The 69,871-nt window shown below is 55.7% G+C and overlaps 1 protein-coding gene across 1 annotated transcript; it reads right to left on the reverse strand.

Moving 5' to 3' along the window:
* Positions 1–895: 895 nt before the first annotated feature.
* TNFAIP8L2 (TNF alpha induced protein 8 like 2) lies at positions 896–15,832 on the reverse strand. Its single transcript, XM_074980999.1, has 2 exons — positions 15,757–15,832; positions 896–2,666 (listed from the first exon to the last, which is right to left on the reverse strand). The coding sequence occupies exon 2, from the start codon at positions 2,659–2,661 to the stop codon at positions 2,101–2,103; it is 561 nt and encodes a 186-aa protein (XP_074837100.1). The 5' UTR covers positions 2,662–2,666; positions 15,757–15,832; the 3' UTR covers positions 896–2,100.
* Positions 15,833–69,871: the final 54,039 nt, after the last annotated feature.

The raw sequence follows: 69,871 nt of genomic DNA on the forward strand, positions 1-69,871 counted from the left end.
CACCCAGCAACATGGCCCTGCTTCTGAGAGCCCCACAGACACCCAACCCCTGTCCTCAGCCCAGTGACGTGACTTCTGTCTCAGCCCTGCTACTGGCTGCTGAGCTGTGGGCCGTTAGATGACTGGAGGTGGAGAGGAGTGGTAAAGTCCTTCACAGAATAGATGTGTGCTTAAGGTGCAGAGTCCCTTCCTGCTGTTAATTGTCGCTGGGCAGCTCCTAAAGCTAATTCCATTCCTCTGCTTAATTACCAGTCAGGGGGATGCAAAGGGCCTAGTGCAGGGAAGACTTTGCTTCTGGAGACTAATATCCCCCAAGAAAGCAAACGTGGGGATGCCCAACAGCTCCCCCAGTTCTGTAGTTACCATGATTTGGCAGTTGGATATTGGTGGGATTTGAACCTGTGACCTTTCCAGCTGCAAATGCGCCAGCCAAGTTGAAATGGACAGCTAGGGACAGCAGCAGGGCAGGGTTGGTGTGCTTTCCATTCCAGGGGCCTGATTTTGAGACAGTGCTGGGCAGGGGTGTCCCCTGCCCCAAATCCTTAAGGGGTTACTTTTGCAATGTTAAACGGGATGGGCATGGGGCAGCTGACTGGGATATTTCTTGGCAGGGATGGGAGGGGAATTAAAGTCTTTACCTAGCAGGGACTTACCTATGCAGTGTGTGAGCTGGTGTCGCCAAAGGTCTGGGTTCGGCAGCCTCCTTGTGCTCTGCTATAGAGGGACAATCGCCCCACCCCTCAGGTCACAGCTCCCTTTGGTCCAGCCTGGCCCCTCTCTGCGATGGTAACAGCTGCACCTAGTCAGCTCAGCACTGCTGCTTAAAAGAGGTCAGGCCCTGGGTGCCCTCCTGTCCCTGCTCAGGGGCCTGTGGAGTTTGAGCAAGTGCGACAACTCTGGGGGAAGAAGAGATCCTGGCACCAGCAGGTCATCAGTGGTCCCTGTCAGCTGAGCCCTTGGGCAGCCACCCAGGAGAGATTCAGATACCGCCCAGCTGATCAGCAGAGTGCCCCCAGCCAGCAGCCTGTGTTTCTAATGGTGCTGCACATCCCACAGGCCTTGGTGCACAGAACAACGTTTATTCGAACCATTTAAAAATTAGCTGCTGTGTGATGCGGATGAGGGGTTGGGGCAGGAGGAGAGTGAGAGAAGCAGGTCCACGGGCAGGACTCTTCTGTTTGCCTGGCAGGCCCTAGCCTGACACAGATGTTCTGGCCCATGCAGGCCCCCCTCATTCTCACCATGCCTGGGGCCTTGCCTGTATCATTGGCCAGGTGGAGGAGAGAAAGTCCTAAATGCTGCCTGGCAGAAGCTGAGCTCTGAAACCTGAGCATGCTGCCAGCCCAGCGGGGCAGAGCGCCACAGCTGAGGGTAGCCCTCAAGGGAGCCGTGTGGCAAGTCTGGGGGCTCATGCTGGCAGCTGGTCCTTTCCCGCTTCGTCCCAGGTGTTGGGGTTATGTGCTCTTGGTGCCTACGTCAATGTCTGCCACCCCCTCTGTGTCTTGGTGGAGCCTCAGCTGGTCCCTGTGGCCTGGGGTGACCTGCAAGGGGAGCGCTGGGGAGAAAGGTAATTTATCCGTTCCATTGGCCCAGCCCTCCAATGCAGCGGGAAATGACCCAGCCCCACCCCTGCACTCCAGCCAGTCTCTCAAAGTGAAACTTTGGGGGAACTGCTATGCAGCTGGTTGAACTTTCAAAGGGGTGCAGCACCTGCCAGCATCCAGATGGGGCACCCCAGGCTGGCCTCAGCTCCCCCCCCCGCCAGATTCTGCCCCCAGCATGAGGAGGTGGATGCGGCTTCTCCCCTGTGAACGTGTTAGTAATGAGAACAAGACGAATGTGTACAAGACCAACAGCTCTGCTAGAGTCACTGGAGATGGCTGTGGCCGGTGTGGTCAGTCCTGAGCGCAACTGGTCCACCCCAGATTGGCTCATCCAGTTCTCCCCCCCCCGTCACCCTGAAGGTCTTTTGGGGCTCGGAGTCCCATAGGTGCCTAAGGGAGTGACGTACTCCAAGTCGCCGCCAGGATACAAGCCCCGACTCCCATAATCCATGGTTGGCTGAGGAGGAGGAGAAAGGCCAGGCCCCTCCCAGCCCGCTCACAGCTTCCCCTCTTCTATCAGCTTGTTCAAGCCCTGGCAGATCTTCTGCAGGTGGGGCCGGTAGGGCTCCCCGGGGCTGTAGAGCTGGCTGAGCAGGTTGCCGTCAGCGAAGTGGTCGAAGACGTGGCGTATGCGCCCATGGGACTTGGCCGTCAGGTGCTTCTCCACCAGCCGGAGCATCAAGTCCCGGCAGTCCTGCAGCAGCTGGGCCAGCACGCCTGCCTCGAAGGTGAACTCCACCTCGTAGAAGCTGACGGCCGTCATGGCGCCCTGGTGCAGCTTCTGCTTGAACTCCTCGGCCAGGCTCAGCTCGCTGGGGCTGAAGCGGTTGTTGCGGTACAGCACGCTGATCTTGACAGCCACCTTGATGAGGTTCTTAATGACCTTCTGGGCCTCGGCCCGGTTCTGGGTGTGCAGCTTGGAGACCCGGTAGAGCTCGTCCAGGATCTCGCTGCTGGTGTCATCCAGAAACGCATTCACCACCGACTTGCTGGCCATGCGGCTCAGGATTTTCTTCTCGGCCTGCATGGCCAGGTTCCTGGAGCTGAACGTCTCCATCACGACTGCAGTGGGGAGAGAGATGCTGCCATTAGGGGAGCCGGCAGGGGCACAGGGCTTTGTGGGGAAGGTCATGGGCTGCGACCTTGGAGGATTGGGCCCAAAGAAATCTGATGCGGTTCAACAAGAACAAGTGTAGAGTCCTGCATTTGGGATGGGAGAAACCCAAGCACTGTTACAGCCTGGGAACCAACTGACTAAGCAGCAGTGCAGCAGACAAGTGTGCCCTTGTAGCCAAGAAGGCTAATAGCATATTGGGGTGCATTAGGAGAAGCATTTCCAGCAGATCTAGAGAAGTTATTATTCCCCTCTATTCAGTGCTGGTGAGGCCACATCTGGAATATTGTGTCCAGTTCTGGACCCCACCCCCAGTAGAGAAAGGATGTGGGTGCATTGGAAAGTGTCCAGCAGCTTGGCCAAGCCTGCAGTGAGGCAGCCAGTGCTCAGCTTGTGTGAGGGTCTTTGCTTCCCCTTCCTGCCTCCCATGCCACTGCTGGCCTGGAACCCCAGTGGGGTGAGTTTGCCCCGCTCTGGGGCAGCAATTCTGGGAGCCAGAGGCTTCTGCAATAAGGGTTTGTCGGGAACTGGGCTGAGAACTAAGCTCATGACACCGGCTCCTTTCGCAGTTACATCTCTGGAGGCCAACTGGCTATTTGGTTTTTTGCAACTGTGCCAGTTTAGTCGCAAGAGCTGCTCTAAATGTACTGGCCTTTGGGGGTGTCAGGCCTGGTGTTAAATCCAGACCCCCCCCTCTCTGTGTGATGCAAACCAGTAACCCTGCACTGTGCCCCAGAAGCTCCTGGGTGCTCTGGTATTGTGCTTGGTCCTCAAGGTGCTCGACAAAGGAGGGGCAGTGTGGCTATCCCTGCTTAAGAGAGGGGGAAACTGAGGCAGGGCAACTCACTCCCAGTCATCCAGCTGGTAGAGAACCAGCCCAGTTCCCTGTCCACGCAGCTGCACCCTGGTAAAGAGTTACAGTGCGAAGGACTCAAACAATACCCCGGACTACTTAGTGGAACTCTGCCTGCGTTTACAATGCAATTCAAGTTTGGCATTAGGCCCATAACGTACATTTAACAGCTGGAACCACAGCCACTGGGGCCACACCCCAGAGTCAGCTGGCACAAAGCCATTCCCTGCTGGCCCCCAGCCTCCTTTTGCGAAGAAGGATGGCCTAGTGGTTAGGGCAACCACTTAGCCAAACCAGCCTTAAGTCCATCCTCTGCCACAACTTCTGGCATGACCTTGGGCAAGTCGGCTCACTGCTCATTGGCTCAGTTTCCCCACCCCCCCAATGGGGATAACTGCCCTACCTCTCAGAGGTGTGGTGGGGAAAAAATACATTGTAGACGGTGAGGTCCTCAGCTTACATGGCAAGGGGGATAGCCTCATCCAGACAAGCAGGCAGAAAGGATGCCTTGCCTTAGAAACAGAGAGCATCATCTGCAAGGGCAGCAGCCAAAAGTAAACTAACACACAGGGTTTTCTGTAGTGTGATTTGGAGTTCATTAATTTCTGCAGGCCTGATCCTGAGAAAGTTCTGAACACGTGTTTCCCCCCCGGCCCCGACACCCCTGGAAAAAAAAATCCAGGTTCCTTAAGAGGAGATTCTAGCACAATGTCACATTATTTAATATCTTTCTTCAAGCCCTGGCTCCAAGAGTCCTGTGATGACCTGACAGTCTCAGCTTTCATAGTGAAAAACAGTCATCTTCTAGCCGTTGTGGCTGCTGGCAAAAGCTACCTCCCACCTCTGATGGCTCGAAGCCTGGCTGGCCCCAAAAAAAGCTCCTTCCCCCAAATGTACTGATTACTTTTTAAAGTGTTGTGCATTTTAAACCAACTGTGCCATGGAGCAGCAGGGGCTCTTCCTTGACTTTTCAGCTGCTCTTCTGGGTGTCCCCAAATCACCCTTTGCAGTCTTGGCTTCTGATATTTGCTTTCTGGCACTTTTCATCCACAAAGATTATGTTTACACAGCAAAGTTCTTCCAGAACAGCTTAGCAGGTCTTTGCCCACGAAAGCTGATGCTCCAAAATATCTGTTAGTCTACAAGGTGCCACAGGACTTCTTGTTGTTTATTCCAGTGTTATTATTCCAGAATAAATTACTCCAGAATAATGTGTCTGTACTACAGGGAAGCCCTGGAATGAGTAAAACTTATTCCAAAATAGTGTGTTCACACACAGTCGAGCCTATTTTGCATTAGAACCCCTGTTAGCACAGCTAACGGGGCTCTAGTCTGAAATATGACGTCTACACAGCAGAATTATTTCAACATAAACTATACTGGAACATCTTATTTCGAAACAGCTCCAATTCCCTGTCTACACAGCCCTCACTCCAACACATCTATTTCGGAATAGGCAATATTCCACATACAATGAGGTTTACCAAATTCGAAATAAGCCACCCGCAATTTTGAAATAGTGGTTGCGTTGCGTAGACGCTCACAAAGTTATTTCAAAATAATTTTGCTGTGTATACTGGTCCCAAGAGTCCAGGCTGAAATGCAGCCACCTCTGGGTCAGCGCAAGGGGGCACAACTAACTGGGAGGGGACAGCACTGCCTACAGATACAGCCCCCTGCTCCCTGCAGCACAGGCCCCCTCTGGGGGTCACCACCACACTGGGGTCAGGTGCTGACAGCTCAGCCCCCCCAGAATCATAGACTCCTAGGGCTGGAAGGGACCTCAGGACGTCATCGAGTCCAGCCCTCTGCACAAAGCAGGATCAACCCCAACTAAGTCATCCCAGCCAGGAGCTTGTCAAGCTGGGACTTGAAAACCTCTAGGGATGGAGAATCCACCACCTCTCGAGGTAAAGCATTCCAGTGCTTCACCACCCCCCGGTGAAGTAGTTTTTACTAATATCCAGCCTACTTCTCTCCCTCTGTAACTTCTGACCATTGCTCCTTGTTCTGCCATCTGACACCACTGAGAACATTTTCTCACCTTCCTCTTTAGAGCTCCCCTTCAGGAAGTTGAAGGCTGCTATTAAATCACCCCTCAGTCTTCTCTTCTGTAAACTAAACAAACCCAAATCCCTCAGCCTCTCCTCACAGGTCTTGTGCTCCAGCCCCTTAATCATTTTGTTGCCCTCCGCTGAACCTGCTCCAGCAAATCCACATCCTTTTTATACTGGGGGCCCCAAAACTGGACACAATATTCCAGATGTGGCCTCACCAGCGCCAAATAGAGGGGAACAACAACCTTGCTAGATCTGTTCAAAATGCTCCTCCTAAGGCACCCTAATATGCCATTGGCCTGCTTGGCTACAAGGGCACATTGCTTTCTCGTATCCAACCTTTCTTCCACTATAATCCTGAGGTCCCAGTGGCCACAGTGCTGCTCTGCCTGGATTGTGACATGTCTGAATGAGCTGGACTGGGGAAGGGGGAAAGGGGTGGGGAAGAGGAGCATGGATCTGTGGGGAAGAGGAAGGCTCCTGGTTATTCTGACTGGAGGCCCTGCTAGGGAAGGGCCTGTGCCAGTTTAACTGGCTCCAGTGGAAGGTCTTGTTTGGCTCATTGCAGATTCTTCCTTGAGGGAATTTCTGGGCGTGAGGTTCCCTGACTGTCTGGCTGGGACTTCCCCCCGGAAGGAGGCCTGGGCAGCCAGGGTTCCCAGCAGGGCTCCTGGCTTTGTGTGAGTTAGGAAGTGGAGGGAAGTGCAGCTGTTGGCAAGCCAGGGGCAGGGCTGAAGCCGGAAAGGCCTGAAGAGCAAAGCCCCAGCTGGCAGAGGAAGGGTGAGCTCGTTCTCTGCAGACCTGGGTTCTCTTTCTGGGTTGGCGCAGCAGAGCAGCTGTCCGTGCCTCAGTTCCCCTCCTGGGAAACAGGGCTTGGCTCCAGGGCTTGTTCTGAAAGACTGCAGCCCCCCTGCCCCCAGGTGCCACACTGAGGTCTGCACTAACTAGGAAGGGGGAGCATCCCTGAATGAGCCCCCAAAGCAGCTCCCTGCAGCACAGTGCCCCCCAACCACACGGGGGTCAGAACTGCCTGCAAACGGCATGCCCTGTTAAGCACCTCCCTCCTACTCCCTGCAGCACAGCGCCCCCTAGTGCCGCACTGGGGTCAGCAGAGACCCAGGAGAGAGCACCCCCTGCTGTTTCTCCCACCCTGCTGCTTGCAGCACGGCGCCCCCTAGAGCCCACTGGCATCACCTCTTGACCCCGGCAGCCCAACATCCCTGGCACTGCACTGGGGCCAACAGCGACTCGGGAGGGAGAGCGCCCCCTACTGAGCCCCCCTGCAGCGGAGCACCCCTGAGCAACGACAGCAGTGTTCATCTCCGGCAGGCGGAGGGGCAGGCCAGGCACCTCTTTGCTTTGGGAGCTGCAGGGAGGAGCGGGGGAAGGGAACCCCAGGAAAGCAAATGCCCGCTCTGCAGACTCCTTCCCACCATGGTCGCCCCCTCATGTAGGGGCAGCAGTCCCCTTCCCTCCTATCGCTCCCAGCAGCCAGCCCCTTGCTGGGTGGGCCCTTGGCGCTCAGAGCTTTATCAGTCTTTGGGCATCTCACTCCTGGGGAGTGTGGTGCTAAATACCTTGGTGGAGCTGGGCCTCACTGCCTGCACTGGGGGGAGGGGGCAGGGAGGCCTTAAAGCCCCTTTTTGTTCAGCCAGGGGCAGGGCTGCCTGAGGCCCTGGTAAGGAAAGAACAACCTGGGGCAGCCCTGGCCTGAGGTGGGGGGAGGGGGAGCAGTTGCTGGGGTGATGCTGAGCTGGGACGTAGTGTGGTGGGCGGGGCTAATGCAGGGAGTTGGGGGCACTGGTGCTGTGGGGATGGTGCAGCATCAGCTTGGATGGCACTGCGGGGGGGGCAGTATTGGGGGCTGGCATGGCAGTGTCAGAGAGGATATTGCAGGGTGCGGTGCAGTGTCACAGGAGGAGGAAGTGGTACAGGATGTGGGTGGCTGGCGTTGCAGGGGATGGGGCAGTGTTGCAGTGGTGCAGTATCAGGGGCTGGCACTGCAGGGCACGGTGCAGTGGTTTAGTATCGGGGCTGGTGTTGCAGGGGATGGGGCAGTGATTCAGGGGAGGCAGTGGTGCAGTATCTAGGGCTAGCATTGCAGGGAGTGGTGCAGTATCAGAGAGGATGTTGCAGGGCGTGCTGCAGTGTCACAGGAAGAGGCAGTGAAGCAGGATCGGGAGCTGGCATTGCAGGGGATGAGGCAGTGTTGCAGTGCTGCGGTATCAGGGGTTGGCACTGCAGGACTTGGTGCAGTGGGGCTGTACCAGGGTCTGGCCCTGCAGGGCATGGTGCAGTGGTGCAGTATTGGGGGCTGGTGGTGCAGGGGATGGGGCAGTGGTGCAGTAGCAGGGGCTGGCACTGCAGGGCATGGTGCAGTGGTGTGGTATCAGGGGCTGGTGGTGCAGGGGATGGGGCAGTGGTGCAGTGGTGCGGTATCGGGCTGGCACTGCAGTGCATGGTGCAGTGGTGCAGTATCGGGGGCTGGTGGTGCGGGGGATGGGGCAGCGGTGCAGTGTTGCAGTGTTGCAGTAGCAGGGGCTGGCACTGCAGGGCATGGTGCAGTGGTGCGGTATCGGGGGCTGGTGGTGCAGGGGATGGTGCACTGGTGTGGTATTGGGGACTGGTGGTACAGGGAGTGATTCAGTATCGGAGAGGACATTACAGGAGGACAGCGCAGCATTGCAGGGGCTGGGGTGACGCTGGATGGAGGAGCGGGACAGCACAGCAGAGCAGGTGTGGGAGGAGGCTGGGCTGGTTCTGCCTGCATCTCAACAGGCCGTGCTGGCAGCGCTGCCCACACAATCCATATCTTTAGCCCTGCAGCTCTGCCGCCTTTGGCAAAGAGGGAAATTCCCGGTGCGTGGCAGAGCTGCTGCTGCCACCCCCAAGGGGTCTGCATTTGTGTCGTTGGCTCCACGTGCTCGGGCTGGCCGGACAGAGGCTGCCCACCCTGCCCAGAACCCCGGCTCCCCACCCTTACTGCAAAGCTGCCAGGAAGTGCCTCTCACCACAGGCGAGAGTTGCAAAAGAGCTAGAAACAAAGCCCTCGCTCCTCCCCTCTGCCCCAGCCAGGCCGCAGAATCAAATTCTCAATTACTAAGCCAGCAGCATGGGAAGGTCCCAGCCCCCTCCAGGCCCCAGCTCTACAGACCCAGGGAGGGAGATGCTCCCTGCCCTGAACAGCTCACGACTGAAATAGAGAAGGCAACCAAAGGCTTTCTGCTTATCCATTGGGGAAACTGAGGCACGGAGGCCTCCTGTGATAGGTCCTTGGGCAGAGCAGCCCTTGAATGCCCACTGCCAACACCAAGGCTGGCCGTCCAGGTGGGCTGGGATGCTTCATGAGCGTTTGCAAAGCTCTCTGAGAGCCTCCCTTAGAGAAGGAGAAAGTTGTGCTCTCTTTGTCTCACACACACTTGGCTTTGCTTCCTGTTTTTCTCTTGGTCTCTTGGTATAACAGCCCTGGGTCTTCCTGAGCCCAAGTCCAGTGCTTCCCGGGGAGGCCGGATTTGTCTGGTCCCTGTTCTACCGACCCCATTGTCCGCTGGGTTAAGACAAGGTCATGGGAACAGATGGGGGACAGGCACCTTTGGAAGAGATGAGAGCAGGAAATGGGAATGCTGGTAACGGGGGCTTGGCCTGGCACATGGACAGGGTGGGATGTGGGACCCTCTTGAGTCAAATGACTCTTTATTAATTCAGGGTCTGCTTTTATGTTATATGATTAGACTCAGTTCAAATATTGAAAAGATTTCAGAACAGGCGCTGGACTGCGAGTGAAGGGAAGATGGTGCTGAGATGTAACTCAGGCTCCGCCCATCCACCACGAAGCTCCTCCCACAAGTCCTCTGCAGTGTTAATCTTATACACCACCACCCTCAGGGTGCAGTTTGCAGGCCACTGAAATAATGGAAGTGACTCAGACTCCTTAGATCATCTCCAAGCTCCTACTGCATTGGAAGGCAGCGGGATAATTTGGCTAAAAAAGTGACCACTAGTGAAATAACTAATCACGCTGATATTTAATCTCACCATCATTAGGGTCCAGAGTTAACAGACATATTGCCATACACAGCTCAGAATCCACTCACGAGTCCCAGGGCAACTGGAGGCATCCATTAAAAATGTTCAGCAGTGAAAGAGACACTGCTGGTTACACTGACCCACTTGTCATCATTGGCCGTGTCTACACTAGCCAAAAACTTTGAAATGGCCATGCAAATGGCCATTTTGAAGTTTACTAATGAAGCGCTGAAATACATATTTAGTGCCTCATTAGCATGCGGGTGGCTGCAGCACTTCGAAATTGACACAGCTCGTCCATATGGGGCTCCTTTTCAAAAGGACCCTGGCTACTTTGAAGTCCTCTTATTCCTATGAGCAGATGGGAATAAGGGGACTTCGAAGTAGCCAGGGTCCTTTTGAAAAGGAGCCCCGTCTGGATGAGCCACATGGCAGCGAGCCGCGTCAATTTCGAAGTGCAGCGTCAGCCCGCGTGCTAATGAGGCGCCGAATATGTATTTCAGCGCTTCATTAGTAAACTTCGCAATGGTCATTTGCATGGCCATTTCAAAGTTTTTGGCTAGTGTAGACGTAGCCATTATGAATGAGAGTTAACAAGGTAATTTACATGAACGAGGGTAGCTCAGGCCTCCAGCCTCTTCTCTGCACCTACCAGCCCCAAGCTTAACCCAGTGAAGGCAACTGGATTTTTGCTAAAAGAGCACATGACCTTAGTATTTGCATCATTAGGGTTCAGAGTCACCTCATATGCCCTCCCTAAGAGCTATTGTTTCAGGCTGCCCCGGCGGCAGACTCAGGAAGGCCCCCTGCCTAGGGGCACCCTGGGGATGTGCTGAAATTCTCTGCCAATGGCTGCAGGCAGAGCTCTCTGCAGCTGCTCGGCTGTGCTTTGGCAGCTGCAGGCTCCTTGAACTACTGCCACGTGCTGAGTCAACCTGCTGCCTCTGGACTTGGCTACCAGGAGGCTGGCTCAGGCTGAGTGACTGTGCCTCACCTGGGAGCCTGGCAGCCCTGCTGAGTTGATGAGGTGGAACTCTGCAGCCAGCTGCCGTGGCGGATCTCAGGGGAGGGACGAATGCCTGCCATGTGATCCAGTGAACACAGTAATCAGATACAAAAAACTAGCCGCATGTGTTGTGCTGCTATCTGATTCCTCCTGTTACCAGAGTCCTGCGTCCCATCATCCCCCACAGTGGCTCAGGCAAGGCATGGGGCTCCCTGTGCTCAGCCAGCCTAGAGAAGGACATGCAATGCTGTGGGAGTGCCGTGGGGTCTAGCGGTTGGAGCCTACTTCCAGTCCCAGCTCTGGGATGGGAGTGGGGTCTAATGGCTACAGCAGGGGAAGCTGGGAGTCAGGCTGCCAGGGTGCTGTTCCTGGCTCTGGGGAGGCAGAGGCATCTAGTGGTTAGAGGAGGTGGGGGGGCTTAAGGGTCAGGACTCTCAGATTCCATCCCTGGTTTGAGGAGGGGAGGGGCATCTACTAGTTATGGCAAGGAACCCGGGGAAAAAGGATGCCTGGGTTCTGTTCCAAGCTCTGCCATGGAGCGGCTGTGTGATTGCAGACAGGTCACTGCCTAGCAGCTTGCCCTGGTTAAATTCCAGCACAGCAGCTGCCCTCTGTGTGGCAGTGGAGAGGGCTCAGCTCATTCCTGCTCTCCTGGGCTGCCTGGTGATGCCTTCAGCAGGTGTGACCTCTGTCCCCAGAGCCCCCTTCCACTCCTGGAAGGATTCAGCTCTTTGCATGGAAGCTGGGATGGCCAGGCCGGGAGATGTCCTTTGTTCCACTCACCCTGTGAGCTGGCTTGGGCCAAGATGGGGCGGAGCTCCCGCCTTGGAGATGAACTGAGGGCTCTGCAAGATTGTCCCATCTTGGGGCTTTTACCAGGGACTCTGGCAGTGGTGGCTAGTGGTTACAGCTAGTGGTGGGTCAGGACTCCTGGGTTTTCCCTCCATATCTGCCACTGAGTTGCAGTGTGAGCTCTTCCCTTTCTACCTGCTGTGTTCTGGGGCAAGGAAATGGGGGGAGGAAGCTTGCCCTGCAGCTGCCTGGGCAGTGCCCGTCTGTGGCTACAGAGCTGCAATCTGGCTGCATACTGCCCTGGTGCTGCCCTCTCTGTCCATTTGCATCCTTTCCCTTTGGGGCCCTCATCTCACTGCTGCAGGTGGATCCACCCCTCAGCTGTCCTCTAACCTAACCGTGTGCCAGGTCACAGCTTTCGGGGCACATCTCCTGTCTGTACCACTGTCGTGCCCCTGGGCCCTGCCCCTCTGGCACAGAATCCTAGACTCCTACAATCCTAGGGCTGGCAGAGACCTCAGGAGGTCATTGAGTCCAGCCCCCTGCCCCAAGCAGGATCAACCCCAAATGAATCAGCCCAGCCAGGGCTTTGTCAAGCTGGGACTTAAAAACCTCCAGGGATGGAGATTCCACCACCTCTCTCGGGCACGTGGCAGTGCAGGCAATGTGTCCCCATTCCTGATGCCTGGTTGGGCTTCCCAGCGACCCTGGACAGGTCAATTTCTCACGCTCTAGTCAATTTCACTCCGGGCCTATTCCCCAGGCTGCGGGGGAAGGTAACATCCAGCCGTGAGGTCCCAAAGCCAGAATCAGAGCCATCGAGTTCCAAAGCTCTCTGGCAATTCAGTGACAAGCAGGGGCGGAGCTGTGCACCAGGGCGCAGCCGCTGACGTTTGCCTCTGGTGACAGGTCTAGAGACAGAACTCAGGAGTCCAGGCAGTCTGCAGCTAGCGCTGGCAGCTGGGCTGTGAGGGACCTGACTTCTGGCAAGTCAGACTGGATAGTGGGAATCTACGCCCTCCCCAGCAGCTGTGGGCATCCTGTCTTCCTCCTGCCCCAGGCCCTCCTGCTCCCTCCTCAGACTTGCCCTTTGCACCAGGCAGTGCCTCACACTGGGCCCCATGGAGGACAACAGCCAACTACGGCTGCCAGCTAGCAGCACTGCCTTTCTAGTACAAGGTGATTGACTGTTCAGAGCTGGCGGCACATGGCCAGCTCGTTAGCTCCTGTTCAAAGCTGCTGGGGGCTCTCCTGCTGCAGCGCTGGGTCCCTGGAGGACGGTTAATCAGCCGAGTCAATTGTCTGGACAGATTAGCATGAAACCCAATTAATCAGCCATGCAGCAGCGCGTGGGTCCTGTCAGGCTTGACAGGCCCTGCTAATGGGATAATGGGCCCTTGCCCGACACCACGCGGTATTGGATTTGAGCTGGAATCCCTGGGGGCCGCAGTGCTAACCTTGCCTAGCAGTTAGAGTAAGTAGGAGCCAGGACGCCTGGGTTCTGCAGGTGGATGTTGCTAGTAGAGGAGGGGCGATTGCACATCAGGACTCCTGGGTGTCAGTCCTAGCACTGATGGGCCCCATGACATTTGACACCACACTGTGCCTCAGTTTCCCCATCTCTCCAGTGGCGACAACCCTGACCCATTCTGATGGCAGGGCCTTTACAAACCTCCTAGGAGCTGAGGCAAACCTGGGAGCCACGAAATCCCTCTGGAGTCCTTTGCAAACACAAACTACCCTGCTGCCGACCTCGGGGAGAAAGCCCAGTTAGCTGTACATTACACATGCAGAGTCTGAGCTGTCAGATAAAGTGACTTGCTCTAGGCCCTACAGTGAGTTAGTGCTGGAGCTGGAAGGCAAATCTCAGCCTCTTGCTGCTCCTCTCGCAACCTTAGCTGCAGGGACCGAAACTTCTTCCTGGGGCAGAAACTGCAGGATCTCAGCCATGGGCAGCTGCAGAGCAGGGGCTGGACATGGTAGGTGGTGGGATGGGTTAGATGCCCTCCTGGGGTCGGCCAGCTGATGGACAGGACTAGCCCCCAGCAGGTGTCACCCTGTCCCTGTGTAGCTGTGGCCCTCAGTGTGCCGCCACCAATGCCGGACTCGTCTGCAAGGAAGTGATTCTCCCTAAGTCTATGGAGGGGGTGGCTGCAGGCCTCCACCAGCCTGATGTGCTGCCACATGGCTTGAACCTGGGCACAGAATAACAGCCTCAGCTGCCCGGGAGGCAAACACTCAGTGGAAGCAGCGTTCAGGCAAGGTCCAGAGAACAGCTGGTAAATGTCCCTGTCGTGTTGGCCACGTGACAATCCCACTGCCAGCAAATAGGCAGACAAGCGTGTCCCAGCTGTAGTGTTGTTAAGCAAGCAGAGCAGGACAGTGCCCACTCGGCCTCCTGGGTTCCCTTCCCAGAGAGAGGGGAGAGTGTTGTCTAGTGGTTAGAGCCGGGCAGATGGCGAGTCAGGGATTAGTGGTGAGAGTAGAGGCCTGGGTGCCAGGACGCCGGGGTTCTGTTCCTGGCTCCTGATGGGAACGTGGTTAGTGTGGAGGGCTTGGGCCTCTGCAGTCAGGTCCCCTGTGGCTGGTTCTAGGGGGCAGTACTGCCTAGTGATGAGAGCTGGAGCTCGGGCACGAATGTTCCAGGGGGTCTAATCTTGTTTCTACTAATGACTTGCTCTGTAGCATTTTGTTCATACTCGGCCTGCTTTGTGCCTCAGTTTCCCTGGTGTAAAACGGAGACAATGATTGTTCCAAGGCTTGTGCGGCTTCTAGGTTTTCAGCTCCCCAGAGGAAAGAGACAAGGAAGTGGAGCTGCTGTGACTCAGCCGGTTTGCTCAGATCAAACATGCTTCTCCCAGCTGCTGTTAGCACATTCAGCCCCAGGAGGCCAAATCACCTTCACCGGGCACTTTAACTTAGCTGCCAGCCTATGCAAATCCCAGAGAAGAATCCGGCAGAGCAGTGGGATGTCCAAAAGCAACAGGACTTCCCCACAGGGATACCCCAGAGAGATGGAGAGCGCGAACTCAGTAATAACCAGACCTAACATTTGTCACCAGTAAGTCCCCAAGCTGTTCCCTTAGGAGGTCAGTGTCATCACCACTGGGTCACATATGGGGAAACTGAGGCACATGGAAGGTTGTGCCTGCCCATGGGTCACCCCACAGCAGAGCACATGCCCGCGCTCTAACCATTAGAAAACACTGCCCCTGTGACTGGGAGTGACTGCAGGAGAGCTGCCATCCTTTTCCAAGATCTTGTCCCATTAACCCCTCGACCCACACCCATGGGGGCTGCTGTGCACCCCAGTTCCTCTCTCCACTCTGCCAGCAGGTGCCCCCCTCCCCGGCAACCTGCTCAGTGCCCATCTGGGGTGCCAGGCGGTATTCACTGTGCCACGGTGCCAGCAGCCTGAGCCATGGCTGGGCCTTCCTCCACCAAGCACCAGGGCATTTCGGCAGGCCCGTGGCCCCACCTCTGTTGGGGGCACTGCAACTGCCTGAGCGCCCCACAGCCCCACGAGGCAGTCGCTGCTCCCTGGGCCCCTGCTGGCGGTCCCCGTTGCCCTGGTGGTGCTGGACAAGAGGGGCCTGGGTGATGCAGTTTCCCCAGGGCCAGTGGGTTTGCAGCCAGCTCCTGACTCAGGCACATCGGCCCCTCTGCAGTTGCTGCCCATCGGATGACCCCATCCATTGCCCCAGGCCTCCTTTGCCCTCAGTGGATCCGGGGTGTCGGGGCCAGCGGCCTCCGTACCCCCCCGCGGGACAGCTCCAGGCAGCCAGATTCACCCAGAGAAAAGCCCGGGGCTGCACGTGGGTCTGCTCACAAACCAGCCGGCCTCCCCCCGCCCCCTCTTCTGCTCCGGGCCTCGCCTTCCCTTGTGGGCCACGCTGCCCGGCCCGGAAAGGGTTAAACCCTCCCCCGCTGCAGTCCTGCCTCCCCCCCCCAATCCGAGCCAGGCCTAGAGCCCAGGAGTCCTGGCTGCCAGCCCCCCACGCTAACCCCGCTCTCGAGGCTCCCCAGCGCCCCGCTCTAACCACTAGGCACTGTGCCCCCCCCCCCCCGCGGGGAGCGAGCTCAGAGCCCAGCGGCCCCCGGCTCCTTCTCCACCCGTCCCCCCGAGCTGCGGGCAGAACCCAGGAGTCCTGCCTGGCTCCCGGCTCACCCCCCCGCCCGCGGCCCCGGTGCCCCGGGGCGCTCGGCGCGGCAGGAAGCCGGAGCGGCGGCCCGGCTCCAGCCCGGCTCCCTCCGGCCGAGGCTGAACCGACCCCGAGCGGCCCCACGCGCCCGCGGCCACTCACCGCCTGCCCGCTCCGGCCGCGAGCCCCGGGCAGCCCCCGGCGAGCAGCACCCGGCGAGACTTCCTTGAGGAACCGTGGCCGGGGCCCGCCCTGTCAGCTGACGGAGCGGACTCACCTCGGGGCTCCGGCGGCTCCCAGGGAAGCGGGCGGGCCAGGCGCGGCCGGGGGGATCTGGGTTCCCTCCCTCCGCTTCCGGAGATCTTTGTCTTCAGCCTGAGCCGGCGGCCGCCCGCCTGCTCCTGAGGGACCCGCCGGGGCTGCCCCCTCCCAGCACCTGCTCAGCATCGCCCTTCAGCAGGGAGGGAAACTGAGGCACGGGGCCGGGGCAGCGAGAGGGAGTCCTCGACCTGGCAGCACAAGCCGGGGGTTCTGGCTCCCAGGCCAGTGCTCTGGCCGCTGCCCCAGCTGGCTGGCCCGGATCCAGTTAGTCTCCTGGTATAGGCAGGGAGACTGAGGCACGCGGGGTCACTGCCCAGGGCCAGAGATCTGCTTTCCATTCCCTCTGCCTAAGCACTGGCCCCTAAGCGCCCCCGAAGGCTGGACGGAGCACTCCGGACTCCCGAATCCCAGCCCCCTCCAGCCACTAGCCCCCACCCCCCGCCCAGAGCCAGCAACCTGGTGCAGGAGTCCTGGCTCCTAGTCCCCCTTGCTCTAACCGCTAGATCAGCTCTTGGCCTTGGCGGAGCCGGGGCTGGCCTGTCAGAGCTGAGGCAGGCAGCTGGGACCCCTAACACCTAGGACTAGTGAGTCCCCCCAAGTGCTCAACTTACAGGGAACCCTTCCTGGGATCCATGGGGCTGTGTCCCTTTGCAAACACTGGGGGCAGCAGGCTGTGTCAGTGAGCCCCGGAGCTCAGCAGCCTGAGCACCATCAAGCCCAATGGTCATTCCTTTGGGGGTGTTCAAGGGGCCCATCACTTTGCATCAGCAGCAGCCCCCATGCAATCTGGACATCTGCTGTGGAGTCCTGCCAGCCCTGAGTGCGACCTATTGCTTGTGGCCCAGTAAGTGGTGGGTCTGGAAGGGCGTGAGCAGGAGCTCAGCTTAACAATGCTGCTTCCGTGGCCCAGCAAAAAGAGTCAGCCAGGATGCTCCCGTGCCCATAACACCAGCCAGCTGCATGTGCTGTACCCCAGGATGGATTTCCCAGGCCAGCAGCCTCCAGAAAGGGATGATCCTGGGAACCCCCAGAGAGGGGCAGCTCCTGGCCATGGGGCTTGATCTCTTTCACCAGCTGTTTTTAAATCCACCTGAGGCTTCCCTGCAGCTCTGCTCTGGCCTGCGCCAACCGAGATTCTCCCAGTGGTCCTGCCTGGGCCGATGATTCCAAAGCCCACCGGAGTCGAGGGGTGTTTGCCTGTTGATTGCTGAGGGCTCTGCAGCAGTCCCTAAAGGGAGAGGAGCTGAAACAGATTCCTGTCTAGGGGTGCTGGATGAAATGCAGAGGCTGGGTGAGTGGGTAGAGCGGTGGGTTGGAGTGCTGGGTTCAATTCCTGGCTCCGTTGCTGTCCCGCCCTCACTGGGGTGGTTTGCTGCACTTTCCTGTGCCTCAATTTCCCCTCAGTAAAGTCAGCCTTTGTCGGTTCACTGTGGGGCAAAGATATGCTTGTGTGTGCACCTTTGTGCAGCACTTAGCATGCTAGGGCCTCTCGTACGAACGGCAGCGCACAACCTCACTTACCTCCCCCATCTAACTGGACTTCTCCATGAAAACAAAAGTGCTCCTGGGCAACCAATTGCTGTGAGGGGAAAGCAGGGCGGCCTAATGAATAGAGAACTGGCTGAGGCTGTGGAGACCCTGGCTTCCTGTCTCTGTCACTAGGCCTCCCCGCGCCTCAGTTTCCCATCTGAAAATTAGGGCTAAAGTGCCCACCGTCCTTGGGAATGTGCTATGTATGGGGTTCCTGGCTGGTAAAGGGGTGGCTGATTATTTCTTTGCAGGGAGCAGGATTCATAGCAGCAGGGGCCAGTCCTGTCCCACGCAGGTACCTGTGGAGGCCTGAGGACAGAGGATTGCAGTGCAGCTGAGCTATCTGAGTCTCCAGCCCTTGAAGAGCAAGTCAGCAGACCCCCGCCCCCAGCCCCGCAAGCAGCACTGTCTGCCAAGCGCATGCACTTTAAGCCTCTTCCTTTATCTGCCATCTGCCCCCCCACCTCCCCCACTTCCTCTTCAGCGCACTCGCGCCCTGAGAGGCCAGCCTGGCTCTTCCTCTTGCAGTTCCGCTCGGGTTAGGTGGGGTGCTGGGGCTGCCCTGCCTGACAGCTCTCCAGGCAGCACCTAGGCTCTGCCAAGGAGCCTGAGCACCCCCAGTCCCAGGGATGTCCCCTGAGGTTCGGCTGTTCAGCTGCCCAGACTGGAACCTGCAGGGCCCCAGTTCCCCTCATCTCTAAAATGGGGATAATAAGAGCTCTGCCTTTCCCCTGCTCTGGGCCTTCTTTGTCTGTCTAGAGCAGGAGCTCTTCTGGCTGGGGGCTGGCTTTGGCCTCGAGTCCCAGCAGCACCTGGAAAATGGGCCTGAATCTTGTCTGGGGACTGTGCAGTGAGCAGCACAATAGGGCCTGGAGGGGGCATGTCAGCCTCGGGAGGGGGGCGCTGTGTGTGGGAGTGGCTGGGGGATGGTGCCTGGACTGGTTTCAGTGGGGGCAGGGAGAACCAGCCATTCCATGGGCACTACCCATCCCCGGCTGCTCCTAACCCAGCATCGTCTCATTCATTGAGAAAAACAAGCCTGGGTGGGGTAAAGGATGAATGATTTCCCCAGGCAGCTGGGAGTTTCCTGCTAGCTTCCTGTCTCACACGGTGGCATCTCACCGGAAGGGATCAGCTGAGCCAGGGCATTCAGCTGCAGCTGGGGCAAACCCTGTGAGGCCGTGGTGTCTCCATCTTCTGCCTGCCCCTCTCTGCCAGGCGTCACGCCGGCCCTCCCTTTCCTTTGGGGTCCCCAGCCTCAGAGCTGTCAGCTGCCCCTCAAAGCACCAAGCGAAGCCTGCCTGAGTCTGCAGCCAGCCTGGCCCTGGAGCTCTGCAGCAGGGCTGCTCGCTGCAAGGGTGGTGGGGGGGTGGCACCTTCTAAGAGGGATCAGGGACCCCCATCTGCTATTGAGTGGGGGAGGGCCCCAGGCTAGATAGGGCGGGCTGGCGGATGCAGGGAGCGGTCAGGAAAAGGGAGTCCCAGTATAGGAAAGATTGAGACCCCCCAGCTGTTGAGAAGGACCCTTGCAAAAGGGTGCAGTGGCTCCTGCTTTGTTGTATGTGGTGCTTATTAGCCAGCCAGGGCAGCATCCACCCACTCCTTTGTTCCCTCCGCCCTCCCCGACGGGCTGCTGTTAAGTGAGGGCTGAGGACTAGCCAGGATCAGTGCATCACCCATGGACTGGAACAAAATCTTAGGCTTTAACTACTTGGTTCCCACCCCACCCTCCGCCTGAGGCTATACTGCTAGCCTGGCTGGGCAGTATTCAGCAACACCTGGGCGCCCGGTGCTACCCCAAAGCAATTGACGCCCGAGCCCCAGGGCAGCTGCCTCTTTGCAGGTCTGAGCTGGCTGTCAAGGCCTTTTCCAGGCACAGCCCTGGGTTCTGGATGCCTGAGGTCCAGTCCTTATGCAGGGAAGGGAGTGTGGTGTAGTGGTAAGAGCGGGTGAGCTGCAAATTAGAACACTTGGGCTCTGTTCTGCGCTCAGGGAGGTTAGTGGTTAAAGGCAAGTCAGGGCATCTGAGTTCTGGTTCTGGGAGGGGAGTGGTGTCTAATGGTTAGTGCAGAGAATGAGGACTCCTCAGTCCTCCAGTGCTCAGACGTCGAAGGGGGATGTCTAGTGGCAGAGCCAGGACACCAGAGCCAATTCTCAATTCATTCCTAGTATCACCTTGGGGGAGCTTTTCCTGCCATTTCTTGAGCCTCAGTTTCCCCGTTGTACAATAGGGTGCTAACCCCATCCTGCCAGGTAAGCTGTGTGGAGGAATTCATGAGCCCGAGTCTGGTGCCTGCTGGAGACAGGCAGCGTGGCCATCGACATGACTTCTCTGTGAATGTTTGCAGCGGAAATGAACTTCCTGTCTAGGGGATTTGGGCATGGGGGATGGGCACAATCGGCCCCATCTGATACCCCACACCCTGCACTGGCCCAGCTGGTGCAGCTCATCCTGAATACCAGCCTTCTGACCAACGTGTCTGAGCAAATGGCGGGTGACGGTTGGTGGCCGCTGGTTGCCTACAGGCCAAGCCCAGTAGCCAATGGGGCATAGCTGGCCAGCATTTTCAGCACCAAGGACAGGGGCTGTGTAGCACCTTGGGGCCGCTCCCACCCCCGCCCTGCCCAGTTCCCACACTGGGTCTCCATGTCCTTCCGTGGGTGAATCTGGAGGGACAGGCCCAGGTGCTCCCCAGAGAGCTGGTGGAGATGGGCAGAGGCCAGGCCAGTTGCCTCCCGTTGTGCCCACACCAACCCCGCAGCAAGAGGTGGGAGCTGACCAGTGTTCCCTGTATGCTGAACGCTTGGGCAGCCACCCAGGAGAGATGCAGGTGCCACCCAGCTGTTTAGGAGAGTGTCCACAGCTGGCAGCATGTGGTTCTATTGGTGGTGCACATTTCACAGACCTTGGTGCACAAAACAAAATTTAATCCACCCATGGATGGGAAAAAAATACAGGGAACCATGAAGCTGAGCCTCCATCAGCCCTTGGTCTCTGTCACAGAGCTGCACGCAGCCAAGTGTCCGGCACATGGGTACCTGGGAAGCCCAGTGTTAGGTCAGTTGTCCAGGCTGCAGGGCAGGCAGGTTAGTTTTTCCTGACTGCCCCAGGATTCCTGATACCCTTGGGACAGATGGAAGCCAAGGAGGACAGTGGGAAAAATGAGCCTCCTGGCTGCAGTGCACTGAGCCCAGCTGGGCCAGGGAGCCAGAGCCAGCCTGGAAGGAGCCTCACCTGCACCTCCTGAAGGAAGGGATGTGCAGCCCAGCCCCAAGCAGCTGCCAGGCCCACGGATGGCAAAAGGAGAGAGAGAGAGAGAGAGGCAGGAAGGAGGCAAGGCAAATGTATGCCTGTGCTCACACTCAGCCCCCGAAGTGTTGAGGCTGGGGAACCAGGTTGTCATGAGGCAGGTTAGCTGAAGCTTTCTTGTCTTGTGCACCAGCATGGCTGGCTGCAGAATGAGTGTTTGCAAGGACTGGAGGCCAAGGCAGGAGAATAGAGGCAGGTCACTAAGTCGCTGTGTGCCTCAGTTTCCCCATCCTTGCAAGGCAGACTTTTGAGGCTAAATACATACACCAGTGGGCAGAGCTTTGAGCTCTGTTGATGACCCAAGCTGTCTGGAGCCAGGGATTATTGCAGCCACATCTTCAGAGGCATCAGCACCCCAACCCCTCCCAAACACACCCGTTCTGTGCTGAAAGCTTTCCACATGGAGGCAGCGAAGGCCATGGGCAGCCTGGGCTGGGGGAGCTGTGCCAACCTCAGAAGTCAGCTGGGACAGGGGAACAGAGTTTGTCAGTCTCTGCCAGGCCAGCCCAGCCTGCAGCCAGGGGAGCAAGGACAGAGCCCTGGTCTCTGGCGCTGCTGCAGACCCTGCTGGGCAAAGGCAATCCCAAGGTGATAGTTGCTGCAAGTCAGGGCCTTACGCAGTGGCCTGTGGATGGAGGGGTAACTGTTTCTTGGCCGTGTGCAGCTCACTGGCTGCTCGGGGCAGGTGCTGGCCTTTGGGCCTCAAAGCAGGAAGAGAAACTTGTGGTTCCTCTGGAGAGGGACAAGAGGCTACGAACAGAAGGCAGCACTTCTCCATCTTGCAAGGAAGGAGCTCAGAGACCGCAGCTCCCCGTCAGCACCAGGCTGTGGGGGCAGGGCTCAGAACTAGGCACATTCAGGGCAAGGGAGAGCGGGACCTGGGGGACCCAGGATGCTTGGCTGCCCGGTCTCTGCTCAGGTTATTACTAACATCTGTGACAATCTCCCAGCTGGGATGGGGGCTCCATCAGGCCGAGCACTGCACAGACAGGCCCTGCCCCAAAGAACTGACCTTCTACCCAGACCTGACGGCCACATTCGCCACCAGGACTAATCAGCAGAGGGAAAACAGAAGGTAGCCCGAACTGTGCCAGTTCCAGCAGAACAGTACGGCTGCGAAGGGCAATTAGCAATGCAGGCAGAAAGGACTGGCCCTTTCAGGTTAAGTGTCTCCGAAGTAGGGAGCAGCAAAGCAAACAGGGGGGCCGCTGGGCGACTGAGAGGCTGAAGCAGCCTTCAGGGAAGACAAGGCCTGTGCAGAGACGTTGGAAGAATTCTTGCATCACTCTTCACTGAAGAGGAAGTGAGCAGGCCTGCTGATGGGGCAGGAAGGAGGAGACGGGGCCTGGTGGTTCAAAAGGAGTCATGGCTCCCAGGCACCAGGGCCCCTACTGCAGCAGGGATGGTGTTTGGAGCCCTGGGCATGCTGTGGGCAGGGCTGGCTGGGGGTTGGGAAGGCCGGTGAGGCACACTTCAGGAGGCATGGAGGACTGGCTGCCCCCTAGTCCTGCCCCTTCCACCTGAGGCCCCACCCTTGCAGGAGCATGGAGTCGCCTCCACCTTGCTCAGGGGCCCACTAAATCTGTCAGCCCTCCCTGGACGTGTGTGGGTGAATCCTGCACCTGAACCATTTTTTTTAGATGACAAATCTGGGGAACTGTCCTAGACTAAGACGTTGGCAGAGGAGGTTTTGGAACAAACTGGGCCACTGAACAGTGAGGAGTCACCAGGGCGAGATGATCTCACCCAAGAGCTCTGGTGGAACTTACATATGAAATTGTGGAATTGCTGATTGTGGTCTGCAATCTACCATTTAAACCAGCCTTGGAATCAGATGACTGCAGGATAGCTACTGTGATACCAATTTCTTAACAAGGCTCCAGAGGCAATCCTGGCAATTACAGGCTGGTCAGCCTAACCTCAGTGCCAGGCAGATAGTCTGAAACTGCAAGATACTTGGCCTTTTGGGAAGCCTTTGACATGGTCCCTCGCCAAAGGTTCTTAAACCGTCCTGGGCTAAGAGGGAAAGTCCTCTCATGGACCAGTAACTGATTAAAAGAGAGGAAACAAAGGGTAGGCATAAACTTGTCAATTTTCAGACAGGAGAGAGGTAGCTAGTGGGGTCTGACCAGCATTGTTCTACAGATTTATAAATGATCTGAAAAAAGAGGTATCCAGTGAGGTGGCAAATTTTACAAAGGATACAAAATGATTCAAGACAGTTAACTCCAGAGCTGCTCGCGAGGCGTCCCAGCTGATGCAGGGATTGCTCAAAACTGGGTGAGTTGGTGACAACAGGGAAGATGGAATTCAATATTGATAAATGCACAATAATGCACGTTGGAAAACAGCATCCCAGCTGGACATGCAAAACTGAGGGGGTTTAAACTCAGTGGTAAGAGAGCCCAGGAAAGAAAGCTGAGAGTTGTCGTGGGTCATTCTCTGAAAACATCTGCTCAGTGTACAGCGCCCATCAAAAAAGCAAACAGTATGTTAGAAGCCATTAGGAAAGGGATAGAGAATAAAGCAAAAATTATCACAATGCCACTACTTAAATACATGGTAAGGCCACACCTTGAATACTGTGTGCAGATCCAGTCACCCCATCTCAAAAAATCATAGAATCCTAGGGCTGGAAGAGACCTCAAGAGATGAAATCCAGCTCCCTGCCCAAAGCAGGATCAACCCCAGCCAAGCCATCCCAGCCAGGACTTTGTCAAGCTGGGACTTAAAAACCTCTAGGGGTGGAGATTCCACCACCTCTCTAGGAACCCATTCCAGTGGTTCACCACCCTCCTGGTGACATAGTTTTTCCTAACCTAGATCTCCTCAACTGTAACTTGAGACCATTGCTCCTTGTTCCGCCAACCGTCACTACTGGGAACAAACAGCCTCTCTCCATCCTCTTCAGAATCCCCACTTCAGGGAGTTGAAGGCTGCTATCAAATGCCCCCTCGCTCTCCTCTTCTGCAAACTAAATAAGCCCAGATCCCTCAGCCTCTCCTTGTAGGTTAGGTGTTCCAGCCCTCCGATCATTTTGGTTGCCCCCGACTGGACTCTCTCCAATGCAGCTACTTCCTTTCTATACTGGGAAGCCCAGAACTGAAGAGCAACAAAAATGATGGGGGCGAGGAACAGCAGCCATGTGAGGTGAGATTTAAAAACCTGGGATTCAGCTTGGAAAGGGGGCAACTCGTGAGGACAGGGTAGATGTTGGTAAGAAAGTGGGAGGTGTGGAGAAAGTGAGTAGGGAAATGCTCTTTACCCCATCGCATACCACAAGAACGAGGGGTCACCCAATGAAGTGAATGGGCAGCAAGTTGGAAACAAACATGGGAGAGTATTTCTGCGCACAGTGCACAGACCACAACCTGTGGAACTCACTGCTGGAAGATGTGGTGAAGTCCAGGGCTTTAACAGGGTCCAGAAAAGAGCTAGCAAAGGTGCTGGAGGACAGGTCCATGAATGGCTGGTAGCCAAGGTGAACAGGGAAACACAGTCTCATGCTCTGGGTATCCCTAAACCTCTGGCTGCTAGAAGTTTCACTCGACTGACAGGAGATGGATCACTCAGTAACTGCCCTGTTCTGTTCATCCCACCTGAAGCATCTGGCATTGGCCAGCATCAGAGGTAGGCTCCTGGGGTGGGGGAGCCATTGAGCCAACCCAGTGTGGGCTGTTCTCAGGTTCACTCTAAGCCCACGCAGGCAGCATCACTGCAGGCAGTCATGGGACAGCAGCAGAGACCGGCGTGACTGCAGGCTGAGGGGATGCAAGCCCCTCTGACAGGAGATTCTCCAGCTCTGCGGAGCAGTGAGAGGGCCCTGGACCAGCTCCCCAGGGGAGGGGCAGAGAAATAACCATGACGTGAGGTTGGACAAAGCTCTACGGGACACATGGCAGAGAACAATTCAACCAGGGCTCTGGGTAACTGACGAGGCACTACATGCCCATGGCCAGCTCTGTGGTGCTGCCCTGTGCCCCTTGTAGCCCAATCAGTGGACAAGCTAACGAGGGCTGTTTAGCCACTGATCCAGTAGGAACCTGTCATTGCTGGATAGTCGCCTGCACCAGGAACCGCTGAGGTGATAGGGAGGTCATTGTTTGCTCTTTCCACCCGTCCACCTCAGCCATCGTCTGCTGGTTCTGGTTATCTGCCAGGAGGAAGTGTTCTGCAAGAGGGGACTTCTCCTTTTCAGACATATTCCAGGAGAGAATCAGACAGAAGTACAGGCTGATCTTTCTTGCTGGAGGTGCACCAGCCCTCTCCATCCCCCCGAGCATGGAACCCAGGAGTCCTGCCTCCTAGTCCCCTGCTGTAAGCACTAGATCCCACTCAATTCCTCAATCTGGGAACAGATTCCAAGAGTCCTGGTGTCCAGTCCCACTCCTCTCCCAGCATTTGGGAATAGAAGCCAGACTCCTAGTTCTCAGGCCCCAGCTCTAGCCCTTAGCCACCAGTCCCTCCCTACCAGTGTTCCTGTTAATTTATTTCCATCCATGGGCTGAATACATTTTGTTAGGTGCACCAGGGCACGTGCGGATGTGCACCACCCATAGAAACACACCCTGCCAGCTCTGGGTGCCGTGGCACTCAGCTGAGTGGCACCTGAATCACTCCTGGGCAGCCGCCCAAGCTCTCAGCTCCCAGGGGCGAGTGCGCCTGACGTGCTCACCCTGTGCTACTCCCCAGGTCTCGTTGCTCCTGTTCCACTGGGGCTCAGTGACGCCCTGGGCACAGCGTCTCGGGGCCAGCGTTGCATTGTTGTTATTGCCACCCCCCCGACCTGCACACACGGCTGTGGTGTAGGCCGGCCCCCCATCAGTCATGCAGGGAGCAGCTTTGGCTTCATGTGCCCAGCAGGTGTCAGTGCAGCACCAGGTTTGCCATGGCCACAGTGTCTGCCGGAGGCCAAAGGCTGGTGATACCCCCTCCCTGCCCTGCCCCAAGCTCAGGGCAGCCCTACGAGAGGAGAAGTGCCCGAATTCCTGCTGGCTGCAGGCCCCCGGCACCCTGGCTAAGGCTCTGAGAGCAGCCGCTGCGGGGATCAGGGCTGGCTTTGCGGGCACAGCCCATGGAGCCGTGCAGCCAGCGTAGGTCACAGCTTGGGACCCCTGGATTTACCCCAGAAGGCACCTCCGGCTGTCACTGCCACAGCTTCCCCTCCCTGGCCCTGTGTGGTGACTAGACAGGGAGCCAGCGGCTGGGGCCAGCTCCTCTGCCCTATGTTGGCCAGGTTACGGTGGGAGGTGGCTGGGGGCAGGGGCTGGGGGTTGGGACACCTGGGGTCTGTTCCCAGCTTTGTCCGGGGGCTGGGACTGGCCTGCTCGGCATCACCGTTCCTAACCAGCGTCTTCCTGGAGGGTGGATGGAGCCCCACGGCACTGGGCACAATGATCAGCCTGCCATAGGGCTGGTGACCTGCTGGGCACAATGGTGAGCGCCCCACGGTGCTCAGTGGCTGCCTGCAGACACCAGCCATCTGCTTCCTGCCTTGCTGGGTAACAGCTGGGCTCTACTCTGAGAGAAGCAGCCCCGGCTCTGCCTCTTGCTGCCTCCCACTCCCCAGCTCTTATCTTGTCTCTCTAAAGTGTCTCTTTTCCTTCCAGTTCCTTTATCCTATTAGGTAAAAGTGCGGCTAATCCCTGGCCGCTGTCCTGAGGCCAGGCCTGCTGGAACTGTATCGTGTCTCACTGGCGGGCGCAGGGCAAAGCTCTCAGGCAGCGGGGCAGCGGCAGGCAGGCTGGCCAGGCAGCGGGGCGCATAGCAGGGAGGTGACTTCCTTGTCTCTTTGGCTCGGTGATGGTGTTATTCCAAGCCTTGGCTCCCTTTCCTCCGTGCGGCCAGTCAGAGGAAGGGTGGCTGCCTGGTTAGGGTGTGGGCAGGTGATCTGGGCTCAAATCCTTCCTCTGCCACTGCCACCTTATATGACCTTGGTCAGGTCTGGTAGCGGCTCCGTGCCTCAGTTTCCCTGCCTGGACAAAGGGGATAAGGACCCCGTCTCCTAGTGAAGGTAACTCAGTGATACTCAGCTTGAGACTTGGGGGCTCCAAATGGCTCTTTCATGTGGCTCCCGTGACTCTTTGCAACCCATAACATTACAGTGTGGTGTGATTTATTTATTAACCAATCAGGATGCTTTCCCTATGTCAGGAGCCAGTTGTAGAATGCTTGGCCAGGCCCTCTGCTGTGAGAATAATTGCTCTCTATGAATAACAAAGGAAACAATGAATTCACAGGCCCGGGGCTCTTTGGGGTAATGCTGATCACTGATTTGGCTCCTGGACTACCCAGCTCTGAGCATCACTGAGCTAAAGCCACTGTAATGCTCAGATGCCTCAGGAATAGGGACTGGATCCGTAGATGTCCTAGACAAGAGGTCAGCAACTCACCCTGCTTTTCCCACGGCCTGTTCTTTGTGGGGGTGCTCCCCCTAAGGGTCCTGGATCTGTCTCTCCTCTCCCCAGGCTGGGGCAAGCAGGAGTAGGGCACTCTGCCCAACTCCGGGAGGTGAAACCAGTGAGATGGGAACCTGCCCCGATGTGGGGGAAGGGGCTCTGCCCACTTGCTAAGAACAGCCCCTCTGCTGAGTGGGGAACAAGGGCCAGGCTCCCAAATGCAGCCCGGTGCCCAAAAAGGGCCCTGTGATCTGCTCCCACTATGGGCCAGACTTCCCAGCCTGGGCAGCCCCCGGTGGGACAGAATCCAACCTGCTGAGTTCTTTTGACACTCTGCCCCCTCCCCCTTTCGTATCTCCCTGGGAAAACCCACTCTGCTCTCTGGCCTGGGCTTTTGGGGAGCTGATCCCAAACTCCCCCGAATCACCCCTCCCTGGGGGAGGAGAGCGAAGCTATGAGGCCTCTAGGAGTGGGTGCTGGTGATTTGGGCATGACCGTGGAACGGCAGAGGGAGGGACCTGGGGAGGGCACCAAGGCAGACCCAGGCACTGAAGCAGGACCAAATACACCCAGACCAGCCCTGCCAGATCCTATCACCTACGAACATCCATCAATGCCAGTGCTTAACACTGAGGCTGTGAGGGGCCAGCAGCGACAGGAGGCATCTGCCTTGGCAACAGCTTCTCTCACAGCTCGGAAGGGGCCCAGGCAGTGTCACAGAGCTAGGAGAGAAACCTGCAGCATCACCTCGAGTCGAGGAAAATCCCTGTGCAACAAGTGTGCAAAGCACCAGCCGACTCGAAGGGCAGCATTGCACGTCTGCTTTGCACTAGTGCAAGCGGCAGTTGGCAGGTCAGGCAGAAAACAGAGCTTAGAGACAGTTTTCTTTGGTGCGTCAGCCCAGCTTGCGTGTGTGGGTGTGTAGCTGAGCAGGGGCAATGAACAGGATGTGTGTGTCTCTGTGTGTGGGTGTGTTGCTGAGCGGGGGCAATGAACAAGATGTGTGTGTGTGTCTGTGTGACTGTGTGTGAGTGTGTAGCTAAGCAGGAGTAATGAGCAGGTTGTGTGTGTGTGTGTGTAGCCAAGCAGTGGCAATGCACGGGGTACAAGAGAGTGGGGGCGCCTGGAATTTACCCACGGTCGTGTTCCCCTTGTATCCACCTTCCCCCATTCCCAATGACCCGGAGGTTTCCCAAGGGGCAGACGAGCAGGGGGAGGGGGGCAGCAGCTCAGGGAAAGATGCAGGGGAAGGGCTGCGCCTGCAGAGATAAAGCAGCGCTGGCTGTTAAACGCCAATCCCTGGTCCTCGGGGCAGTTTCTGCTCAGACAGGCAGCAGTTCTTTGCCCAGGCCTGGGCCTGAACGAATCCCCCAGCTCCATGTGCTGCAGAATCCAGACCATTGCAGGAAGGGGTGTGCTGGGGGTGTGGGGTGGGGACTGACAAGGCCTGCTTTGCCTTGGGCAGGGGACGGGGTATTGTCCAGCCCACATTAAGCACTAAAATCCCCTCTGATCATGTGAGGAGCAGGAACTGGTTCAGGGTGCTGCCCCAGAAGACTGTGCAGCGTCTCCTGGAAAGGGGGGACATGAACCCTCTGCAGCCCTTGATGTGCTGGATTCCAGGTGATTTCCTGCCTCTGAGTCCAGGGCCACCAGGCAGCTGCCCTGGGGCTCATGGGGAGAGCGGCAGGCATGGGAGGGGCTGAGCATGGGGAGTCCTCCCTCACCCCTCCAGCTGATTCACTGATGCCCTGAAGTGCGAGATTTCCATCACCGGGGGTGAGACAGGGGGATCCTCGGGGACAGAGCTATTTCCAGCTCATTGCCAGCCCACATCCTTGTTAGCAGCCTGGTGGTCCGTGCCCGAGCCCGCGCAGGGGAACAGAGTGGTATTTTTAGGCTGAGAAAAATCACATACACACACAGTACAGGGAGGGAAAGTGCTGACTTGGGCGAATGCAAATACCAAGGAAGCCGGGTGCGGGGAGGCTTTTGGTTTGCAATTGGCAAGGGAGCCACTTCTTGTCTGCGGGGCAATGGCCAGGGACGGGAGAACACAGTGTCTCTGCCATCGGCTGGCCAGTTTAGCTGGGCAACCCCAAATAGCCCCATGTATCTGTCTGTCTCTTTACACGTCTATGCCCATGTCTATCTATCTATCTATCTGTCTATCTCATGTTCATCAGCTCTGAATCTCACAACTCTGCAATTGTCTCTTCTCCCTCTCCCCCACCCCCTTATCATACGTATGCGGCATAGAGAGATTGTGTCACCCACCGGAAAAATGCAACCGCTGCTGGGGAGGACTAAGGCAGTCATCCAGCTGCCCGCAGCAATGCTGTCTAGTTTGGGTCGGGAAGACTGAAGCCATGGCAGCTGTGGGGGAGATTCAAGGAGGAAGAACCTGATGGTGGGAAGCCGGCTGGGGATAGGGACCTGTGTGTGACGCCCCTGCTTGCGTGAAGGGTTCCCAAGTGCTCAGGTGGGATTTCAGCTGTCGACATCTCACTGCTCGGCTGCAGGCAGCGCAGCACTAAGATGGGACCCAGCCGGATGTCTGGTGCCCGGTGGCTTGGGTAGGATCTGCTGGCAGAACGAAGGGAGAGGAAAGAGGCCAGGGGCGCAGAAGATCAGTTCTCTAGGGAGTTCCCACCCTCCCGCTCCGTTTCTCTGTAGGTCCCTCCCTCCCCCTTCTGGCTCAGTTCTCATCTTCCCCACCCCCTTCCAGGGCTTTTGGGTTCAGCCTGTGTGCTCACTCAGAGGAAATTGCCCTCTTTGAATACCTCTGCCCTGGGCTTTGTGGTCGGGATCCTTTGTGGGTAGGGAGGTGGGCTGGTGGGAGGAATTCAGAGCCAGAGCTGCAGGGCTGCCTGGCTAGGAACTGCTGCCAGGCCTGGGTTGGAGCAGGGGGAGCCTCCTGACTTCTATTTATATCCCACGCTGCTGCAAGACATTTTCTCAGACTCATCAAAGCCCTGGCTGTGGTCTCGGGGCTTTTGGATCCCGCTGAGCTCCCCCCAGCTGTTTCCCCTTAGCCCTCCCTGGGGCCAGAAACTGCTCAGAGCTGGGCCCCAGAAAACCCTATTTCCCCTCCAGCTGGGGAATCCTCGGGCAGCGCTGTGAAACTGGCTCACTCAGAGACCACTGGGAATCTCCCGTCCTGTCCGGGACTTGCTGGGCTCCGGGCTTCCCAGCATGACGCAGGGAACCAATGAGCTGGGCTGAGCCAACCCGCAGGGCTGCAGGATCAGCGCTGGCCGGCTTTCATGCATTTCACTGAGCGGTGGCACTCTGGGCTCCCTCCTAGTCGTGGGCTCTCGGTTATTAGTAGCAGCATGACTACCGCCAGGGGTCCTTCTAATTTTAAATGGCCACATGTGGAATAAATTTATTCTGTGTGCTGATGCATGGGCGGATGCGCACCACCCACAGAAACACACACTGCCCCCTGTAGGTGCTGTGGGCGCACTGGTAATCAGCAGGGTGTCACCTGAATCTCTCCCGGGTGGCTGCCAAGTGCTCAGTTTGCAGGGAACTTTGGCTACAACTCACACTGCCCTCCCTCCAAAGACTCCATCTGTAGCCTCTGAGCTAAAAGAGAATCCCTACTGATTAGTAGCACTATAGGGCATCTGACACAGCATTACATTATTCTGATCCCATCCTGCAGAGGGCAGCGGTTCATAAAAAATCATACAACAGCAGAGGGCGTTCCAAAGCCCTTTATAGACTGCATTTGTCCCACAATTGCAGCCACTTCTGGGCCAGCCCAGGGCAGCTGCTTTAATGAAGACACTGCACAGCCGTTTTGCATAAGAAGGGAAGGAGAATCTTGTATTTCTCCTGCAGGGGGAGCTTATTATTAGAGCCCTGCAAATCCCTGTAGATCTGCTTTATATCCTCAGGTATCGGCATCCCTGGATCTGCAGATATCTGTGGCTCATTTTTGTGGCTAGGGATACAAATTTTGTGTCCAGAATCCTGCACATTTGTGGCCACACACTTTATAGCCATGGGTATCTGCGCCGCAGGATGTGGGTATCTGTGAACAAGGATGCAGATATCTGCAAATCATTTTTGCAGCTGAAGCTGGGGATGCAGAGATCAATTTTGTATCTGCTCGGGGCTCAATTTATTAATAATCATAATCAAATATTAAAAGCCTAGTGCTGTATATTTATTAGATATATTACGGAAGGACTCAGGAGCCCCAGCTACAAGCTGCAGCTCCTATAGTTTCAGGTGCTGTACAATCCTCCCCTTCCAGCACTAAGTGCCTAAGGGGGGATTTTCCAAAGGGCTCAGCTCCAAGCAGCTGGGTGCTGAGCTCTTGAAGCTCTGGCCACTTATCCAGACTCACCCAGCTCCACCAGGACACCTGGGTTCTTTCCCTGCCTCTGATCCCAAACTTGGTTAAGTCCCATCACTGCTTTGTGCCTCAGTTTCCCTCCTCACCCTTTGCCTGTCTTGTCTGTTCAGTCGATGAGCTCTGTCAGCCAAGGCCTGTCTCTCACTCTGTGTCCATGTAGCAATGGGGATCCCTCCCACCTCACCTGAGCTTGGCTGGGGCCTTGAGATGCTATTGTCCTACAGATATTGTGAATTATGTAACATGCAGATTCTGGAAGGGCTATTAAACCTCGTGCATTAAGGCTGAACCTGATCTCTGCCTATTCAGGCTCAGGATGAGTTCCTGTTGGGGGCAGATTATTTGTGTCTGCTTCTAGCAGGAGGATTACCCCTTCCTCTGAAGTTCAGGGCACTATCAGAGTCAGGATTCTGGGCTGGGGGGCCTCTGGGCTGACCCAGTCCGGGGAGCCCTACATCTCAGCACTGTATTCCAAGACACTGCAGCTAACCCCCGCTCCGGCGCATCACAGCCCTGCTCTCTGCTCCCTCATCAGTCACCAAGGGTGATTTACAGGGGAGCCCATCCCCAGTCTTTTTCTCACTCCCTCATCCGTTCAGCCTCCTTGGTCCCTTGAACTATCTGTTGTGGGAAAAGTCACTTTCTTCCCCTGGGACCTTGGTGTCTTTCCAGAATTGTTTGCACCATATGATTTGGGTTGCTCCAGCCGACCGTATGATAATAGTCTTTCTAATGGGCCAATTTTTCCTACTCAGTTGATTTCTTGCAACCTCAGCCGTCTCTGGAATGGCCGTATTTTTCATGCGATGGCTCTAGCCGGTGCTTTCTTTCCCGGTGCTTGGTAATAGTCCATCAGCAGCCAGGCTGCCTTCCCCAGATATGGATGAGGCAATAAAAATATAACTGGGACAGAAAAATAGATCAGGGAAAGGGGATTCTAATGGGAGGCTGGAATGAGACTCGGAGTGGAGCACGATGCCGGTTTGTACTCCCCTGGTAACTCAGGTGTCAGGTGTGAACCAAGGATTGTAAAATGCAAGAGTCCTTGTGGATGAGGAAGATGGGAAAGGAGCGTGCCCTGTGTTGCTGATATGGCACAGGATGAAGGCACCTGTTGGATGTTCCAGGTGCCCACAGGTAGAACCCACGTGCTGTGCTGTTGCATGTTCTAGCTAGGCCTCGATAGAAATCCCCTTGTTGCTCTGCTTGATAATCTAGGGACAGGTAGAACCTACCTGCCATGCTGCTGGATGTTGTATGTCCATGTAAAACCCACCTACTGTGTTAGTGGAGGTTCTAGGTACCTTCAGGTAGAACCCAGCTTCTGGGCTGCTAGTTGTTCTCGGCCACTGGGTCCAGCCTTTTCACTAGTGTGGACCCCCAGTTCCCCCCACAAACTGTTCACAGACCCCCCAATCATCCCCAAACTGTTTGCAGACCCCCCCATCAAAGCCAATTCTAGCTGCTACATGCACTTCATTGAATACAAAAGGATACCTCAACATAGATTTTTGGACGGCAATTAATAAATAACATATATATTAAAGAAGATATTAAATTTAAAAATAATAAATAATTGTAACTTTGTAATTTATTCAAAACTTATTTGCTATGATCATTTTTACTGATCTTTTGTTTTCGTCACGGATCCCCTCAATACTCTGGTGGACCCCCAGGGGTCTGCAGACCCCAAGCTGGGAATCACTGTTCTGGGCAGAAACATGCATGAAACTGACCTGTTTCCATTGGTAGCTGGATCTAAGTGAGCAGCATGGGCAGGACAGGATATTGGATAATCTCCAGCCCCTTTATCGCCCCAGGGAAGGGTCTTTTTTTTTACTGCAGCCATCTGGGTTGGGATCCCTGGATGGACCAGTGTTGGTGTGTCTAGGGGTTGGAGGTCACAGGTTGCATTACAGCCTACTCTGATTTTAGGACCGGGGGAGAAGTAAGCTGGGCCCTGGCACAGAAAACAGTAGCTCTGTGCCCCTGTGGTGTTCCCAGATGGACCTTGGGCAGAGCTGGGGAATCTCCCTGTGATGAGGCATCCCACAGCTGTTTGAGGGGCTCAGAGAGTTGGTGTTAATGGTGAGGCCGGACGGGGTGACGTGAGGGAGGGCAGTGGTGGAGCTGGGACGTGCTGAGGAAGGGAACTAGGCCAGGCACAGACCGAAAGGAGTTTCATTAATTGATTTAGGTCGTTAATTGCTCCAGGCAGGCGCAGTCAATGGAGCTGTTAATGCAGGTGAAATTGGGTCGTTTCGGTCTTCAAGCAGCATCGGGGGTGGGCGTGGGGGGGATGTTTGGTGGTGATGCTGTGAGGAGTGGGGGGGCAGGCCTGCAGCGGGAGAGGGTGTGTGTGAAGGGGTGTATATGGGTACAGGGGTTTATATGTGTAGCTGTGTGGGGGTTTGTGTTTGGGTGGGTGCATGTGGGCGTGTATGGATGTGCATGGATGGGTGTCTATGGATGTGCATGTGGGTGTGTATGGATGTGCATTTTGTGTGCAGGGCACACGGGGGGCGTGTGTGCACATTCTCATGCAGGGAAGGGTGCATGGAGATGTGCTCACATCTAGCTGTGTGTTTTATGTCAGTGATGCTGGGAATTGGACTGAGACCCATCTGGGTTCAAACAGCTGCTGGATGCCAATAGGTTTCAGCTCCCACCAGCCAGGTCTACATTCAGGCTGGTGACCTAGAGGCGAAAGGTTCAGGGGCTTGATGGATGGATCTCTTCACCCTCCTCTGGCATTTAAAAGCCAGGCTGCCATTGCTGGTAGCCCGCCAAGGACTGCCTGAGCCACAGCGGATCTCACTCCTGGCTTGCGGGACGGGGACAGGGACAAACCCTCCCCAGCTAGAAACAAAGCCCGGAAGGACGGCAGAGCAGATCAGATGTGAGCAGGCTCCTTAGGGCAGCGGCACGTCTATGGAGCTCAGTCTGTCTGTTTCTCCAGAGTTCGTAAACACAGAGAGTTGGAACCCAACTCGGGCCATGTGGTTAGCTCATAATCTTCACGCCACGTCCCGAAAGCTGAGCACAACAGATGGTCCAGCAATTAAAGCCCTGGGATGCGAGCCTCGGCCTCGCTTCCTAGCTCTGCCATTGACTCAAAGTGTGACCAGGGGTGAGTCATTACGTCCTTGTGTGCCTCAGTTTCCCCCAAGGAGGCTAAAGATCCTTCCTTTGTCTTTTTCATCCGTAAGCAGTGGCTGTCTGGTTATGAGGGCCTAGCTCAAAGGGGCCCTGACCTCCACTCTCCTGAGGATGGCTGTTGGGTGCCCTGGATGAAATGAGTTTGCTGGGTCTCTGCGCCTACTGGATAGATTTGTGTGTTAGAAGATTACCTCTGGACACCTCATGCTCCTTAGTTGCTGAGAGCTGAATGAGCCACCGTTCTGTGGATGCATTGCTTCCAAGTCAAGGGTGAAGCTCATTGGCAAGGCAGCCACAAGTCTGGGCACCTCTCACTGGTGCTGAAATCCATCAAGGCATGGAAGACTTATTACAGTTCTGATGCAGCCTGGCAGGAATCCACATTGATTGCTTCTGCTTTCAGGAGGACTGTTGTTTCTCTGGATCCCAGTCCAGGAGCAGGGAGCATGGCCTGCAAACCCAGCGCTCTGGCAGTGAACAATAATTCAAGCTCCCGTCGCTCTGTTCCAGGGGAAATTAATAGCTTGGGATCCTCTGCTGTGAGCTTTGGACGGCTCTGAAGCTGTTACAGAGCACACTCAGAAACTTTCCGATTAATATTTGCCATAACCCTGCTGTCTGCCCGAGGTTAATACCGTGTTGCCAACTCTCAGGGCTATTTGGCATTTCCCTTCAAGCCCCAGCTCCTGGAGTCTGGTGATTACATGAGGATCTCAGCAGCTGGCACTTTAAGAAAAGTCAGTTTCTAGCCTTGTGGCTACAGAAAAAAACTTGAAAATGTGTCTCAGATGTGACCCTAAAGCTTCAGAAGCTGAAAAGCAAAGAAAAAGAACCCTGCCGAGAGTGTTTTAAAAATATCTCAGAATTCTTAAACCACTCTTGGGACTCTTTGGCCAGACATGTGAGTTTCAAACATGTGGGGTTGGTAATAATATACGTAGTATGGTAAAGCCTGTAGAATACAAGTGAATTTAGGGCTCCAGCATGCTGCAGAGAGAGACAGGCCCTGCCCTCAAGGGCTCCCAGGCTAACAAGGGGTGCAAGGGGAAACTGAGGCACCGAGAGCAGACAGTGACTTGGTCAGAGTCAGGTTGGAGCTGGCAAAGGACCATGGATACCCCAGTCTAGACCCAGGAGGGGTGGCCATGCTGCCCCTGATCAGGGATAATTCTGTGTGTGCTATTGGAGTTACTCCCTGACTGGCAACTAAGGGGTTCCTGTGGGGTTGATGAATCACTGTGACATTTTTTTCTGCTGCCTCTGTGGCAGCCTGGGATTTCCCAGGATGGCCTTGATCTATGGGTGGTCTCTGCAGCATCACAGCGGCTCATCACAGAAGCAGTTCTGAGGTCACAGGCCCAGGACTGCGAGGTCATTGCTGAATAGGGGAGGCACATCCACACATGCCTTGGTGCACATAAAATTTATTCCAACCATGGATGGAAAAAAATTCGAGGGAATGCTGGTGTAGTGACTGCAGCTGGTCATGTGCACCCATCAAAGGGAGCCAGGAGGCAGTAATGAGCAAGCAGGGATCAGAGCAAGCCGTGTATCCAGGACCAATAGGAAAGAGGGAGGTCCAAGGATCAGAAAATGAAGCGTGGTGTGAAGTCACAGCTTACCTAAAATCGGTGTGGTTGCTCAGACAACGTGATGGGACATCCTGCAGGTTAAATAGCTAGCACGGGCCAATCAGAAGGCAGCAGAATGCTGTCACACTGGGCCTTTTGGGTGGAACTTCCTGCAGCGCTCACTTGCCACAGTGGTCCTTGGGTGGAGCGCTGCCTGGCCTCTGGGGTGGTGACGTCAGCTCCCCCAGACTCTGCGACTTGGATTCCAGTCCTACAGAGCCTTATGGAGCTCTGGCTGGTGTTATTTACAAAGGGATAACTTACCCTGCTCAGAACTGTGCTGAGACGCAGCAAACTCATCTCGTGCCACAGCCACCCCGCCCACTCTCCGGCGATGACCAACTTCCCGGCCTTGGTTTGGAAGCCATGCGGACGTGAGCATGTGTGCGTGAAAGATGATCAACGGTGACTAGGGAAGAGACGTGGCAGAAAGATCTGAGGCTTTAATGGGGATTTGGACACGGGCTCTTTGTTGGCAGTCACTGCCTGGTAGTGTCTAGACAGTGCAATATGTCACTGTCTCTCCCTTCACTCTGTGCAATCATTTTTCTCTCTCCCCTCGGGTGGATATTGGGCAAGAGGTCGCCTGGGCGGCTGAGGGCAGTGGGGAGCTGGAATTGCTGGCCCTGGTAACCAGCCCCGAGCTAGAGGAGGCCAGCGGGTGAAATTAACCAACACTGTCTGGATCTCTTGCTAGATCTCTGCTCAGAGAGGACTCTCACGCGGAGGTGTCTGTCCCTCAGTTGGTGCATGTTGGGAGCGCAAGGAGAAGATGCGGGACCCAGAGAAGCGATTGGCTGCGAGAGGTCAGACTGAAATCAGTGCTCAGGGGAGAGCTGGCCCTTGGCTGGAGCTGCCAATAACAGGGCTGGTTAGTACCAACATTGGCTCTTGCTGAGCTCTGGGTGCTTCAGTTCCAGACAGGTAACCAGCCCTCGGGATGGGTGGCAGTCAGAGACCTGTGCCCTGACTGTCAGAGCCAGGCAGCTGGCAGATACAGTTCAGTCGACAGAGGAGGCTTCTGGCTCCCCAGGCAGCCCTGTTTGCAGAGCTTCCGGGCAGCTCTTCTGTCGACAGAGGGCAGGGGCAGCTTCCCTCTGTCAATAGAGAGCGGCTTGCTCTTTCCAGCTGCTTTTCTGTGTAGACGCAATCTGTCGCCAGAGGCTGCCCCTGTAGATGTAGCCTGTGAATGAATGTCTACACCATTCCTTTCAGCCCCACAAGCCTCCTTTGACCCAGGCCCCGAGGCTGGGTGCTGTTGACTGGTAGTTGCAGTGTAGCTGCTGGAAGCTGCTGATCAGCCCTCGTGCCAGGCTGTGTTTCCCTGCAGCAAGGCTGGAGGCGAGAATCAATCCAAGAGACAGCTGCTACCTTAATTTCATTGCATGGTGACAAGTATCAGAGAGGGAGCTGAGTTAGTCTGTATCTTCAAAAACAGCAAGAAGTCCTGTGGCACCTTATAGACTAACAGACGTTTTGGAGCATAAGCTTTCGTGGGCAAAGAAGCTGGTCTTTGCCCATGAAAGCTTATGCTCCAAAACATCTATTAGTCTATAAGGTGCCATGGGACTTCTTGTTATTCCTAACTTGATTGTCGTTCTTTTCTCGCCCCATCCTGGGTTTGTCTACTTTTGCCTTCTAGGGAACAGGAGACAACTTTTCCTTTATCTTCTCAGAAAAGGGACATGGAAAAGGGTGTCATAAGGAGGAGGGAGAAAACTTGTTCTTCTTGGCCTCTGAGGATAGAACAAGAGGCAATGGGCTTAAGCTGCAGCAAGGGAGGTTTAGGTTGGACATTAGGAAAAAGCTCCTAACTGTCAGGGTGGTCAAACAGTGGAATAAATTGTCTAGGGAGGTTGTGGAATCTCCATCACTGGAGATATTTAAGAACAGGTTAGATAGATGTCTATCAGGGATGGTTTTGATGGTACTTGGTCCTGCCATTGGGGCAGGGGGCTGCACTCGATGGCCTCTCAAGGTCCCTTCCAGTCCTAGTGTTCTATGATTCTATGGTTCTCCACGGAAAGTGGTGTCCTTATTTAAAAAATTAAATTCAGTGAAAGGGGAGAAAGGGGTCGAGTGCTGCGTTTGCCCGGTGGTGAAACAGGCTGATCTTTAACTCAACCCCCCAACTCATTGTATTTACACTGTTTAGTGTTGGACGGTGACTAGGCTGTCTTACCACCACTGAGTCTGTGGGGCCTTTCAGTCTGACTAAATTAATACCCCCTCTCTCGGTCCCCCTACCTGTGCTGCTACTGCCTCTTCATCCTGACCTGCAGCCCATCCTGCAGCACCAGTCCTGGGCTTTCCACACACAGAGCTTGCTCTCCAGAGGCCCCTCAAGCTGTGTGATCTTTTACGGAGATTGTATTTTTCCTGAAAATATCATTAGCCGTAAAGACCCAAGGTGGCATATCGCTCCCCATCAGCTCCCCCAGCTCTAAAGAGCTGCTTTTGGAGCGCTATGAACCATAATGTGGCATTTCTGAAGAGCTATTTCATGCCTCACAATATTGAATAAGTCACTGAAATTTCCAGTTATTTGTGGTTATTGGGCGAGCTTCCGAAATGAAAAAAGCAAATCTAGTTGTTCAGCTCTCTTTCCACAGACAAGGCGGCCTCCTGGATAACCCCGGGACCAGTGTGGCCCCGGGAAAAGAGGTGTGCTTTTACCCAGGGTCAGAGGGAGTTAGCATGGGTTAAAATCCTAAGGTTCCTCTACACTGCCTGGGAGATCAACCTGGTCAGGGTTGATCTTCCAGGGTTTGATTTCATGCCTAGTGGGATCGTGCAGAACTGAACTATCTGGAGCCAGCTGTAGACCCCTGTGCTCCTCAGCCTCGCAAGGTGTAAGGGAAGTTGACGGGAGAATCTCTCTCGTTGACGCCCCTCAGTGAGGATGGCCAGATAAGTCAATTGTAGATAAGTCGATTCTAGCTACGCAGTTGCCATAGCTGGAACTGTGGATCTAGGATCCACTTTGAGGTCTAGCATAGACCTGGCCTTAGCGTGGACAAGGCAAGTTGGTGGTGGGTTGGGTCTTCTCTCGAGGTCAGTGGCGGGCAGTGTGTGGCCGTGGACGGCACGTGGCCCATTGGGCTTCTAAGTGCGTCCCACGCAACACTTTGTTTTCTGCTGCCCACAGGCAGGGTCGCTGGATTCTCTGGTGTCTGTCTGAGTAGCGTTTTTCTACCCGTATTATTTACCGTGGCGTGCACGTAAAGCCCAGGCCCATGAGGTGAGGTGGGGGCTGATTGCACACAACCCTGGGGGATCCGTGTGCTCCCTCTGCATCCAGTCAGAGTGCGGCACCGGTGCAAACGGCACACCCCAGGTACGCCAGCGCCGTTAGCAGAATGACCCTCTCCTGGGGGATGGCCTGGGGGCAGGACAGTCTTGTGGCCCCTGAGATGAGCGACGGCCACTCACGCAGCCCCCCCACAGCCTAAGTTGCCCATTGCTGGTCCAGCGTCTCACAGGCAGCAAAGTAGATTCTTTCTGCAGGACAGTCCGAAGATGCAGCCTTCCCCATCCCCGCAGCTAAATTCTCCTCAAGCCATGGCTCAAGGACTGCAGCCTCCTTCCACATGGCCTTGGCCAGCGTGAGCTTACCCCACGGGCCTCCATTCAGCCGCCTTCCCCCGGCTCACGCCAGCGGTGCCTGTCAGCCCTCGGCCTGCAGGCTCCCCCTTGTGCGTCTCCCCGCCCCAGGCCCTTCACAGCCTGCGCCCACCCTACCCCGCCTCTCTGGTTCCCTCGTGGCTGGTGGGTCCCGCCGTGGAGCAGCAGACAAGCCCCGTCGTGCGTCGGCCCAGCTGCCCCTCGCGCTGGCTCCCTGGGTGCATCCGCCAAGCTACCCACTTGTCCTGCTTTACGCGCTCCCTTGCTGTGCGGCCTATGCAGGAAACACACCCGTGTTCCTCGGGCAGAGCTGTGGGGAGGGGAGTCTGGCTGCTCCAGGTGTGAACTGAAGAGTGGTCCCCAAACTTTCAGGGTTGGCCCCATTGCCCCATCCGTGCCCCCCTCTCCCTGGGGCTGGGATTGGGGCTTCAGCTCTAAAGACGGGGGACACAGACAGGGACAAGGGCGCTGAGGCTTGTACCACTGCTGGGGGCAGGTCCGGGGCCAGGGCCATGAATGGGCCACAGCCAAAGGCTGCAGGCGGGAGCCGGGGCGTGGTGAGGACTGGGTGCAGACCCATGGCCAGGCTGCAGGTGGGGGCTGGGCCAGGAGCCAGGGCTGCAGCTGGGGGCAGGACCACAGAAGAGTTGGGAGTGCAATGGGGCTGGGTGGTGCCCCCTCCCTGGGGAGGCTGGCCAGGAGCCTGTCATCCCCCCAAAAGTTCCTCTACACCGCATGGAGGGATACACCCCCTATTTTGGACCTCTGCACTAGAACAAGGGCAGCTCGACAGGGAGCTAAGTGAGGGGGTTGTGCTCAGTTTCCCCCTGGAGACGTGCCAACCCAAACGGAGCCACTGCCAGGAGCCAGGTCCCCTCAGAATTGTGTGACTGGGTTCACCCCCAGGGGAATTTCCAAGCCACACCCCATGGGGTCTGCACTCGGCTGCGTGGGTTCAGCTCAGCCGCAGCTGCCTTTTCCAGCTGTTCTCTGCACCCCAGCACAGAAATGGGGCTTCCACGGCACTGGTGAATCCCCCCGGCACCCCACTGAGGGCAGGGCCTCCCCGCACCCATTCTGCCCAGACTGTCCCTGCCCAAGCGAGCTCCTGGTCTGAACAGCCAAAGGTGGGAGGGGAAACTGAGGCACAAAGCCTCATCCGGGGCCAGGCTGCACGTCAGTGGCAGACCCAGGAATAGATGTCCAGCTGTCCTGATGGCCAGAGAAGTGGACTAACCAAGAGACCATGCTGCCCCAGCCTGTATGCTCCTCTCAGGCGGGGGTTGGGAACCTTTCCTCTCTAGGGATCCTCTCGCACTCAGACCCAGGTGAAGGAAGTGGAAGCTGTTCCCATCTGGCGGCTTTTCGGTGACACGTGGGTTTGTCTGGTCCCTGATGTGGGCACTAGCACCCAGCTGGAAAAGCTCTGCTTGGAGGCCAGAGACTGAGCTCCTGTCTCAGCCATGGGGGCCGCGAAGGGTCACGAACACTCCCCCGACCTACAGCTGATCCAGACTCCTCCAGAAAGGGGCTGCCGTGACGTACATCAAAGAATCAAATGCTCCCAGCCACCAAGCCCCCTTGGGTTCTCGTCCCAGCCTTCCAGTGACTTGCTGCCTGTCCCTGGCCAGGTCAGGCCACTGCTCCATGCCTCAGTTTCCCCATCACTCAAGCAGGGCTATCAGAGACTCAGCCGTGGAGGGCTCAGGTCTTTTGCATGACTTCAGCTTTGCTCCGAACCAGGGCCAGGAGATCCACCACTCACTTTGTGCCCTCTAGGAGGGGTACACAAATATCTCCTACAGGAAAAGGCCCCTGGCCCGGCTGCCTTGCAGTCACCCAATCAGAACTGGCCTTCTGCTATTTCTTTTTCTCACTGGAGTCTTTAAGAAGGGGAAGAAACAGCAAGAAAAAAAAATGGTAAAATGCATCCAGATGGAAAACTGATTAAAAAAAAACCCCCGATCTCTTTATTTTTAGCCATTTTTTCCTCTCGCCGTCTGGCATTTTCCAGGCCATGTTGCTGGCTGAGAGAGGGGCAAAACCAGCCTCAGGGAAGGGATTGAAAAGCCAAATGCATTTGCTCAAAGCCCTCGGAGAAAGAGGCACATGAGCGACACGGTGAGAGAAGCGCTCTGGCCTCCTCCTCCCGTGTGGCCTCTCCCATCCCAGCCGCCGGGGTAAGGTGCAGGGAGAGCACGCAGGGTCCCTCCTGCAGCTCTGCTCCCACACCGCCCCCCCGAGACAGAGCAAGGAGGGGGCTGGGGGGTGCCTTGGAAGCTGGTGGGGGTTGGGAACAGCCTGGCGGGTGGCGTGGGAGCCACCCGTCCAGGAGACTCGATTTGTGAAGCAGGGGGCAAACCAGCTGGCTGGGGCACGGTGCACTTTGGGCAATGCAGAGGGGTGGCTGTCCCCAGCCCTGCCCCTGCCCCCCAAGGCTCTGCCCCTTCCAGGGGCTTGGAGCCCGACTCCCACGCCTTGCCGAGGGGCCTGGCCAGTCTGTCAGCCCCCTGCATGCCCCTCTGCGAATGGCCGTTCCGTTCACACCACCGGGGATCTGGAACTCTGGATTCAGTGCTAGGCAGGGTGGCAGCTTGGGAGCTCCACAGTCTGGACTCCTCAGGAGGCTGCAAGCAGGGAGTGTCCGAGCAGCTGCTGGCATGTGCTATGGTTACCTCACAGGCCTGGGCCCCTGCCCCTGTCTGCGTGGGGCCTTCTGCTGGCACCAGAGGCTCTGCATACTCCCCTGGGTGCAGGGCAGGGTCATTATGCCCATTGGAAAAATGGGGAAACTGAGGCAGCAAGGCGACTCACAGGAAGAGCTGGCAAAGCATGGGCTGGTGAATTCAGGAGGCCTGGCTGTCAGCCACCAGCCTTTCCCTGCTTGTCCTAACCACCCCACCCCACTTGCCTCTCTGGAGCTGGAACCCAGGAGTCCTGGGGCCCACTGCTATCTCGCTACACACCACAGCTGGACTAGCACCCAGGAGTCCTAGCGTCCAGCCCCTGGTGCTAACCCAGTAGACCCCACACCTTTCCCAGCTGCCTCTGATGCACAGCTGGGAAGCTTCCAGCCAATGTGCAGCAGGTTGGACATCCCTGATTTTGACACCAGAACTGCAGTGCCTCTGTCTTTCTCTCTCCCCAGTCCTCTGGCCCTCACCCCCACTCCCAAACTGACTGGCTTTGCAGGGCCATAGTGGGGCGGTTTTTCTGCTCTCCAGTCTTCCCTCCATGGCTTGCCTCGTGGGGCTCACTCTCCGTCCCTGTTACACTTACAAGCGTGTGGGATTTTTTTTTTCAGGAGAAAAGGCAACACGCCGTGTTTACTGAAAACACGACATGAAAAAACAACACAGGTAGTCACACACACACACACACACATGTGCATCCTGCAGATGTTCTTACAGTCCGTCATGGCTCCAGTCAGTCCACTGACCAGTTAAACCAATGTGAATGAGGAGCTCGGGTATGTTGATGATTAGGGGCTTGGAACGGGTCGCATATGGGGAGATGCTAGAGAGACTGGGACTTTTCAGTTTGGAAAAGAGGCAATTGAGGGGTGATATGATAGAGGTATATAAAATCATGAATGGTGTGGAGAAAGTGAATATAGAAAAATTATTTACCTTTTCCCATAATACAAGAACTAGGGGACACCAAATGAAATTGATGGGTAGTAGGTTCAAAACTAATAAAAGGAAATTTTTCTTCACACAGCGCACAGTCAACCTGTGGAACTCCTTGCCCGAGGAGGCTGTGAAGGCCAGGACTCTATTAGGGTTTAAAAAAGAGCTTGATAAATTTTTGCAGGTTAGGTCCATAAATGGCTATTAGCCAGGGATAAAGTATGGTGCCCTAGCCTTCAGAACAAGGGCAAGAGATGGATGGCAGGAGATAAATCACTTGATCATTGTCTTCTGTTCTTCTCTGGGGCACCTGGCATTGGCCACCGTCGGCAGATGGGATGCTGGGCTGGATAGACCTTTGGTCTGACCCAGTATGGCCATTCTTATGTTCTTATGTTCTTATGGTCATCAGCTGATGCTCTGAGGTTGCTGGACTGAACAATGTGCCCTGTAAGCCAAGTGCTTGGGTGGCCACATGCCCAGCAGTGAGTCAGGGGCTGCCCAGCTGATTAGCAGAGCACCCACAGCCACTCACTGCTGGCACCATTTGTTTCTATTGGTGGTACACATTTGCACGTGCCTGGGTGACATAACAAAATTTATTCTACACATGGATGGCTATTATGGTTGGAAATACTGGGACTGAGCCCAGAGTTCCACAGCAAAACTCCCCGGTTTTCTAAGATCCCATTTGGGCTTTGCAGTGTTGTGCTGCCATCTTTGGTGTTAATCTGGGGGGTTTTCCTGCAGTTATCCATTGTCCCTTGTGCATCATCTCACTTTTGAGAGCATCTGGCTGGCTCTGAGGTTCATCTACTCTGCTAATTCATTCAGCCTCTGGTACAAGGGACGTTCTCTGATCACCTCCAAATCTCCCACCTCTTCTTGCCCATCTGGACAGTGGTGATGTCTTTCCCACACATTCTTCACTCACACCAAATAATTTCGCAGAGCATTTCAGACAAAGGGTTACATAGTCACTAAAGAACTAATAAAAGACCCAGACGTAACGTCCTTTGCAATGCAGCCAAGAAGAATAACCTCTTTTGTGATGCTAACAGGAAGTGAGGGTGACTTGCAGGGTGAAACAGAGACTCATACAGCAAGAAGTCCTGCAGCACCTTATAGAGCAACAGATATTTTGGAGTGTAAACTTTCATGGGCAAAGACCCATGCATCTGATGAAGTGGGTCTTTACCCATGAAAGCTTATGCTCCAAAACAGCTGTTAATCTATAAGGTGCCACAGGGCTTCTTGTTGTTTTTGAAGACCTGGAGCTTCCCTGGACAAAACATAAGAATGGCCATACTGGGTCAGAACAAAGGTCCATCCAGCCCAGTATCCCGTCTGCTGACGGTGGCCAATGCCAGGTGCCCCAGAGAAGGAGAACAGAAGACAGTGATCAAGTGATTTATCTCCTGCCATCCATCTCCTGCCCCTGTACTGAAGGCTAGGGGCACCATACTTTACCCCTGGCTAATAGCCATTTATGGACCTAACCTGCAAAAATTTATTGAGCTCTTTTTTAAACCCTAATAGAGTCCTGGCCTTCACAGCCTCCTCCGGCAAGTGTTCCACAGGTTGACTGTGCGCTGTGTGAAGAAAAATTTCCTTTTATTAGTTTTGAACCTACTACCCATCAATTTCATTTGGTGTCCCCTAGTTCTTGTATTATGGGAAAAGGTAAATAATTTTTCTATATTCAGGAAGATGTATGAAGCCACCCTGGTTTCCATCGCTGGCCAGACACAAAGGGCAGAGGCAGGTGGGCCCTTCACCCATCTTCACCTTCGCCCCAGAAGGGTTGGAGTGCCCAGGGACAGAATGCAGGCCCAGGTCGTCCCCCTAGGGATGGAAACCAGCCCCTTGGGTTGCTGGGGAAGGGCCTGCCCAGAACTCTGCTGGGCCTGGGAGGCAAAAGGCTGGTTCAAAAGCTCTCTTGATCCAGTCAAGAAGGCGATGGGGAAAGGATCGGAGGCAGCACAGCCCCGAACCTGCATTCCTGCATGCCCTGCAACTCTACCTTCGCCCCTGCATCCTCACCAGCTGCACTGGTGCTGGGGATCAGGCAGGGAGATGGCCTGGCACAACACAGGGCCCCTTGTGCCAGCTGGGTGGGCGCTTTGCCACCATGCCTGATCCAGGAGGGGAGGAGCAAAGGGTTTCAAGCTGAATTTCAAGTTGATTTGCATTTTAATAAGCAAGTCCCCTCCCTCTTCCCCCCACACCTCATGGGGCCCAGAGCGGAAAATGAAAGCAGGGCCTAAGACGGGAATTTATCAAATGTTGCCTTATGAGAAATTATAGCTGCTGGGGTTTAATAAAGCAGCTTTCGGCCTCCCGGGGGGAATGAGTGCTGGGAGGGGGGATTAACGTGAGGGCTGGGGAAGGCGCATGGAGGGCTATGCTCAGTGGGAACCACTCTCATCTCCTGCTGGGTTTGCAGCTGTGCCCTGACTGGCTCTCACGCGAGGGGAGAGGGGGCTGAGGTCCCAGAGGGACCAGGAGGGATATTGCCTGGGAGGTGGCTCTGCTGAGATCCCTTCTCCTCAGTGCTTCCTGGATTTGGGGCGGGTTTCTAGGTGGGAAAAGAGACGCCCATGGCCAAGGTTCCTGCTAATTTTTTTCATCCATGAGCAGAATAAATTTTATGTGCACCAAAGCATGTGCGGATGTACACCACCAATAGAAACACAGGCTGCCCATAGAAGGCAGCTGGGAGTGCTCTGCTAATCAGCTGGGCAGCACCTGAATCTCTCCTGGGCGGCCACCGAAGTGCTCAGCTGCCCATGAGGGTGATTCTAAGTCTGGTCCCTGTGGAGGTTCGCTTGAAGCACCAGATCGAGGGGGTGGGGGACCTCGGTTGCCAGGAGGAAAAGAGGAAGTCTCCTGCTTCAGCACCGGGAAGGAGAGCAGGAGGATGTGGCCCTGAAAGGCTCCAGGAATGGAGGGTGAATAGACAGAAACCAGGATTGAATCCGTAGCAACAGAGGAATTGTTGACGTGTTGCGTTGGCAAGACCACAAAACCCCATGAAGTCCCCCTCACATCTCCCCGCCTGCAGCCAAGATCAGAACTCAGCCTGCCTGTCTCCCCACTCCCCAGCATTCGTCCCGCTCTCAGAGGCTTTGCTGAAGTGCTCATCCCCCACCCCCAAAATCAAAAGCAAATTTGTGCCTCAGTTTCCCGCCTATGCGATGGGGATCGATGCTATTTCCCTGTCTCTCTAGAGATGCTGGGAGAATAGAGGCAGTCTGAATGGTGGGAGCACAGGGGGCTTGGCTACTTCGGTGTGTGGACCAGTAGAGGTGATGGTCTCCAGCAAACCCCTGAGGACACTAGCTGGGCTTAAGACCTAACAAACTCATTTCACTTGTGGATACAAGCACAGCACTCGTGCAGCCCCCATTTGTTTAAGACCGGGAAGCCCAAGTGGCACCTTGACACATCATTAGAAAACCAAACAGACCCCTGTCCGCCAGTACCTAGGCGTCCACCCCAAGAGTTCACAATCTAAACAAAAGCATGGGGGGTAAACTGAGGCACAGAGTCTTGCCCCAGGGCTGAGTATCAGGAAAATTTGCCCTAGGGCAGAATACTACAGAAAATGAGGCATGGAACCTCTGTCCCCTGGGTAGACTATCAAGGAAACTGAGGCTCAGAAACTCACCAAAGGGTAGCTAGTAGAGAAACTGAGGCCCATAATGTCACCCCTGGGCACAATATCAGGGAAGATGCACAGACACGCACTAAAGGGTAGCTATCTGAGGCACATAACCTCACCCCCCAGGCACAGTATCAGGGAAACTTAGGCACAGAAATGCAGCAAAGGGTAGATATCAGGGAAACTGAGGCATAGAACCTTGCCCCAGGGCAGGGAAACTGAGCCACTGAAACTCAGCTGGGGCAGAGCATCAGGGAACCAGGCACAGCAGCTCACTCCAGGGCAGAGTGGCAGAACAGCGTCTCAGACGCAAGGCTGCTGACCCCAGCCCAGTGCCCTCCCCACAGAACCATGCAACACTGGTACTGAATTACCCTGCCCCACTCCCGTTTCCCAGCCCATGTGGATTGGATTGATCATTCTGCCATCCGACTGAATCACAGGCCCCTCCAGAGGCTGTCTAGTCCATGCCTGCGCGCGGCCACAGGATGAAATATAGCTGGAATACCAGGACGCCTAATGATGCCTCTTCCTGCCCTGATCTTACTTGAGGGCCAAAGAGCTTTGGCAAAGCTGGCCCAAGGGACTGAGTCAGTAACAGCCCCGGCCCTGTGGCCACCCAGGCCCTCATCACCATTCGCCCTTCTCCAGCTTTTGATGAACTCTTTTCACATAATCTTGGGGCGGTTGATCTAATCACATGTAATTTCCCTTCTGATCTCCAGGCTGCTCCCTCTTTAATGCAGCTGATCAGATGCTGTGAGAAGCCTCTTTCATTCCCAGCCCTGCTTCCTTGGCAGATAAGGCAGCACATTGGCATTTAGTACAAAGGGAGAATAAATAGGCCCTGGCCTGGAGCTTGCAGTGGGTGCTGTGTAATTTGGTAATTTACATGTCTGGGGCCCTGGGAGCTGAGATCTGTTTTTTATTTCCCATCTTCACAGAGACGCAAACAGCTCCAGGGTTTGTTTGGTCTAATATATTAACCCTAGGAAGGAGCTTCCCCAGAGTTCTGGTTAAATCATCCTCATCACATAGCACCTGCTTTATAAAATGGAGAAACTGAGGCATGGGCAGGGAACGTGACTCCATTCACAGACTCCAAAGCACTGTAAAGGAGCCTGGAGATCTCCCAGACAGCTCCTGTGTAACACAGGCTGGAGAACCACCCTAAAATAATTCCTAAGGGAGACATTTTAGGAAACCAGACTTAAAAGCTGTCAGTGGCAGAGAATTCATTTGCCCACGGTCACCCTGTGAGTTGCAGAGGCGGGAATGGAACCCAGGCATGCCGTGGTCTATCCACTAGGCCACACTGCTCCCAGCAGGCAGAAGATCTTTCAGAGGCAGAAGATCTTTCCAAGGCTGTCAAAACAAAAAGCAGTCGAGTAGAACTTCAAAGATTAGCAAAATAATTTATTAGGTGGTGAGTTTTCGTGGGACAGATCCACTTCCTCAGACCGTAGCCAGACCAGACCAGACTCAATATTTAAGGCACAGAGAAGCAAAAGCTCACCTTGATCATTTTTTTCTGATTTGTCCTCCTTGATTACTGGTTTTGGTTCCCTGTGCCTTAAATATTGAGTCTGTTCTGGTCTGGCTATGGGCTGAAGAAGTGAGTCTGTTCCACGAAAGCTCATCACCTAATAAATTATTTTGTTAGTCTTTAAAGTGCTACTTGACTGCTTTTTGTTTTGATAGTATATAGACTAGCACGGCTCCCTCTCTGATATTTTCCAAGGCCGGTAGCTGCTTCTGAGCCCCAGAGTTTCCTGTTGCTTGTGGTTGAACTCAGACCATCATCTTTCAGAGAAGAATTCTGCATTGTAGGACCCACCACAGCCTATTTCACTAGTCTCCAAACTCTCCAGATCCTGCCCCACCCCCAAATTGCCTTAGAAATCATGACATTTTAAAACCTAAAACCTTTTAAATCCACCTTCGGGCTTTCGAGTCTTTGACACGTCACGTTCTCAAACTTTTCTATGCAATGAGGACTACGGGCTTAATTGTTCTTTTTTCCCCCAGGAAAGCTGTGATTCACATGACTCCAGGACCTGGGGCTTTGAACAAAAATGCTCTGGAAATGCCTTGGGAAGCCGTTCCCCCAGCTAGTTTCCTGTTTCAGGTACAAAGAACTCCGTATGCCCAAAAGGGAGTGACCCACAGAAGTGAGTAGTGAGGGGTCCTCCGGAATCTCGCCTTGCTCGTTGGCCGGTTCCAATCGTTATGCAGGGTTTGGGGCCGATCTCACAAGGGTGTCTGTGATCTATGGGCAATCAAACCACCCCCACTAAGCTGTGGGGTGTGAAGATCACCTTCCATTCAGGCTAAGTGGCTCCAGTGGAGGTAACCTGGGTGGCTTTCCCAGAGGACCAGCTGGCCAGCAGCGTGCAGAGGACTGGAAGGGCCCTAACCCAGCATGCAAAAACATGAATTTCTCATGGCCTAATGAGTGCATCTGGTTCAAGGCACCAAAGCCAGGTGGACCTGGAGGACCAAACATGGAAGGTGGATTCAGAGAAGAGTACACTGTGGTTGTGACTGTGGTGGCTTCCAAGGAGGCTGAGGTGGCGATTGGGCTGGTGGATTTGAGCTGGGAAAGGTGGCTAATAAGAGTGACCACAGACAAGACCGCCATGAGATTAAGATTGCACAAATTCCCAGACTATGTGATGTTATAATTTTGCATGTCAGCCTTCGTGTTGCAGACTGGGTAAAGGTTGTTCATTTGTGGAAAACTGTGTATTCCCCTCTTGGTTTTCTCGTTTCCCCCCCTTGTGTCTGAAAGAATCTTCTATGTTAAAAACCTTGTTTTTTTTTAAAGTGAGGAGAGTTAAATTCCCCTCTGCTTAATGATCGCTGAAGCAAGAGAAAGTCACACTCCCTCATCCCTGCCCCCAAACTAGAGCACATGCAAGCCTGGGCAGTGGCTGGGACTTGTGGTTCAAGGGTTCCCAAGGGGTCTGGTGAGAAGTGCAGAGGAGCGGGGTTTTGATTTGATTGCAGCTGTGTGTGGGAGAAGAGAATAGTGAGAGAAGGCAGTGGAAAGCCAAGGAGACAGCTGAACCAAGCGTGGTCCAGAGAAAAAGATGAGAGAGAGAGAGAGAGAAAGAGCTTTTTGGGCAGAGTGCTGTCTGGACAGAGGCTAGGAATTGTTAGTAAAGAAAGAGTTACCTGTTTAATTATCCCTATGTCCAGGAACCAGGACTTCATGTACCATACCTTGTATGTAATGAGGATGGCTTCAAGGAAACCCCTGCATCTATCATCAATTTCTCCCCCATCAGAAGGGACCAGCAGTGTCCTGAAGACAGACGCTTCCCAGGCCAAAAGGGAGAACACAGTCCAGTGTAGGTTGGTGGCACCTGGAAGTTGTGCCCATGTCTACTCATTGGTGGGTCTCAGTCCAATTCCCAGGGGACAGGTGTCCTCAACACAACAGGCACTCACTGCTCTCCCTGACCAGCAACTGACCAAGGACTGTACAGGCCCCGGACACTGGGGTCACCAGGGGTTGTGGGGGGATAGTGGAGTTTTATGCCGCACCAGTTCTTGGGGGAGGACTGGAGCAGTCTGGCCTCCAGGCAGTGTGGGTGGTTTCCATCCAGCCTCTTTCATCAGCCATCCAGTTCCAAACAGCTCATGCTCAGCAGTGGCCTTGGAGCAAGTGGAGCCATCGGAGGGCCGGCTTCTCGGCCCACCTGCTGCCTGTTTGTAAGGCGGGAGGCGAAGCTGACTCCAAATCGTGGCAGGAAAGGAGATGATCAGAGGCAGAGCTGAGCGGCCCTGCTGCTTGCCAGGAGCCCCTTGAATTATTCAGTTATTCAAATTGGAGGGTTATTAAAACTCTGCCACGTGCGGCTTTTGTTTCATTATCTGCACGAAGGGAAGGGGAGGATGGGGTTTGCTTAAGAGCTGCTTTCCCCATGCTGTGCAGCTTGCTGAGGAGGAAACCCAGGAGTCCTGGTGGTTCACAGCCAAGCCTGAAAGTTTCTTAAACACTAAGGTGAGCACCTAAATCAGAGGACCAGCCCCACAGCTGCCATTGGGCAGAGCTGGGAGAACCCAGGAGTCCTGATTCATTGTACCCCCCCACTCTAACCACTAGTTCCCACTCTTCCTCACCTGGCTGTGTCACGGGGGACCCAGTCACCATGTTGCAAAGTTGCGCCATTCACAATAGAAGGGGCTGGTCCCTGCTGGAGCTGGGTTGGCAGGTCCCGGTGCTTTGCTCTTTCTAAGATCCCCTACAGCTCCAGTACGTGGCTCAGGAATGAGCAGCCCAGTCCAGGGAAAGGACCGAGAGTGGTGCAGTGACGGTGAAGCCAGGTGACCCCGGTGTGTAGAGCTCCTGCCCTCTGATGTCTGGGGCTGCAGAGCTGCTCACTGGACAGCGGAACCTTTCCCTGCCCCAGGTACCTTCCATGGCTCTGGTGGAGAGTTGGGCTTCATGGCTGGCCCCTCTCAGTGACCTTGGACAAGCCACGGTGCTGCTCTCTGCTCCAGTTTCCCCGTCCGTGCAATGAGGATAATGCTGCCTCAGCGCTCGGTGAGTGTGATCCTAGTCTCGCCCGGGGCAGCCCAGCAGTGCCCGTGTCACCCTCCTGTCCAGCTTCCCCTCTCTCGGTTTAAACCCTTTCCTCTTCTCCTGCCAGGTGGGGAGGCAGCCGTAGAGGGTGCTAGAGTCAGCACCACCGCATGCCGAGCGCTGCAGCCCAGCTGGAAGGTGACTTGAGTTAGCACTACCTCCAGAGGCCTCCCCTGAGAACCTGTCTTGGTGCCGGGTGCTGTACAGACACACGCAGGCCCTGCCTGTAAAGAGCCTCTGATTTCAATAAACCAGGACTGGAGGGGAAACTGAGGCACGGAGAAAGGACTGAGCTGGCACCACAGCAGTTATTCCTGTGGGATTCAAGCTCACTTTACCAGAGTGGGACATCATCTCACTTGTCTGGTTAGCTCCCTCTCCTTACAAGTCTTTCTCAGGCTGGGCAATGCTGGGTGAGCAGGCTCATCTCATTGTGCTGGTTCTGTGTAGTACCGTAGGTTTCAGAATTGTGTGTAAAAACCTGTTAGACATAAGATAGGAGGAAAATTGTCCGGGACAGACACGGGGAAGGAGGACAGAGTAGGGTCTTGGATGTCTCAAGCTGGAATTTTTACCAGTGCACTGATCCTGCACTAGCATCCTGAGATTTGTTACCCCAGTGATGGGAGAGGGAGGTGTAGGTTGGATATTGGGAAAAACTATTTCCCCAGGAGGGAGGTGAAGCACTGGAATGTGTTACTGAGAGAGATGGTGGAATCTCCATCCCTGGAGGTTTTTAAGTCCTGGCTTGACAAAGCCCTGGCTGGGATGATTTAGTTGGGGTTGGTCCTGCTTTGGGCAGGGGGCTGGACTAGATGACCTCTTGAGGTCCCTTCCAGCTCTGTGATTCTATGACTAGGACTTCCCTGAGTTTGAAGCTGAACCAGGAAAAGAACCAACTGCTGCTTCCCAGTCCAGGGGTCTACCCATTACAACGTGCAGCCACACACAGCCCCTAGCTGCTCATGGCAGTTCCCTCCCTCCCTAGCCCTAGAGCAGTTCCCTCCTTGCCCCCAAATTTCCCACACGCCACTACAGGGGGCAAGGGGGATGGCTCATGCTGGGATGATGAACTGTGTGGGGTGGGACAGGACAAGGCAGGTGTAGTGGGGCAGTAGGGGCTTGGGGGCAGGTGCACGGAGACAGTGGGGCTGAGCTTGGAGTGAGGCTGGCATTGTTTGCTGACAGGTGATAAGTGGCCTGGCCCAGCTCCAACACCTCGGAAGCCACAGCTGCTACTGATCAGAGGGAGGAAGGAATCTGACCTTTCCCCACCAGAGCCACATTTCAGAATCAGCTGGTGGGGGGATCAGAGCCCTGCCCCTGGCTCCTCTGGTCGGCATTAAATTGCAAGGGGCAGGTGCCAGCAACAAGGCCCCTGCCCCCAAACAGAGGTGGGGTGAACTCTCTCTAGCACCTGCTGAAGAGGAGGGGCTAGAAGCAATCCCAGAGAGCCCAGGCTCCTGAGTTCTCCGCCTGGTTCTAAGAGGGGAGTGGTATCCAATAGTTACAGCAAGTTGCAGAACAGCCTCAGGGCTCCTGGGTTCTAGCCCAGCTCTGGGAGGAGAAGGGGGTCTAGTGGGTTAGATCTGGGGGGGGTTGTAGGAAGGGGAGAGCTCAGGTCTGCTCTTGAAACTGGAGCCTCAGCTTTTAGCTCACCCTAGCAAATGAGCCGCTACAGTCTGAGCTAAAGCCAGCTGGCTCACAGCTGCAGCTGCAGCTGAGACTCCTTCTTCCTCCGCGTAACTGGGCTATAGGTGTCGCTCCATGGGACGGTGAACCACACACAGGTTTGTGGGTTACGCTTCCTTCTGCTTTCCACTTTGGCTTGCCCATGCCTCGGTTTCCTCATCTTCACCCTGAGGATGAGGTACCTGCCTGAGTCTTCCTGCTTGCAAAGCAGTTCAGGTGCTGTGACTCTTAGGGACAGGTTGTGTGAGTATATATATACAGGTGGTGTGCCTGTGTGGTCATGTCCCCAGGGCCAGGCTGGGGTGTGTGTGGACCGGTGGTGCTGGCGAGGTTCCTTGACGCTACAGCAAACATGTCAAACATGCAGCCTGGGGGTCTCCAGCTCCCAGCCTCAGAGTCACAAAAAAATTCAACGGAGCAAGGCTGAATTTTGCTCCAATGAATTTTTTTTGTGACTCCGAAGCTGAGAGCCAGAGACCTGTCCAGCAACTCCAGCTCTGGGACAGGTAGAATAAATCCCAGGGTTCCTGGGTGTCAAGCCTGCTGTGAAGCCCCCCTGCTACACCCTGGGGAGAGGAGCCTCTGTGCTGCAGGGATCTGTAGCCGCTACCTTGGAGCTGGGCCATGGGTGGCAGAGTCACTCAGGCGTGTGCAGGGTTCCCTTTAATTTTTTCCATCCATGGGTGGAATAAACTTCATTCTGCACTGAGGCATGAGCAGAGGTTCACCACCTACAGACACACACTTTGCTGGCTGGGGGCGCTCTGCCAGTCATCTGGGCAGCACCAGAATCTCTCCTGGGTGGCTCCCCAGTGCTCAGCTTACAGGGAACACTGGGTGTGTTCCAGGGTCCAGCTGCTGTCTTCTAACCCAGCCTGGCAGCTGGTATGTTTAGCTGCCACCAGTCATCTTCACTGGCCTAGAAGAGCTGGGCTAAAGAAGGAGCAGCCTTCAGAGCAACTAGTACAGTGATGTCTGCCTGCGTTTGCAGAGAGCTTGAGCCCATCACTGTGAGCAGTAGGGAGCTGTTCTCTCACTGCCTGAATATGCAGAGAACCTCTTAGGAGACTGGCCTGGCCCGGCAGAGCCTCTCAGCAGGAATCTCCTACCCCTTTGCTTTGCCTCTGTGCCTCTCCCCACTTCTACCACCCAGGATGTGATTAAGGCCATGGCTGCTTTCTGTAACCACAGAGGAGGCCTGCAGGGTTGGTGTGCAAATAACAAAAGGAAAAGGAGAGGGGAGGAAAAAACCCTTCCTTGGACCAGATGGTTCCTACCCAAAATAGCCCAGCAGCAATTAAAGCTTAAAATACCCTGGAACAGCAAAATAAGGGGCTTAGAATAAACAGGCCCTTTCTGTGCATTGTGTCTGACAAACAGCAGGTGAGGGCCTGTCTTCCTTCCGCCGCCAGCAGCTCCAAGCCCTTGGCCTGATCCCCAGCTCCGGCCTGTCAGGGGGCTGCAGTCACAACAGGGGAAAGAGAGATGGGGTGGCACCAGTGTTCCCTGTAAGCTGGGCACATGGGCAGCAGCCCAGGAGAGATTCAGGTTCTGCCCAGCTGATTAGCAGAGCACCCACAACTGCCCACAGTGGGCAGCCTGTGTTTCTACTGGTGGTGCAAGTCTGTATATGCCTTGGTGCACGTAACAAAATTTACTTTGCCCATGGATGGGAAAAATTGGAGGGAATTGTGGGTGGCAGCCCTGGCAGGGTAGTGAGGCCTATATTTTAGAGGAAGACACTGGTAGCCAGGAGGCTTGGGTTCCCAGCTGCAGAAGGGAGGTCAAGTGCTTAGCGTGGGATGGAGTTGCGGGTCAGTTCATAAGGTCCAAGGTGAGAAGTGACCATTGTGACCATGTCTGACCTCCTGTGTGGCATATGTTCAACAGCCCCAAAATAATTCATAGAGCAGAGCTGCTAGGGAAAACCATCCTGTCTCGGTCTTAGCAGCGTCAGTGATGGAGAATCCATCATAGACCTTTTTACGCTGGTCCAAGGGTTAATTACTCTCATGGTTAACACATATACCTTCTCACTAGCCTGCATTTGTCTAGTTCCAACTTCCAGCCATCACATTAGCCCTTTCTCCACTAGCTTCAAGAGCCCATTAGCAAACATTGGTTCCCCGTGGAGGTATGTTTAGACTCTCTTAAGCTGCTCGAGTCACTTGCTGTAAATCATGTTTTCTAATCCTTTCATCCTTGTGTTTCTTCTCTGACCTGTCTCCAATTGATCAACATCCTGGCTGAAATGTACACCCCTGATCTGCCCACGGGATTCCCACAATCGTCACATCCGTGCCTAGTGCAGAGGTCAAATCAGTGATGATTTTGTGTTTCCTACTGGGTCGTTAATAACATTGTTAAATAGTAAAGAGCCAAGAACCAAGCATGGTGACATCCCACTGGAAACACACTTCATGTTTACAAGGGCATTTAGAAACCTGACAGTTAGTCATCTTTGAATCTATTTAATCTGTACTGTGTTGATTTTATGTGTCTATTATTTCAAGAAAATGTCATGAGAATGTAAAATCAAGAGGCTTGCAGAAGTCCCAGTATAATAACACTATTTCCTTTATCAAGCTAACTTGTAACCTCATCTAAAAAGATACCTAGTTTGTCTGATGGGATCTGTTTTCCATAAATACATGTTGATTGGCATTATATTACGCTTATTTAATTATTTATTAATTAAGTCCCATATCAGTGACTCCATTATCTTGCCTGGGTTCAATGTCAGACTGACAGGTCTATAGGTATTTGGATCATCCAGTTGCTCTTTCTAAATATTGGCAAAATAATACTCTTCTGGGGCTTCTCCAGAGTTCCAAGACTTATTGAAGATCAACATTAATAACCCAGTGATATCCTCATCCAGCTCTTTTAAAACACTTGGATGCAAGTTAGCCAGACATGCTGATTTTAAGAAGTCTAAGTTTAATAATTGCTCTTTATTCTCATGAAATACAACTGTAATGATGGGAGTATCATATGATATAACTACAGCATCTCCTTTTCTCCCTTTTCACTCTGCTTGCCTTTGATTTCTCCTCATGTCCCTATGTTTCCCTTATCGGTGTTCTACAGTTCGCAGCTTCTGGTTTATATTCCTTATGAACAACTTTCCCTTTCTTCCATTTGATGTATATTTTTCATTCTGAGAAGGGACTGGGACCTAATGTTCAGGATAAGGAACATTTCCAACTCTGGTCTAGTGGTTAAAGGAGGAGGAATTAGGACTGGTCTTGCCTGTGAAACAAGGACCTAGGCTCTCATAAAACAAAAAAGCAGCCACTTTGATGACTGAGAAAATAATTATTAGGAGATGAGCTTTTGGGGGCTGACCCGCTCTTTCAGAGCTGGATTTCCAGATCTGAAGAAGTGGGTCTGCCCCATGAAAGCTCATCTCCTAATAAATTATTGTGTTAGTTTTTAAAGTGCTCCAGGACTGCTTTTTTGTTTTGTGACGATACAGTCGAACATTGCTACCTGTCTGTGACTAGGCTGTCATAGATAAAGCACAGGGACAGGCTGGGAGACTAGTCTCTTTGCTGTGCCTCAGTTTCCCCATCAAGGGAATAGTGCTACCTCTGCTTTACAGGGGGCTGGGAGAGACTAATCAGACCCTATTTTTTGAGCTCCGCTGTGCTAGCAAGCCCAACAGGATGGATTCTTCTGAGTCTGTCCTCTCAAAGGGGCTCCCTTGTGAGTACTCCTCCCAACTTCCTCCATCCCTCCCCAGCACGGTATGTCCTATTGCTGCTCTCGCTAGCCCTGGGGGCAGGCTAAGCATATTACTCTGATTGCCAGTCATCTCCAGCCCTGGTGATGGATGGGTTCATATCCCAGCAATTACCATTGTGGTTTCTTTTTGCCCAGGCCTGCATCCTGTCCATTTCCCCAGTACCCCTCCAGCCCAGAGTGGCTGAAGTGTGCTACCTTGGCACAGGGAAGAGGCTCCCAGCCAGGCCCACCCAGGTAAGCAGCTCCTTCCCCTGGTGCCCTCTTTAAGGTCAGTGCTGAAAGGCCTGACAGAGGTGGCATTGCAGCAGGTGGTCCATAGGAGGCTCTCTCCCGGCCAAGCTGGAGCTAGCCTGGGCCTCAAGGCTGAACCCTAGGTGGTGTCGTGCTGCTGGAACTTCTGCATCTCCCCCAGAGACCCTCCCCGCCCAGGATCATTGCAGACCCCAGGGCACTGTCCATGTGAGTCCGGGTGCTCACTGGTCCAGCCAACTTCCAACCCGGCCATGTCACATTCTACCTGCGCTGGCCATTTCCCCTGCTGGCTGTCCTCTTCACAGTCCAGCTACTTTGTTCCACCCCAGAGCTGGCTGCATTTCAGTGCTAGGAGGAGAATTTCAGCACTGGGTTGTGTGTGGTTTTTAAATGGCTCTGTGTTCCATCCCAGAGCTGGCTGCATTTCAGTGCTAGGAGGAGAATTTCAGCACTGGGTTGTGTGTGGTTTTTAAATGGCTCTGTGTTCCACCCCAGAGCTGGCTGCATTTCAGTGTGAGGAGGAGAATTTCAGCACTGGGTTGTGTGTGGTTTTTAAACAGCTCTGTGTTCCACCCCAGAGCTGCCTGTATTTCAGTACTGGGAGGAGAGTTTTGGCAGTGTTGTGTGAGGTTTTTAAAGGGCCTGTGTTCCACCCCAGAGCTGGTTGCCTTTCAGAAGGCAGATGCTTGTGCTGCATCTAGCACAGTGAGCTTCTCCATAGAAATGCCAGTCTGCAGAGGAGTGATGCTAGCTCCCTCCTGCAGCCCATTCTGAGCAGGGCCAACCAGCTTTGCTCCACCTGTCCCTTTTGATAGGAGCAGAGGTGAAAGGAGAGACTTTTTGCTCTCTGGACCTATCTATTAATAAACCTGAGTGGTTCAGAAGCAGCACTGTTAGCATGGCAATGTTGCCTAGTGGGTACAGCACTGGGGAGCTTCTATCCTTGGCTCTGCCACTGGCCTTTTGGGTGACTCACTAAAGTCACGTCCCCACTCTGTGCCTCAGTTTACCCACCTGTCATTTGCCTGCATAGACTGTGAGCTCTTCAGGGCAGGAACTATCATTCATGCTGTGTCTTTGCAGCACCTGGTGCTAGAGGCTCCTGATCTTATTTATTTATCTTATTATAAGAATAGCTTATTTCGAAATAAAGCTGCTGTGTAGACCCAGTATTTCAGATGGCAGCCTGGAAGCAGCACTAACAGGAGCACAAATCTGAAATAGGCTCTATTGTGAGTGGACATGCTAGTTTTGCTTTTTGGTGGGGCTTCCCTGCTAAAGCTGAGCGACCCGGCTGGCCTGGGAGAGGGCATTGGAGCCGAGCAGGCTACTGTGTCACTCTGCTTCCCCGCAGGTCCCCAGCCTTGATGAGTGGGAAGGGGCCCGATCCCTGCTGCCACCCACACCAGACCCCCTAATAAGCGCTGAGGTCATGTATCTTGGGGAAGGGGGCTTGGAGGAAGTGGTGCAATAGTGGGGAGAGGGTAGAGCAAGGGTGGGCAGAGCAGGGGCTGGACTTGGAGGGAAGGGTACGGACACCCCAGGGCCACAAGGATTCATGTACCAGCAGCTACGCCCACATCAGTTTATGGATCTGCTCAGGCCATGGCTGGCCTGTGGGTCCTGAATTTGAGACCTGTCAGCTGAGCATTTTTTGTTCATTTTAATTTAATAACTTACTTTGATCTGATTGTTTCCCCTGCAACTACGTTAATCCTGCAGTTTGTATGTAATAAAACCACATTTGGTTTATTATCACACCCAGCGTAAATAACTGTTACTGAGGGCAGGAGAGGCGGAACCACTATGCAAACCTCTCTTTCATTGATAAAGTGGGCAGACACCTTATCACCTTTCCCAGTGCCTCATTGCGGGGGGTGGGGGGGCAGGCCAGAGCTTCTGGCCCAGCAAGACGCGGGGGTGGGGAGCCCCAGAGGGCAAGAAGGTGGTTCCCAGTGGCATGATCAGGACACTGGGGAACAACCTTAAAGGGACTTCTGTGATTCACCCCAGTAGGGGGCTCAGTAGAAGGCACTCTCCCCTTGCAGCAGTGTGCTGATCTGGCACTAGGGGTGCTGTGATGCAGGGAGGAGACTGGGGTGCCCTCCCCTCTGTGCTGACCCGGTTGGGGGCCCAGCAGGGGGCGCTCTTCCATCAGCACTGACCCCAGTGTGGCACTAGGGATGTGGTGCTGCAGGGTAGGAGGCTGGAGGCTCTGCAAGGGACATCTGCCCCTTGTGTTGCTCCTGATCCTGCTGCAGGGCTGTGCTGTAAAACACACCCATGGCAGCAGGAGGATGGGTGGAGGGGGCGCTTTGCCCTGGGGCCCAGCTCATATACACAGCTGGGTCATGACATCCAGCCTCTCTCGCACTGCCCCAATGCTGGCCACGGCTGTGTGATGCACTAGGCTCCACTCCAGAGCCAGCTGCACCCCAGTGCAATGCAAGGGGAGGCTGCACCTCAAGAAGCAGGCTGAGGGGTGCTCTAACCTTCCAGTTGGTGCTGGCAGTGCCCCAGTGCAGTACCCGGGGGGCGGGTGGGTGCAGTGCTGCAGGGAGCAGGCTGGCGGGTGTTCCAGATTTGCAGTCAGTGCTGGCACTGCCCCAGTGCGGAGCTAGGGGGCGCTCTAAACCCGGTCACTGCTGGCAGTGCTCCAGGGCAGTGCTAGGAGCTGCAGTGCTGCAGGATCAGGGCAGGAGGCAGCCCTTGGCTGGGCCTGGGGCAGCCACTCCTTGCTAAAAGGTGGAAGCTGCTGGCAATGATGCAGGTGTCTCCTGCCGCCGTGACCTTGAACACCCCCCCAGACGCGGTGTAGATAGACCTGATCTCTCTGCCGCACAATCTCTGAGCCAGATCTCCCACCGCACAGCGGCTGGGGAGCAACATGAAGGGCTGCAATTATCTCTCCCTGCCAGGACTCCAGCGCTGCTGCCAGGACAAGGGGTGTCCATCTGCAGGGAGATGAGCGCTGATGCCGTCACATTGACCTTGCTCAGGGGCGACATGTGAAGCCAGCCGGTGAGGGCACCAGCGCTGGGCGTGGGGCTTCAATGAAGCGCTCTCCTCCCCACCGTCTGGTCGTGCCAAGGGCAGCGCATGGGACCCTGCCCTGCAGGTTGGAGAGGGACCCCTGGATGTTAAGGAGGAAGGAGCTCTGGGGATCTCAAAGCACTTGGATGCCATGAGCCCCATGTCACACACAGGGGGGTTGCCCCCCCTGCAGGGCCGGGCACAAGGCCTGGTCTCCTGGGGCCCCCTCCAGTGCTCTGTCCACTAGGCCGCCCTGCCTGGGGTTTGCCTCCACTAGGGGATGAGCTTTCGCTTAGCCAGGGTGATGGCTTTCCGATGCTACCATAATATCCCTACTAATCCCTCCCCACAAAATAGCTGCACACCCACGCCTACTCCAGAATGGCAGGTGGGGCTGCGCGGTTCCCATCACCAGCCATCTCCCTCCATGAGGGTCCTACTCTGGCCTCTGTCTCTGCTCGGGGCCCTGTTTGGCTGCTAAGCAGCCCCTGGCCCTCCCTCCTGCCCCAGCACAGGGACCGAACTGGGGAGGGTAGGACTGGCGCAATGGGAGCTGGAGGGCTCATCCTTGTGGGCCCCAGGGCCATAGCAGGGATTTATGTGCCGTTAGCACATGCGTGTGTGGGAGCCATCCAGCATAAACCCACATCAGCAATGGGACACAGTCACTCTCGCCCCCGGGATTTTGCGAGTCTCAGCCTAGCCGCCTCCCAGGCAGAATGAGCCCCGAGGCCTGAGCCCCTCAATTGTCCCTTGCGGGGAGCAGGCCAGGGCCAAACCCCAAGAGGAAGCTTGGGGGCTATGTAGCTGATCAGCTGATAAGCCCAAAGCCCCTTCCTCTCCCTGCAGTGAGCCAGCCTCTGCCCCCCCTTCCACTGTGGGGTGAGGGGCCCTGGCTGGGTCAGCCGTGCAGGAATCCAACCGGGTGGAGGGAGGAATCCAGACGATCCCACCCCAGAAGGAATCCCGGCCCCCGCAGGGAAGAATGGGGCCTCTGTCGTTGCAAACCCACACTGGGCTTCTGTTGGCAGAGAAACGGCCTTGGGGGCCAGCTGGAGGGGAAGGGACCCCCGCCCTGCTTGCTGGCCCTGCGGTTCCAGCACAGCAGGACTGGGACCCTGGGAAGCAGGCGTTGGGAATGAGAGCCCTTGGGGACCGACTGGGGAAGTGGGGCAGGTCTGCTAGAAACTAGGGATGCACTGGGGGCCCAGATCAGCGAGGATGGAACCTGCATCACACTTCCCAGGGTCTGGCTTATGTCAAAGGCCCCTCTGCGTGGGCAGAGGCCTGGATCGGCGGGGCTCCTCTCCTGGCACAAGATCATTCCTCTGACCAGGCCTAGGGGGGCCCCAGAGCCCTAAGGCACCCAGCAGAGAACAGCAGGCTCATGACACCAGTGATGGAGCTGCCAGGATTCAAGGATGCTTTGCCAGCGATAGAATCATGCGCTGCTGCCAGTGCCAACCTGGGCAGGCAGCTGGCCATGACAACCGATGAGTACCAGCCTGTGTGTGCCCACAGAGTCTGCAAACAGGGATGGGAAGGACAGGAATGAGGGAGTCAGGCCTCCTGGAAGGAGAGCAGGGGCTAATGGTTAGAGCAGAGGACTGGGTACCCAGATACTGGCTTCTCGTCCCAGAGTGAAGCCCTGCAAATGTAACCACCCACAGGCAGACTTGAACCTGGGACCTCTGGAATCTAGTGCAGCAGCCTCTGAGTCTCCCAGCTACATTCCTGCCTGCGTGTGAGTGGCCCTGGCCTGTGGCCGGCCTGCCTTTCATTCCACAGTGCCCCCACTGCATTCCAAGCTGGGGGGGTCGCGGCCCTCACTTGTGCGCAGGCTGTCTGCTCCGCTGCTGAGTCCCAGTGAGCTGGGCCCCCTCCCTGCCCCGTCCCTGTTTCTCCCACTTCAAGACACCCCTTGGCCCAGACATGGAGGAGCCCAGGGCTCTGGTAGCAACCTCTGTCTTCAGCCCCCTGGGACAGCCTCAGCCAACTCCCAGCCAGTGGTCCTACTGCCCCGCCTGCCCTGCAGCCCCCCTGCTGCCCCAGCTCTGGGCTCCCCCCAGCTCTGCCACTGCCCCTCAGTCCTGACCCACAGCCCCCTACTGCCCCAGCCCTGGGCTTCTCCCAGCTCTCACTGACCCCAGGCCTGACCCACAGCCCCCTGCTATTCTGACCCTGGGTGCCCCCCATTCCAGGCCCAGCGACTGTCCCTGAGCCCCGGCCTGCAGCCCAAACTGCAAAGGGTATAGGACTGTCTGGCTGGGGGTGGGTGCTGGGGGGTTCTGGGTGAACTAGAGGTACAGCAGGAGGTGTGGGGGCGGCTTCTGTGCTAGGGACTGGTCTGAGGCTCCCTAGGCCCATGAAGCCAATGGGGTGCCAGGGCCCAGCCCGCTCTGTGCCTGTGTGCTGGGTCTAGGGGCAGGCTGGTAACAGCTCAGCAAAGACTCCCTGGCCAGGGGCCAGCAAGTTTCAGGGGTGTCTCCCAGCAGGATGTGCCCCCCACCTGCGCAGGGCTCCCCGCTTCCGCCCCTCCCCTGCAACTCTGGGCTCTGGGACTCCCTGAGGTTTGGGGAAGCAGGTGGGGCCCTATCATTCTGGGGGGAAGCCTGGTCAGGAGCTCCCATGGCTTGGGGCGGTGACCCTGCCACCCATCCTGGGGAACCCCAACCCTCAGAGGGATCCCCGAGTGGCTGCTGTGTTCTCAGAGGAAGCTGGCGCTGGGGCAGCGAGGGGAGGGGTTGGGAGGAGTGGGGGGTGTATCGGGGAGCAGTATGGAGCAGATCTGAAAAAGGGGGACCCAGTGTTCCCCAGGGGTGACCTTCCTCTGACCCCAGACAATGGGGGTAGGGGCAGTTCAATAACTCCCTCACCTCCCAGCTGGGTTCCAAGGCTCTGCCGTGAGAGTCTGTTGGGGGGGGTGGGGACCCCAGTACTGCTTGTGTCAAGAAGCTGTTAATCTCTGGGAGCTGAGACCTCATGTGAGTTTGCAGCTCAGTGGCTGGTTTTAATTAAATGTATTTTAATCTGCATGGCCCAGGTGCGGGGGGAGCAGGGCCTGGCAGAGAGACAGTGAAAGGGTTGGGAGCACTGGGGGTCCCTCACTTCCTCTCTGGCCCACAGTGAGATTCCCAGTGGGACGATGCTCTCTCTGGACAATGGCTGAGTTTGCTGCTGGTCTGTGAGAGCTGGGCTTTCGGGGGGCGGTGCCAAACCCAACTGGACTGTTGGCTCCCACAGCTGGGGCCTGCGTCCTGGCCCTCTGGGCACTGGGTGCTCCTCACCTAGAGCTGGGGTAGAACCCAGGAGTTCTGTCTCCCAGCACTCCCTGCTCTAACCACTTCCAGGGCCAGGGAGGTAGAAACCCAGACCTGGCTCCCAGGGTTTGGCTGAGCCTCCTCCCAGAGGTGGGAGTTACCCACTTGACCCGCATGGATTGTTAATGTCTTAATGTTTTGCGCTCACTGCGAGCTCTCAGAGGGGTTCTGGTTAGGTAGCTGAGCTGCGGGCACGGGGTGCGGGGGACAGAAATAAGAAGCAGGAGCTTTTACCACTTGTGTCAGCCAAGCCCCACCCGAGGCTGAGAGGGACCATTTGACAACCGCCCTCAAAATCATGAATCTTGTTGGCTGAAAGATCCCGAGACAGCAATAAAACAAAAAAGCAGCGCTGGGTTGTGCAGCCGAGGCCGAGTCTTTGAGCTTTCTGGACTCAGGCTTTCCACCATTGCACAGGCAAGAAAATTCTCCCTTTGCTGGTTAGGGGAAGCTGAGATTGTCCTGGACTCCCTTGACTCCAGGTGCTGGGGTTTTGCCAGAAAAGCTGGAGACTCATCAGCACTGACTCAAGTACTTTTTGTGCCTCACACTGCTGCTTAGTTAAGCACCACTCAGTCCTTAATATATTTCAGCTTCATGGCCTGCCACAGGCACTGGGAAGGGCTGCTTTTCTGGGGCCTGATGGCTAGAGCACAGCTCTGGGTCTTTGGAGACCTGGGGTCTCTTCCCTGCTCCGCCACTCTGGTGGGTGACCTTGGGCAAATCATTTCCCCACAGCGTGCCTCAGTTTTCCCACCTGTAAAATGGGGCTAATGATACTGGCCTCTTCTGCAAAAGGTTTGGACTCATGTCTGGCCTTCTGCTGGGACTGTCAGCTCCTTGTGGCAGGGACTGGCTTGCTCCTAGATGTCTGTGCAGCACCTGGCACAGTGGGCCACTGGTCCAGGAATGGAGCATCTTGATGATTCTGTAATACACCTAATAAATAGCACAGTGTTTGGTGCAATGGGGTCTTGGTCTGTGAATGGAGCATCTAGATGATACCGTAATACAGCTAATAATAACATATGGTGTCTGGTACAATCGGGTTGTCTTTCATGAATGGAGCTTCAAGGTACTACTGTAATACACTGGCTGCCTTGAGCACAGAGAATTCAGCAGTCGATTGGCTGCGAAGACAAGGCCCCCTATGGCCAGGGCTCGCTCAGAGCGTTTGCTGTTGTAGCACCATCATTAGGTGTGTGTGTAGGGGGACTATTTACCCCATTTTCACAGTGGTAAAGGCCCCGGCCCGGGCACACCAGCAAGAAGTCCTTTTACCAGGATAATGTCTTTGGTCCCAGAACTGGTCTAAGCCCAGCTGGCTGACACACCTTGTTGCAGATGGAGTTGGGTGGTGTGGCCTAATGGTCAGAGCTAAGCAGTGCCCTTCCCCCCAACACTTTACATAGAAACTTCCTGGAATGGGCTTAGCTATGGCATATAGGCCCCGAGTCTGGGCGTGGTCTGGGAGGTGGTGCCCCCATGGAAAAAACCCACCGGTCAGAGAAGCCACACACTCACTGGGCCCCAGAGCTGGAGGTGCCAGCCAGGAGAGGAGCTGTGGGTCTCCTGCTCTGTCCACCAGCCCTGGCCTGGCTCAGAGCAGCGGTGGGGGCCAGGGGTGTTTTTGCCATGAAGAAGATTTAAGAGACAAAGGAAGTCTCTGCGGAAAGCCGAGAGCTATAATCTCTCCAGCTTAAGGCCCTGATAGATGCTGAAGCCCCCCCAGCTCTCCGAGCTCCGCAGGATTCTCTGGCAGAGCCGCTCTCAATCTAGAGCCTTGGCAGAGAAATCCTCCCAAATCCCCATCCCGGTGCTGGGGGCTGGCCTCAGTGAGGCCGTCTGGCTGAGCGGGGCGGTGCCTGTGGGAGGGGCTGGGCTCTGTCTCTGGCACATGTCCCAGGCTACGCTGGGCCTAGAGCAAATAGTCAGAGCTTGGTATGGAGGGAAAGACCTGGAGTACAACACAGGTTGGATGGGCAGTGGGGGGCAGTGGTTAGAGTTCTGGGGGTCAACACTCTGGTCTGCCCCACACTCTCTCTATCACCAGGGCAGGTCACAGCCCCTGCCTGTGCCTCAGTTTCTCCACCTGCAAAATGGGGCTGGGGACATTGTTGTCCTGGGGAACATGCTTGGAATGAGGGTGGTTCTCACATGAGGGGGACTCCCCAGCGATGCAGCTGGGCGAACAAAAGGCCCATTGGGGAGCAGGAGTGGGGGCAGGCTTTTACTCCTGTCCCCCTGCTGGCTGCTGCAGGTAGAGCCTTGACACACTTGGCTGGAGGTGGCTGTCGTTGTGTCCAAGCTCGGTCAGGGGCTCTGATGTGTACCTATCTCCCCTTCCTGCAGTGGCAGGAGCAGCATGTCCTGGGGGGCCGAGCCTGGCGCTTTCTCACACGTGCCACATCCCTCCAGCCTATCCCCCCCGGGGGTAAATCAGAGGTGGGTCTGCCAGTGCCAAGTGGGCCAGGCTGGGGCAAGCTGGGGATAGGCCCTGGCTGCCGAGATGCAGAGCCCCATGTCCAGGGGCAGAATAATTTTTTTAACGTGCACCAAGGCATAAACAGCTGTGCACCACCAACAGAAAGACACGCTGCCGTCTGGGGGTGGCTGAGGCCCCTGTGCTGGTCAGTGGACTCTCCGGGGCGGCTGCCCAAACGCGTACAAGGAACACTGCCTCTTGTGTTGGGTTGAGATCATTGGGCCATGGAGCGCAACCTGCGCTTCCCGTCCCAAATCATTCACTAGCATTGGCGTGACGGGGCGTACCAACTCCACACTCGTGGGGGGGCGGGGCCAGGATTGCTGGGTGTAAAAAGTCCCCACCCCTGCGAGTGGGCATGCTCCAACTGCAGCCCAGGTATAAAGGCCAGGCAGGGCAGTCACTGGGGACTGGCCACCAGGGCAGAAGGAGCTCCTGGCAGAGCCTGGGTGCAGCAGCTGCCTGAGCGGTGGTGGCGCCAGCGCAGTGAGGAGGAGCTGCCGGAGCTGGGACAGAGCCCCTCATCTGAGAGGGGGTAGGAAGCAGCCCGGGGCAGGGAGCTGGGAGGCGTCTTACTAGCGCTGGTGTTGGGGTGGGAATCTCCACTGAGCTGGTGGTGAGGGAGATGCACCCACCACAGACAGGGCCCTGGGCTGGAGCCTGGTGGAGGGGGAGGACCCAGGCTCCCCTCTCACTGCCTCATCCCCCCCCTCCTGGTGACCTGGAGGAAGAGGAAGCACCGGTTGCTGAGTGCTGGCATGAAAGTCCTCAAAAGAGGTTGTGGGTGGGGGGAGTGGAAGCCCTGCCCCAATTGGTCTGTGCTGTCTAACAGCTGGTCCTTCTTGCCCCAGAGGTGACTAAACTTGACTGGGGCTGTAGACAGAAGTTCTGGTTCTGGTCTGTGTGGGTTTTAAAGAGTTTTGGGAAGCTCAGAGGTAACAATGATGCAAAAATTCTAGGTAGTCTCATGCTTCCTGGTGAGACGTGACCCTTCTGAAGCGAAGCTGCATGGTCGCAGTTTGAGTACCTAAAAGAGGGTTACAAGGAGGAGGAAGAGAAATTGTTCTCCTGGGCCTCTGAGGATAGGATGAGGAGCAATGGGCTTAAACTGCAGCAAGGGAGGCTTAGGTTGGACATTAGGAAAAACTTCCGAACTGTCAGGGTGGTCAAACAGTGGAATAAATTTCCTGGGGAGACTGTGGAATCTCCATTGCTAGAGATGTCTGTCTAACCTGCTCTTAAACACCATCAGGGATGGTCTAAGTGGTGGTGCTTGGCCCTGCCGTGAGGGCAGGGACTGGACTCGATGACCTCTCAAGGTCCCTTCCAGGTCTAGCGTTGTGTGGCTCTATGCTGCAGAAAGAGCTGCAGGCCAAAGGGGAGGGAGGAGACAGCAAATGAGAAGTGACGCTCACCCATGGACACCTGCGAGCTGCCTGACTCCGGGAGAGGAAAGGCAGGTGGGGTGGGGGGTGAATACAACAGGCACTGAGCTGGGCTCTAAGGCCGGCTGCACCACAGGCTCCCTGGGGGAGTCATGCAACCACTCTGTGGCTCGGTTTCCTCAAGTGTAAAATGGGGCTAGGGAGCCTCTTCTTGCCTGGCTGGACCGTGAGCTCTGTGGGGCAGGTATTGCTTGGGCAGTGCCTGGCGCCATGGGGCCCTGCTCTGGGCTGGCATCACCTGGCGCTGTCAGAATGTAAAGAACAAAGGAAACTTGGAGCAGGACATAGGCTTCATGGGGGAGAGGGGGGAGGGGAAGTTTCTACACGAGCAATTTCCTTTCCCAGTGTGACCTGGGGGCTGGTGCCGGGGGGGGTGGGGTCCCACAGCCCTTAGAGCTGCTCTCCTGCCGTTGCAGGACATGGTGTGGTCTGGTGGCCTGGGCTGCCCCTGCACTCTCAGGGGTTAGCCAGTGTGGGTGCAAAATGAGCAGCCAGGAGCTCCTGGGTTCTCTGCTCAGCTCTATTGCACCCTTACTGTGCCTCAGTTTCCCCATATGTTTGATGTGGAGGCAGGCGATAACTACAGAGTAGGGAAAGCATGAGGGATGTGCTCAGGATCATGCCTGAACGAGGGGGTCACCAATAGGCCTGCAGGCTAATGGAGAGGGATGAACCTGTTAGAGGTCACTGGACATGCACCCCTTTGGGAACCCCCAGCCCTTGCCTGGCTGTGGGGTGGGGGGATTGGAGTGGCATAAAGCCCCAGGTGGCGCTGAGCTGCTCCCCTTTGTTCCTCTTACTGAACAAAAGTCACTTCCCCTTGGTACAGCAAGTTCCCCTCTTGGAAACTGGCTTCCTGCGGTCACAGCTGGCTTAGCAGGAGGTGGAACTGGGAACACTGACCCAGCCACCTGCGGGTGGAAGCCCAAGGGGTGCGGCCGGATTTAATGGAGAGGCAAGACTCCTGAGTTCCGCTTCTGGCTATTGCAGGCAGCATTGTCCAGTGGTTAGAGCCATGGGATAGGAGGGATGCAAGACACCTGGATTCTATTTCTGGCTACACACAGGTGGTGTCTAGTTTGGGCAGTGGGGCGCTGGCAGGGAGCCAGGACACCTGGGTTCTGGTTCTGGCTGTGGGAAGGGAAGGTGGTCTGGTGGCTACGGGGCGGGGTGCAGTTTGACAATCACTACCTGGGTTCTCTCCAGCACTCTGGGAGGAGAGTATCGTCAGAGGAAACTGGACTCCTGGGTTCTCTTGCCAGCCATGGCTTGGCTCCTAGTGGTTAGAGCAGGGGAAGTGCTTGGGTGCTGTGCCAGCTCTGCCAGTGACATACTGGCCACTCTGGGGCCCTGTTGGATAACAAGGCCAAGAGGCCCTGGAATGAATCCTGGGTGCCCTTTACGCTGCGGATGATGGGCGCCCCTGGAGCGCGGTTGATTGCTGTGACTTAGAGCCCTGCCAGCAGTAAGGTGGAAAAGTCCCCACCCCACACCTGGTCCTTGGAGCAGGGACAAGGCCTCGGGGTGGGGGGGTGGGGCCTTAGCCCCACAGCTGGGCTGGGGCCAGCTGTCGGTCTTTATACCGGGTCAGATCAGACCCCTGGCCTGCCTCCCACCCTGCCCTTGGACCTGCAGGCCCCAGCTGTGGCGCAGAGCCAGCACGAGGCCCGCACAGCAAGACGAAGCCAAACACCATCTGTGTTTTGGCTGCCGGGGCCTTTTGCTTCAGCTCCTGTTGAAATCTTGTCAGTGATTCAGCACACCGCCCCCAGCCGGGCTGGCGGGAGGCAGGTCTCTGAGCGGCGGCTGCTGCCTGCTGAAACACCGGCTCCCCTGGTCACGTCAGCCCGTGTACAGGAGCGTGGGGATCCGCCGAGCTGAGCAGAGCCAGGCTCTGACAGCACCAGATGCTTCCGAGGCAGGTGGCAGAGCCCTGCCGTCGTCTCTCTCCCCGTCCCATCCTGATCCTCTGCATCGGAGAGTGGCTCAACCCCCCCCCATAGGAAATTCTAGCTCCTCGCTGAGCTCTCGTGGTTGGCGTTAACGGTGATCTAACCACTGTTCCCTGTCAGCTGAG

The sequence above is a fragment of the Carettochelys insculpta genome, chromosome 30 (genome assembly GCF_033958435.1).
Source record: "Carettochelys insculpta isolate YL-2023 chromosome 30, ASM3395843v1, whole genome shotgun sequence".
NCBI lineage: Eukaryota > Metazoa > Chordata > Testudines > Carettochelyidae > Carettochelys > Carettochelys insculpta.

What these genes read in the sequence shown, in the direction of transcription:
- TNFAIP8L2 (XM_074980999.1), bottom strand. Translation starts at nt 2,661, where the DNA reads ATGGAGACGTTCAGCTCCAGGAACCTGGCCATGCAGGCCGAGAAGAAA.